The sequence below is a fragment of the Juglans microcarpa x Juglans regia genome, chromosome 6D (assembly GCF_004785595.1).
Source record: "Juglans microcarpa x Juglans regia isolate MS1-56 chromosome 6D, Jm3101_v1.0, whole genome shotgun sequence".
NCBI classification, from domain to species: domain Eukaryota; kingdom Viridiplantae; phylum Streptophyta; class Magnoliopsida; order Fagales; family Juglandaceae; genus Juglans; species Juglans microcarpa x Juglans regia.
The window spans coordinates 23104256-23176344 of record NC_054604.1 but is presented as its reverse complement, the minus strand read 5'-3'; the positions used below and the strand labels follow the sequence as shown (position 1 = coordinate 23176344).

Here is a 72089-nt window from a genome sequence, read left to right as displayed (position 1 = left end):
ATAACTTACTATTTTGTTAGACAAATGATAGAAAGATCGAGAACCTGCATAATGATTTATCTTTAAATTTGATCTATTTGCTTTGTTCACAGTACTCCGTTGCTAAAAAAAAATATCAGTCTATATGTTTAATACATCTGTGATATACTATTAAAAAAAGACAGCAACGATATTACCTGATAAACAGGATCTTCAAACATATCACAAACTTTCTCCCATTCGTTTGGTGGAATTGCTTGGAATGGATTTTGGCGTGCCTTTATTGTAATACTGAACTTCTTATAATGTGCATGGCATCGACCTTTGTACCTCTGAAATGCATTTAACATCAATTCCTCAACCGTTAATCGATCATCTCTTCGGTCAAAATTAAGCTCAAACTCATCATTTCAAAAATTATAAACAATTAGTATAAATACAAAGTAACTTGAAAGTAACATGTTATATACTTAGTTACTTGAGATGTAACTTATTACCAAACAACGGTTTTTTATGTGGTCTTTCACATCTTGTGGAACTTTAGACCAAGAGGATGTAGCAATCAGTGCATACGTGCGAGTAAGTGTACCAACATAAGAAGCAAGCCACGCTGTCGAATCTCCGGAGCCACCAGTGTGATCATTAGGAATATCAACCTTAATTTTACCAACTTTCCTTACTTTCTCTATGCAAACACCCCTCGTAGTGCCTCTACCTCGGCGCTTACTTACAACAACTATATATACAGCAATTAAAACATAATTTTTTAATTAAATTAATTTATTTTATAGATATATTACTTAAATTGAGAATAAAATATGATATGTTAATTTGATAAAATACCTTGTTCTGGGCCTGCTAATGTTGGCTAACTATTCATAACAGGTGAACCACACGGGGAGTCAGTAAGGGATGAGGATAGCACATGTGTTGCTTTGCGTTTGAGAGGCATATCTATTTGAAATTATAACAAATTATTATTCAAACAAACGTTATCATAACTTTTATATGTTAATATTACTTACAAAAATTCATATTTAAAATTCATTCACTATCCGTTTTGCTGGACCAGTCGCCCTCATCCTTACTAGAGACTTCAGTTGATTCATCTTTTTTCGATATTTTATCCTCAATGACTTCGGGTTGAACATCTTCTCTACGCAATGAGACCATATCATATTAGTTTAGATCAACAAATAGATTGATGCCTACTTCATTTTTTTGATATGCTTCTTCATTTGCTGGACTATCAACTTCTTCATGTGGTTCGTCTGCCTCTGGAATGTAATCATATACATTTCTTGGTACAAACTTCTCCACTACCCGCCATGGGTTTCCGTACTCCAGATCATCTAAATAAAAAACTTGATTCACTTGGCAAGCGAGAACAAAATGATCGTCCTCATACCATGTGCGAGATGTATTGACACTTACAAAATAATCATCGTTACGCACTCCCAGCCTAGGATTTGAGACATCCTACCAATTACATTTAAACAACCAGACCATATATCCCCCCATGTACTTTAACGCTATGATATCTTTTACAATTCCATAGAAGTCAATGTTATCATCCCCATGGCTTCCTTCGACTACGACCCCACAATTTTGAGTTTTTCTATATCATTCTCTATCAGTTGTGTGAAATTTATATCCACGCACCAAACATCCTGAGTATTGGATGGCTCGCCTGGACGGACCACATGCTAGAAGATATAGTTCTAGTGAGATTTCTTCTGAATTTTCACCATATTTCAATGCAACCTATATCAATAAATATTATTATATAGAAAAAATAGAATTTAGTGGTATGGAATTCGTATTAAAAAATTGGGCTTAACAGTAGTACCGTATATTTAAACCACGAGACAAATTCCTCTTCATGCATCTTTTCTATGTCAGTTACACCATTCGAGCAAAGTAGTTGTATATGTTCGCTGTGCATGTTTATGTGAATGTTTAATTTGTATGAAGTTATACTATATTATTATACATAAATTTAAAGATAATATTGATTTAGATGATCATCACTAACCTCAAGTAATGATCAATTTCTGCGTAGTTATTCAAAACGTACCAATGAGCTCTTTCAAACTCTCACCTACATAGATTGTAGCCCCCTTGTGCGCCTATGGGACACATGGTCTGGAAAAATACAGTAACTATTGATGAGACTCCCATCTCTCGCTCACCTTCATAATTTCGGTCTGGTCTTGTAAATCTAGTATCGGCCCCACGAAAATACATTGAACAAAAGGTATGTTACTCATTCTCAATATATGACTCTGCAATTGAACCTTATGAACGAGTTTTATTCCCCACAGATCGCTTAAGTTTTTCCAAAAATCGTTCAATAGGATTCATTCATCTATACTGAACTGGGCCAGTGACTAAAGCCTCAGAGGTAGGTGCGCAGCCAAATAAACCATTACACCAAAGAATGAAGGCGGTACAGACTCTCCAATTTGCACAATATTACTGCAATGCCATCTTCCATTTTTAACAATGCATTAACTTTCAATGTTCTATTACAAATATCTTTGAAAAATCTCCCTAATTCTGTGAAAGCTGTACGAACATCTCGAGTAAGCTTTCCACACACACCTACCAACAACAGACGCTGCAAAATACATGACAATCGTGACTTTTAAGACCAATTATCTTCCAATCATGTGTTCGAACACATCTTGTCATATTTGAAGCATAGCCATCGGTAATTTGATTTTCATAAACCAATCACAAAATTTCTTTCTCTCATTATTTAAAAGTGTATACCATCCGATGGGCATATAAGCTGATGACCCATTATCTTGCAAATACAACTCTGGTCTTATCTCCAGCTCCTTTAAGTCTTTACGAGAGTTAGCTGTATCTTTTGTCTTCCCTTCTATTGACATCAGAGTGCTAATATATTCTCACATATATTTTTCTCGATGTGCATAACATCTAAATTATGGCGCAGTGTCAAGGTATACCAGTATGGCAATTCAAAGAAAATAGTTTTTTTTGTCCAATTCAACTCCACTGCTTGTCATTTTCTCTTTCGAACCCTTGTATCTTTTCCAAATCTGTTTTCTGAAACATCCCCCAATTGCGCGATAATATCATTCCCAGACAACTCTGGCGGTGATGCCCTGCGCTCAACTCTTCCATCAAAGATCGCTCTATTTAAACGCCATCTATGATCATAGGGTAAATAACGACGATGTCCTATAAAATATAATTTCTTATCATGACTCAACTACTGAGATTGTGTATCTTTATTGCAAACAGGACAATCCATTTTACCATTTGTGCTCCACCCAGACAGATTTTCATATGATGGAAAATCATTTATTGTCCACATCACCACAACATGTATCTTGAACTCCCCCGACGAGGCCGCATCATATGTACTAACACCCTGATCCCACAACTCTTTCAACTTTGTAATTAGTGGTTGCAGATATACATCTAATTCATTCACTGGTGACCTTAGCCCTAGTATCAGTAGAGTCATCATAAAATATGGATCCTTTATACACTTCCAAGGTGGCAAGTTACAGGGCATTAATATGACAGGTCAAGTACTGTGAGAAGTGTTCACGTTGCCAAATAGATTAAAACCATTCGTTGCTAAACCAAGACGTACGTTGCGAGGTTCTTCAGCAAACCATGGATACTCGACATCAAATTTCTTCCATTGTAAGGAATCTGTAGGATGCGAGAGGATGTTTTCATTTGTACTCTTTCTGTGTGATGCCAAGACATATATTTGGCAGTCAACGGGGATGTAAACAATATTTGAAGTCGAGGAATCAATGAGAAATGTCTTAACACTTTTTGGGGTACATTACGTTTATTGGATGTTCATTTTGACTCATGACACACTTGGCATGAGTCAAATTCTGCATATTACTGCCAGTAGAGAACACAATCATTTTTACAAGCGTGGATGATATTATAATCAAATCATAACCCTCGCTTCAATTTCTTTGCTTCATAAAAATTACAGGGTACTAAATTATCCTGAGGAAGAGTCTCTTTAAATAATTCTAACAACATGTTGATGGCCTTGGCAGAAATACAACAAATAGACTTAATATGAAGCAACCTCACCGTGAAAGACAACTTGCTATGACGAGTGCACCCCTCGTACAACTCTCTTTGTGCATCCTCTCACAGTCTTACAAAACTGTCATTTCTCTCAAATGATTGTGCAGATGTTCCTTCTCCATCCCTCGTCCCAAATATTCCTACCCCCAGATCACCTAACATCTCAGTCATATCATCTCCATTATCATCACTGTCATCAGGATCATCCACATTAATGTCGTCTATGTCGATGTCGTTACCCTCCTCCATTTGATTGGTCTAACTGCTAAATCTAACTCCTTTGAGAAATTGTTCGCCATATAAGACCCAATGTGAGTATTTAGGATCAATTTCATTTACAGATAAATGATCATTCACTACCACCAAATTATAAGAACTAAGATTTTTGCACTTCTTGCACGGACATCTTATAAATCCTTGACTCTCATAACTTATGCGAGCAAACTCTATAAAAAACTTCACCCCTTGTGCATACTCCTTATAGTCTCGCCCAAGTCTATCTCCTAGCAGTATCCAACTTTTATCCATTGTGTTTCCGTTATCTGTCGGATGTCTATCAAGAAACACCTAATTCATGGATAAACACTTTCAAAAAATATCTTGACTTTTATAAGGTAGTTGATCATATCCCATTCGAGAGACTCATCTATATCGTATATATACTCAGTCATAAACTCTAATGTTAGTACAAATTTCGGCAGCATTTTCTTACAATTCTCCAAGTATGCTAGTCACGATAAGTCGTCAACCTTATTAATGGACCGAGAAACTTACAGACCACATACCCAAAGAATGTAAGGAATCGCTGAACCAAAGTTTTAGTTGACTAACATAAGAGTTTAAACTGAATATATCTGCCGTATAGATGATAGAATCTCAAACTGTCCACTTTGGACAATTCAAGAGTTGTACCCAAACATTCTGTAAGAGAATATTTGGCCACAACTCTCGAACGGGTCTAAAGTTTATGTACATATAAAAATAACCTTAAAATTCAAAACTATCCAACTCCAAATACAATTATACAATAAAATCACATTCCAAATCAAATTTTGTAACCCTTCCATCAATTAGTAACTATGTTATATCTATATTTTAAGTTTCTAATTTAATTTTAGTGCATAATATTTTGTAATTATATTTAATTATTTTTATTTTATAATTAAATCTTTTATAAGTATTAAACATTAATTTAACTATTAACAATTAGTAACTATGTTATATCTATATTTTAAGTTTCTAATTTAATTTTAGTGCATAATATTTTGTAATTATATTTAAATATTTTTATTTTATAATTAAATCTTTTATAAGTATTAAACATTAATTTAACTATTAACAATTAGTAACTAAGTTATATCTATATTTCAAGTTTCTAATTTAATTTTAGTGCATAATATTTTGTAATTATATTTAAATATTTTTATTTTATAATTAAATCTTTTATAAGTATTAAACATTAATTTAACTATTAACAATTTAACTATTATAAGTATATTTTATAATTATGTTATATTATTTTTTAAGCAATTACTATATTATATAATTATATTATATTATAATTTAATTAATTACTAGGATGCTGTTCGAACAAGATTTTTATCGTACAAGGTCCCGTTCGAACTAACATTATAGCCTTCGAATGTGACTAACCTAGATTCCCTATACGAAACATAGACAAAACATTTGTCACAAAACACAATTTTCACAAAACCAATTTTATAAGATGTATATAGGCAAAGTGCCCATTTTAAATGGGATTGCACAAACATAAATATACCAAAAATCTTAACATAATTAATTAAAAACTATAAATTATCATAAATCTAAAAATTATAAATATTACCTTAAATTTAAGCAATCTAAACAAAAGTATCAATCCACAATACCTACATAAGCATAAAACACATTAGGAGAAAACCTAAATCATGTGTAATAAACTAACATTAATGAAACTCGAAATACATAAAAACATAGAACAAAAAAATAATACCTTTTATAAACCTCTCCTCTCTCTCTCAAGAATCCATTCTCTCACTAAGTCTGTTCTCTCTCTCTCTCCACAACACTTTCTCACACACAAAATCGCCTGCCTCAAAATAAATTTTTATCAACTGTGAAAATGAACTGGAGGTTGAGGTATTTGAATCTGTGAAGTCTCGTTCGAACTGGACATTTACGCATTCGAACAAGAAAATTTCAAATAGGCGCCAAATTTGGCGCCATGTATTTCACGTTCGAATGTGTAATTTTTTTGTTCGAACTAACAAATCAGAATATTCCTTGGCATATTCTTCAAATGTAGACAAGCTCAAAGGGTATTTTCGTAACACTATTCGACCAGTGCGTTCGAATGACAATTTTTTACGTTCGAATAAGCAAACATTTAGAGTATTTGGAGCGAAGTTTCCTTCCAAACACATTTCACGAGATAAAACCGTTCGAACGGGATGTTATTGGGTTCGAACCAATCACAAAATATTTTAATAATATATAGTTTATAATAACTATATATTATAGCAACTATTTTATATTATAATTGATAATATAAAATGTACTACAAGTCTAATAGTTAATATAATACTTATATTATATACCAACTATTAACATATAGTACTTATTAATATATATATATATATATATATATATATATATATATATACTTTTGGTCTTCTGATTTTGTACTATATATTATATAACTTACTACACTATATATAGTAGCTATATAACTAATAACTACTATATCTATATTTATATTAATTATACTAATTTGTATAGTTATCATAACTTATAATAGATATAGCTATATAGTAACTATATATATAATACTTACACTATATATGGTGGCTATATAACTAATAACTACTATATCTATATTTATATTAATTATATTAACTTGTATAGTTATCATAACTTATAATAGATATAGCTATATAGTAACTATATATATAATACTTACACTGTAGTTATATAACTAGTAGTATTTAGTATATACTTAGTATAATAGAATAAATATATTTAGAAATAATATACTAAATATATTAATTAAAAGTATTATAATACTATTATTAGTTTTATTTTTATACTTTTGTACTTTGTAATATTAGTATTATTATATACTACTATTAGTAATATAATTATAAATATATTAATATAATAACCGTTCGAACGGATATTTATCCAGTTTGAACGAGATGCCACGATCATTATAGGCATAGTTCGAATACAATTCCACAAAACTCTCTCATTCGAATCAGCAACTGCTGAGAGCCTCCGAGTTTGCCCCTTATCTCCGCCGCAAAAACCGCCATTCAACCACCGTAGCAACACCACATTTGAACTTCTAAGAGGTATGGGTCAACTCTCCACCTCTATTGTTTAATTTTTTGCACGAATGGGTTGTGTTTGGGGGTATGGATTTCGAATCTGAAATCCACTCATTTTGGTATATCCCGTAGAAATAACATCAAAATAATCGGTAGAAATGATTGGGCTTCACTCCTTAATCATTTATACTGATTAAAACAAATGATAACATCTAGATAGGAAGTTTTTTAGTTCGGGGCTGAGTCGACTCAGCTATGGCTGTTTGGCTTCTTCTTGTTCGAACTAACTATGGTCTGTTCGAACGCTTAGTTGCCAAACAGAATTATTTCTGTTTGAACAACATAAATTCGTTCGAATGAACAAATTTTACCGGTTCTAATGAACAGAACAGTCCATTCGAATAGATTTGACTTGTTCGAACAAAATATGTCCCGTTCGAACGAATTATTTCAATTCATTTCATATCACTATAATTGTTCAATAATATAATTTAAATATTATGGTTAATTATATTCTTACATTCCTTATGGTTAAACAGTATATCAATGGCATCTAGCGGAAGAAAACGTGCGAGAGATCAGCCCAGCCAAAGTAGTGAGCAGCTCATGCTCAGGAGACGAGGCCGATACTTGTCGAGCATCCAGTAATTTTGTCTGACTTCTCCGATCTTTCATGAGAGGGACGGAGCATACAGTCCATCTTCACCGAGCTAAGATGGATACCGATCTGTGAGCAGCGGGGACTGCATATCCAGAAATGGTCGGTGAGTTCTATCGTGCCATGGGAGAACTTAGTGCTGATGCTCTGTTCTACACCCTATCGGTCCGGGGAGTGAGTATTACTTTCTCTCCCCGCATTATTGCTGAGTTCCTTGACATCCCCGCGTGGCCGACACATATCCTGTAGCTGCTACACGGGACCAGCGGCTGCACCATTTGATTCCGACACACCGGCTGCATCCTCCACGCTAGCCCCGAATGTCGATTCGGATACTAGTTCGGATGGTAGTGAAGATGAGGGTCTACCTGATGATGGTCTCACAGACGATCAGGTGCGTCAGCTAGTGCTAGACCCATCGGCTCCTCCATATAATGGGAGCAAGGTGATCCAATAGGTCGATTGTATAGTATTTTTTAGAACGCTTAATTTGATTGTTGGCTATAATATCGATCCGAAAAAACACAAGATTGATTTCGGGATCGATCGAACCAGATTTTTGCTACGGATAGCACGGGGGATCCCATTGATCTGGCATTGTATTTATTTCTTCGCATTCGATCGAAGTCACGATTTTCCAGTGGAGGTAGTCTACCCTTTGCACTACTGATATCTAACCTCCTACTCCGATCGGGGTTACAGTGTCTGCCACTGAGCGGAGGTCGCCACAGATGGGCCCCTTAACAAGATCACATTCAGCAAGAGCAAGGGCACTTGCGGAAGGCTGCACCAGAACAACCTAGTCATCCTCCCACAGATGCAGCTTCTAGTAGTGATGCTCTGGGGCTACTTTGGATCAGGTACGAGCTCTATTTGTAGAGTTCGTTGAGCCCATCATGGAGAAGTTTAGGGATCTGGAATGATCTATTAAAATGTTGCAAGAGGATGTTGATCGACTAAGGACCCAATGATCGTTTTAGTTATTATTTTTCTTTTTTATGTTGTATTGAACATTATATATTTGAGATGTAATTAATGTATGGTTTTTATTTTTTGTGTTTACTACTTGGTTTATTTTTTTCATTTTACTTGCCTTTCATAATAATATAAAAAATGATACTATATTTGAAGTTATATTTATATAAATTTAACATAAAAGAAATCATTATAAAGTTTTGAAGTTAATTACATAAAAATAATTTATGAATTTATAAATATTTTAACTCACTGCAAATCATAATATATAATATATACACATTTTTATATTTTGAAAATGATAACAAATTAATGGGAAAAATATACGCACAAAGCCATACTAATAAAAAAACTAATTGAAAAAATTTCCGTTCGAACAAATAAATTTAAGTTCGAACGGTTATTAACTTTTCGCGGAAAAATAAATTAATTTCCCGGTCAATATTATTATTCGAACAGATTATATACTATTCGAATGGATATTAATTCTATGTTCGAATCTATTTTATTCTGTTCGAATGGTTTTCTTTTTATGAGACGATTTTGTTTGTCACAAAATATCTTGTTCAAATGGATAGTTTTTCGTTCGAACGAATTTCGTAGCTCAGGCATTTTTGAAAATTTCGTCTCCAAAAATGACTTTTAGGGACGAAATTAAATTCATCCCTAACAAATTTCGTCCCTAAAAGTCAAATTTCTTGTAGTGACTTATATATATATATATATATATATATATATTCACATCTTTGAACGAACATTAATGCATAAGTTTTGGTTGGGGCAATGTATAGTGTAAACACATAAAATTAGAAAAATGATAAATTTACAACTCTCTCACAATTATTTTATAACTCTTTCACAATTTTTACTATTTACTTCTATAGTGGCATCCTACAATATCATTGTTTAAAAAGCTAAGTGTGTGAAGAAAAACTCTTAATACACTCATTTTGTTTTCATTTTCTGATTTTCATTTTTTCATATAGGTTATTTCTATCATTTAGAGTGTGGATATTAGACCTATATATTACAATCACATTAATAGGGAATATTAAAATATTGAAAGATATAAAGATATTGCAAATGTGCTAGATAGAAAAAAAAAAAGTATATATACTTTTTTAATATTCTCATAATATAATCTCATTTTTTATATATTGTTTTTAATTTTTGTTTGACTTATCAATTTTTATTTTGTGTGTGTAAGACATAATTATATGACATTGTATATACATAATTATATATATGACATTGTATATGGAGAAATATTGCAAATATCAAAAGTGATAATTTGTAAAAGTCATTAGGTTAAATAAGAAAATTGGTTTTGATGATATATTTTAGAGAACAAGATGTATTTTAAATATAATTTTTGTTATTTTAGATTTTTTTTTAATTCAATCCTTTTAAAAAAAAATTACAACATGCATGCCAAGTGGTAATGCTACATGGGCGGTGTCGACCACCGCCGACGCACGCGCGCTGGGTGGTGAAGAAGGAATGGACGCGGGGAGAGAGGAAGAGAGAGAGCCTGGTCCGCCGCACGGGGAGGGAGAAATAAGGAAGAAGAAAAAAAAAGAAAAGAAAGAAAAGAAAAGAAAAGGAGATGAAGAAAAAATGGAGGGAAAAGAAATGAGGTCCAATCCTCATAACTTGGTCACAAAAAATGATCCAACGGCGATGATTTTAAAACCACAAGTTAAATAAAATAATTTAAACTTAATGGTAAATTCAAATTGAAATAATTAAATCCCATAGTAATTAATTAAATATGAAAAATAATTTAAATGCACAACAATAAATAAATATTAAGAAAGCACATAAAAATTAATTTTCACCAATTAAAAATCCTAAAAATAATCCAATTAAAATCCAATAATTTAAAACAAGAGAATAATTTTTGAATAAAATAAAAATATTACTTCAATAAAAATACACTAAAATACGGGTGTTACATCCTCCCCCCTTTAAAAAAAATTTCGTCCACGAAATTAGTAAGGTCAAATATTAACCAAGAGCGACAAGATTCAACCAAGAGAATACTTAGACATACCGTCAAAATCAATCAACAAGTACGGATATTGCTTCCCTCATGTCGGCTTCTCTCTCCAAAGAGAAATCTCGAGCCAACGGATCACCCCATGACTCTTTCACCATAGTATTACCTTGGATCTTAACTCTTGCTCTTTCCAATCCACGATCTGGGTCGGGGCAACTTCATAAGTAAGGTTGGGCCGCAGTTGAATGTGTTCGGGATCCACAAAACGTGGCTCTTGCTGTCCAAAACTCTTCTTCAATGAGGACACATGAAACACATCATGAACATCCCCAAAATAATCTGGCAAGTCAACTCATAAGCAACAAGCCCAACCTTCTCTACGATCTGAAAAGGGCCAACATATCTTGGACTAAGCTTTCCTTCTTACCAAAGCGCTTAACGCCTTTCATAGGAGAGACTTTAAGATTAAACCCAATCACCTTCTTCAAAAGAATAAGTCTCTTCTTCTTGTATCTGCGTAACTTTTCTGGCGACTTTGCGCTTCAGCCATCTTCGTCCTGATTAAACTGAACTTGATCCTTCATTTCTTGATTATCTCAGGCCCAAGCAATTTGTTCTCGCCAAGTTCATCTCAACATAAAGCGATCTGCACTTCCGTCCATATAAAGCTTCATACGGGCCATCTGAATGGAGGAATGAAAAACTGTTATTATAAGAGAACTCAAAAGCGGTAAGTGATTCTCCCAACTTCCTTGAATTCCATGACACAAGACCGCAACATATCCTCCAGAGTCTGAATAGTACGCTCTGACTTGGCCGTCCGTTTAGGGTGATACGCCGAACAAAACTTCAATTAGTGCCTAATGCTGCCTGCAAACTCTTCTAGAAATGGGACGTGAATCGCGAGTCCCGATCTGACACGATACTCTTGGGTATTCCATGCAAACGCACTATCTCCTTGACATATAACCGAGTCAACTTACCCAAGAGTCAGTATTATTAACAGGCAAGAAATGGACACTCTTGGTCAACCGATCCACAATCACCCAAATGGATTCTTCCCACTAGGAGTCCTCGGCAACCCTACCACAAAATCCATAGAAATATCATCCCACTTCCACTCCGGAATAGGGAGAGGTTGGAGTCTACCAGCAGGTCTCTGGATGCTCAGCCTTCCACCTGTGGCATGTGTCACATTTCTCAATAAACAAAGCGATGTCCAATTTCATTCCTTCCCACCAGAAATTCTTCTTCAAATCTCTATACATCTTCGTGCTTCCTAGATGAACCGAATAAGGAGCCGCATGAGCTTCTGCTAAAATCCGCTCTCTTTAAATTCAGAATCTCGGGAATCACTCTACGATCCCGAAACCGAAGAATGCCATCCTTATCCAAGCTGTAATGCAAAGGTCATCTAGACTTTCTGACTCTTTTCCTGATAGCGAACAAATTAGGGTCCTTTCTTTGAAGAGTCTTTAATTCTTCAAAATCTATTACTCGACATCCAAGACTGAAGATAATAATTCTTCTTGCTGTGAACTCTCGATAAGAAGTCTCCTCATTCCGCAAAGGAGAGAGTCCACATCTGATGATTCCGCTTCATCCACTTGTTGTGACTTCCTACTCAAGGCATCAGCGACTAAATTTGCCTTTCCTGGATGATACTTGATTTCACACTGATAGTCGCTAATTAGCTCTAACCACCGTCTCTGCCTCATGTTTAGATTCTTCTGAGTAAACAGATGCTTCAAGCTCTTGTGATCAGTATAAACTTCATAGCTTCGCCATACAGATAATGCCGCCAAATCTTAAGCGCAAAAAACTATTGCCGCCAACTCCAAATCATGCGTGGATAATTCCTTTCATGAATCTTCAGCTGACGAGATGCATAAGCAACAACCCGTCTCTCTGCATAAGAACGCATCCCAACCCGAATTTGGATGCATCACTAAAAATCACAAATGGCTTGTTGGCTCCGGAAGTGCCAAAATAGGTGCCGTTGTCAATCTTCTCTTCAACTCTTGAAAACTTCTCTCACATTTGTCAGACCATACAAACTCAGTATTCTTCCTAGTCAAGGCAGTGAGAGGTCCTGATAGTCGAGAAAAACCTTCCACAAATCTTCGATAGTAACCGGCAAGTCCCAAGAAACTTCGTATCTCACGAACTGTCGAAGGGCGAGGCCACGACAAAACAGCTTCTACTTTACTAGGATCTACAGCCACCCCTTCTTGAGAAATCACATGTCCAAGAAACTTAACTTCTTCTAACCAGAATTCACACTTGCTCAACTTAGCGTACAATTGATGTTCTCTTAATTTCCCAAGTGCCAGACGAAGGTGACAAGCATGCTCTTCCAAATCTCGAGAATAAATCAAAATGTCGTCGAGAAACACCACCACAAAAGAATCCAAGAAAGGCCGAAACACCCTATTCATTAAATCCATAAAAGCAGCAGGGGCATTAGCTAACCCAAAAGACATCACCTTAAATTCATAATGCCCATACCTCGTCCTGAAAGCAGTCTTGGGCACGTCCTTATCTCTTATTCTCAACTGATAGTACCCTGACCTCAAATCAATCTTCGAAAAGATAGCCGCTCCCTGAAGTTGGTCAAACAAATCATCAATTCTTGTAGAGGATACTTGTTCTTAATAGTCACTTTGTTAAGCTCCCGATAATCTATACACATTCGAGAGTACCATCTTTCTTCTTGACAAACAACACGGGCGCTCCCCACGGTGAAGTACTAGGCTGAATAAATCCCTTGTCGACCAGTTCTTGCAATTGAGTCTTCAACTCTTTTAATTCAGCCGGTGCCATGCGATAAGGTGCTTTATGCACAGGAGCCGCACCAGGTTCCAAATCAATAACAAATTCCATATCGCGAACGGGAGGCAATCCGGGCAAATCATCTACAAACACATCAGGAAACTCGCCCACAACTGGAATATCTACTAACGACTTCTTCTCAGATGGCGTAGACTCAACTTGGACCAAAAAAGCATCTGCTCCACGAGCTATATCTCTCCTAGCTTGAATTGCTGATATAATTGTTGGTTTTGCCTTCAACTTACTTCCCGCGAATTCCAATAATCATCATCCGAGAGTTGAAAACCAATTACCCGACTTCTACAATCAATATTTGCTGAATATCGATATAGCCAGTCCATTCCCAAAATTATATCAAATCCCAGCAACTTGAATACAATCAAATCTGCATCCAGTGTCCTCCCTCCAAAATCCAAAGGACAGCCCAAAGCAACTTTAGAGCACCACACCATCTCACCATTTGGAAGTGCCACTACTAGAGTTGCGATAAAGGCTCCGTGACCAGATTACACATCCGTGCAAAAGTGGCAGACACAAAAGATCGAGACGCCCCGAATCAAACAAAGTACATGCATAGAAATCATATAGGCGAACTCTACCTGAAGCAAACACATCCACCAGACAATCCAAATAATCCAACCATATCAAACATTAAATCAAATTAAAATAATTAAATGCATACCAGTAATAACCCCAGCATCGTGGGTCTCTGGAGCTCCGTAATCCACATCACCAGGGGTCACTGCATAAACCCGAGCTTGTACCAACTGTCTCTGGTTGCCCCTTCCACCTCGTCGACCTCCTCGCGCTCCTTGCCCTCCTTGAACTTGACCAGGACACTCCCGAGCAAAGTGACCCGGCTGGCCACATCTAAAACACTGAATTCCTCTCTGGCCGCACACCCTCATGGGCTCTATTGCACCTGTTACAAACTGGAGCTCGACCTCCAGCACGAACACCGGTGGTCGTCTGCGGACGGGCACTAGTCCTTTGCACGAACTTATGAGGCGACCCAGAACTACTCCCTTCGCCAAGTAACTCCGCCTTTTCTGACCCGGAGGGGAACCTGCTCCAAAACTGTTTTCCCGTTCTGCAATGCTGGCTAAATCCACTAACTCTTGAAAGTCCTTAATCCGAAGGCAGGCCACTTGTTTACGTACCTCATGGCGCAAACCCTCCAGGAAGCGCTCGACCCGCAACTCCTCCGTAGTAATGAGGTGAGGAGCGAACCGTCCAAGCTCCATAAATTTCTTGCATATTGCTCACAGTCATGCCACCTTGGACCAAATTATTGAACTCCCGAGCCTTTTGCCTTCTCACTGAAGCAGGAAAGAACCGGTCATCAACTCTTTCTTGAAACGCTGCCAAGACACAGCAGCCAAGGAACCCAACTCCATTTCTAATAATGTCCGCTTGGTCTCCCACCAATTTGCCGCTTCACCTTGCAGCATATAACTTCCATATAATACCATCTGAGCCTCCGTGCATCCACAAACTTCAAATGTTCTTTCCAAATCTTGAATCCACCTCCTAGCTCGCATTGGGTCCTCCTCCCCAGTGAAGGCAGGGGTCCTATGCGTTAGGAAGCGCTCATAGGGACACCCCACTTGGGCTCCTCTACTTGAATCTCCCTGCGGCGGTCGGAAATTCTGTTGAAGAAATTCTGTCATTCTATTTAATGCTCTTGCCATAGCATAATTTCCATCACCTCTAGGTAACTCATCTTCAGGCACCTCAGCTTGCCTTCTTGGTCTCACCATAATCCTGTCATAGAACATTCTCCAACCCCGCTTAAATCCAGATAATTTATACTCAACCAAAAATAAACAATAATTAAAGCGATAAATAAAATAATTTAAATAACATCAATTAACATAAAATGACATAGCAACAAACTCATAATATAAAATAAATAACTTAACTTACATCACTTAAAAAAATTTTTTTTTAAAATAATAATAAAAATAATTTTCTGGTACTATCCTAAGGACATGTGGTTTTACCCAGAGCCGAACTGCTCTGATACCACCTGTGGCGCCCCCAATCCCCCTTATATAAATACACAGGGATCGAGACGCAGGATGGTGACAACACGGTCACACATCCCAACGAAGTGCCAGTGTGTGTACATGCAACAGTGTACAAATAAAATAACGCAGCGGATAGTCAACTAAGTACCAGAATTTATTACAATCAAACATCAGTAAAGATTTAAATAGCAGTTATACAGTCATCCATAAAATAATTTACAATAGTTTAAATAAACAAACGAGTGATCCCAGATCACTCCTCAGGCGGAGCCGTCTCCTCAGGCTCGCCCTCCTCCTCCTCATCAGCATCAAAATCTGCGACCACAAAATGGTCTCGCAGGTAAGTATAACCCAAAAAAACGTAATATAAAATGCATTAAATGCAACTAACATGCATGCACATGAAAAATATGCATTTTTCCACAAAACATCATTTTTCCGAAAATGATAATTTCCAACACACACCAAAATCCCATTTTGGCCAAAATCCGTAAAACATTTTCCCAGAAAATGATTTACCCAAAAATCAACTCGCACTATTTTCCCAGAAAATAGTGCATTAATTCCAAATGCACCATGCATTATTTCCATATGCACCATGGTCCTCCCCTATGGACCATCCGCACGTCCTGGCTTCGCAGCGGTGCTCAGTTCCGCGCCCAGCGCGTACATGGCCAAGCACCCACACTACGCAACGAGCGATGCCCAGTTCCGCGCCCAGCGCGTACGTGGCCAGACATCCTCTAGTCCCCGCCAGCAGAAGGACCACGGAGTCGGCACGAGACCATCTCGTCCGATCCCATTGTCGCCCGGCGACAATCCAGGGGACGTTACTCAGTATATTCCGCTCCCGAGTAACCAGAGGAGCTCCACCGAGTTAATGCCCCATCTCGGCTTGGGGTCGTGATACACACGCACCAAAAATATTCTCACATAAAATCAGCTTTTCAAAGCACATGAACATGAATGCAATACACGAAAACCCAGTTTTCTTTTACAAACATGATCATGCATGAAATAATGAAATGCACATGTACCAACACAATATCCAAACCAACAATTACCAATCCAATCAAATCCAACCAAACAACTCCAATCACAAATCCATCCGACCCCCGAACTCCTCGGACTCAGTCCGGCATGCCAAAAAATACAGTGAAATGGGTTAGTGCAAAAATACATTTAAATTACGAAAGTTCTTTGGAGAAATACTTACAGTGCAATATAATAATTTTCCGAGGATCACGAAGTTGAAAAAGCGACGTTTGAGCAACACCACAGTGTAAAATACACTGTGGCCGTGGGTCACAATACCAACTTTCAACGAGGACAAACGAAGACCCAAGATTGATAGGGTAGGGCCTAGGGAGGTCGGTGAAGCTAGTGGTGGTGGTGGTTTGCCGTGGGTGGCGGCGCAAGGGCGGTTTTAGGCCAAAATGCAAATCGGAAATGGATGGTGGTTCACCGGTGACGGATCGGAGCTGGGGTTGGGTCCAATGGGTTGCCAAGAGGCGGGATGAAGTGGTAGGAAGATGGTGGCCAATGGTGGCGCGACGGCGGCGCTGGAACGGAATGTGCCGGCGTCTTTGTGGGCTTCGTGGGGTAACGGCGGCACGAACGGAGGTGATGGTGGGGTAGGACGCCGGCGGCTGGGGAATCTAGGGCTGGGCGGTGTCGACCACCGCCGGCGGACGGCGGCGCTGGGTGGTGAGAAAGGAAACGGGCAGGGAGAGGGAGAGGGAGAGGGCGTCGCGCAGGGGAGGGAGAAATAAGGAAGAAAAAGAAAGAAAAGAAAAAGAAAAGGAGAGGAAAGAAAAAGAGGGAAAAGAAATGAGGTCCAATCCTCATAACTTGGGTCACAAAAATGATCCAACGGCGATTTTTAAAACCACAAGTTAAATAAAATAATTTAAACGTAATGGTAAAGTCAAATTGAAATAATTAAATCCCACGGTAATTAATTTAAATATTAAAAAATTTAAATGCATAAACAATAAAATAAATATTAAGAAAGCACATAAAAAATTAATTTTCACCAATTAAAAAATCCTAAAAATAATCCAATTAAATCCAATAATTTTAAAACAAGAGAATAATTTTGAATAAAATAAAAATATTACTTCAAAAAAATACACTAAAATACGGGGTGTTACACGTGTGTATCACGACCCCAAGCCGAGATGAGGCATTATCTCGGTGGAGCTATTCTGGTCATTTGAGAGTGAAATATACTGAGTGACGTCCCCTAGATTGTCACTGGGGACAAAGGGATCGGACGAGATGGTAATGATCTCGTGCCGACTCTGTGGCCCTTCTGCCAGTGAGGGTTAGAGGATGCTTGGCCACGGACACACTGGGCGTGGAACTGGGCATCGCTCGTTATGAAGTCACTCGCACGGTCGTTACCCGTGGGTGTGACGAAGGGAGTCAAGGTGTGCGGACGATCCCGATGGGAGATCATGGTGCATACGGTTAAAATGGATATTGGGCCATTTTCTGGAAAAATGATGGATTATTGATTTGGGTTATTTTTTGGGAAAATGGCGGGAAAATGTTTATGGAAATATTTCGGGCCAAAAATGGGATTTTGGCGTGCGTTGGAAAATATTCATTTTCAGAAAAAATGTTGTTTTGAGTCTAATGCATATTTCATCATATTCATGCATAATTGTTGGTTGCATTAATGCATTTTTATTCTCAAGAGTTGTTTGGATTATTACTTACCTGCGGTACCGTTTTATGGTATCGTAGATTTTGATGCAGATGATACTGAGGTTAAGCCTGAGGATTCGGCTACGCCAGATGAGTGATATGGGATTACTCGTTATGTATTGGATTTTGTATTATATTTTTCAGGATAACTGTATAACTCTTTTTTTTAAACGTTTTACTTATGTAAATTTGTATTAAAACAATTCTAGTACTTAGTCTACTTACTTAAACTATCCGCTGCGTTGTTCATTGTACACTGTTGCATGTACACACACTTGGCACTATCGTTGGGATGCGTGACCGTATTGTCATTTTTTGGGGTGTCTCGATTCTCAGGTTTCGTATATGGGGGTCGGGGGCGCCGCAGGTGATATCAGAGCAGTTCGGCTCTGTGTAAAATGATATATCCCCTAGGTGAAAGAACCAGAATTTTTTTGAAAAGTTTGTAAATTGAAATTATTTAATTTAAGGTATGTTGTTTTTATTGGTTTTATTTATTTTATTGTATACTACTTTGTTTGTTTATTTATTTTATTGTATGTTATTTTATTTTATGGTAGGTTATTTTATTTGTTTTAATTATTTTATTGTGTACTACTTCATTTGTTTTTTCATTTTGTCGTATGTTATTTTATTTATGGAATTTTATTTTACTTTATTTTGTTTTATTTTGTTTGTTTTTTTCGGAGTTGAAAAGTGGGTTAAGGATTGTGTTATGGCAGGAAGATGGTACGACCGTGAATGTTATTGTTAGGCTTGAACATTTAGTGTAGTAGGCCTGAACTCTTGACAATTGGTTTGTTTTAATATTGAGGCTCGAACGACATAATCTGGGTGAACTCTATGGAGTAGGAACTCAAGTCGCAACTGAGGAGGGGAATAGCTTTAAATCGCTTAGGTTAATTAAGGTCATAGGTTCCGTAGAATTTATGTAATGAGTCTATGGAGTAGGAGGTTGTAAATTCAACGAACTTCAAGGTTAGATTTATGAGAATTCATCTAAGGTTTGAGACCCTATAGTTTTTAGGAAATAAGTTTATGAGATTTGAGGTGGTAAGTTCAACAAGCATTTGAGGGATTACTAAAATTAGAAGTTTTAGATTTTGTCAACTTGGATAAGCAATTTGGTATCATTTGGGGCTTTAGAAACTACAAGTTTTTTTAAGGAGATTGTTTTATTATTGTATATAAGTTCATTGATTTTACATATTTCGGAAAGTGAGTTGTAATATAGTTTAAGATTTTAGAATTGCAGACTTGATGAACTATTTATAATGAGATTGGAGTTTTTAGTTCCACATGCTTGGTGTGCTAGTGTGAATTATTTTGGAGACTGATTAGACTGTAACCATTAAAATGGGGTTGATCAGAGTTGAGCTATTGATAAAGGAACTTTCAAGGAGAATATTTCTTTGGAGATGGAAGGTAATGATCGAGTTCGTGTATTTTCTTAGGATTGAAAGATATCGATCTAGTTCGAAAAATGATTTTTTTTTTTTAACTCGAGGTTGTAGTGGCAAGTTTAGGATTTGATTCATATCAATTTTAAGGATAATAGATGGTGTAGATTTAGGAAATAATTCTTGTTGATTTTGAGAATCTAGGTCCAGATCATGGCAATGGTAATGATGGATCACTTGCATGTTTGGAGGCTTTTTGGTTTTGGCTAAGGGTGCGTGAGATCAACGCGTAATAGTTGTGAGTGTGTATAGATTTCAAAGAGTACAAGTCCTAGTCTCATTTTGGTTTGGAGGAAGTGGCTTTGGTAGTTGTTGAAGAGGAGTCGACACGATACTATTAAATTCAAGAGATTTTGACTTGGAGTTTTTTTGGTGAGTCGATCGGAGTGTGCAGTCGAAGCGGCTTACTCAATGGAATGTTGGTTGGCAATAATTGTTGTGATTATCTACTGGAATTAATTGTGACTTGAGGTTACCTAGGAAAGATTGATGGGTCGTCATGTATGGTGTATGATAAGATCTTGGAAGTTGAAGCTTAGGCATCAACGGTGGATAATATGATCAAGTATGTGAGTTAATAAAGCATTAGGATCCATGGGTGCTTTGCAATGGCTTTTGGTGAAGTCAATGGTAGTTCGTAGTGAGTTTAGTCACTGCTAGATTAGATGATATTCAGAATTAAGGAGACGAGCTTTTGGGTTTAGGTTGTTGGGTAGAAGTTTATAGGCGCTCTTATTGGTTGGCTGGGTTGGATTCGAGCATTTTAGGGTATGTTCCTTATCTTAAATGAGATGGGTGTATTTTGGGGTGATGTTACTTGTTTTCAATTTGGGATGCTTAGGTTGATTGATATTGATTTTCTGTCTATGATAATAGATGTATTTTGTAGAATATTAATTTTGATCAAGGCAGCGGGAGTTAATTGAGGAATATGAGTGATAACTCATGGTTTTGGGAAAGAGAGTATTTTCTACCAAAATGAGGTAAAAGTTTTCTGGTTAGTAGGAATGGAGCCACCTTGTACTCTATGGTGTCTTTTTTTTATGAGGACAAATTTTATGCATGTGGCGAATTATCAGAGTGCGCACCAGGAGCGTGATCTTTTGGTTGTAATTAGGAGTTCAAATTTTGTGCTAATTTTGAGGAATTAGTGGTAACTTGAATTTTTGAGACGATACTTGTAGTTGGAGATTAATCACTCAGTTGTACCAATTATGTTATTGGTGGTTAACTTTGGAAGTGGCCATTAGGTTACCTAAGTGTAGTATACAACGATGGTTTGGAAGTTATACCGTAGGAGTCGATTGAGGTTAGTTCAGATTATCTAATCTGAATGAAGCTATTAATTATTGTGTTTTCCGAGGACTCCTAGTGGAAAGAACTTGGTTTGGGTGATTGTTGATTGGTTGGCCAAGTGTGCTCATTTCTTGCCTATCAATAATATCAACTCTTTGGGAAAGCTGACTCGGTTGTATGTCAAAGAGATAGTGCATTTGCACGGAGTACCCAAGAGTATCGTGTCGGATTGGGACCCACGGTTTAAGTCCCATTTTTGGAAGAGTTTGCATGTTGCTTTAGGCACTAAGTTGAAGTTTAGTACTGCATATCATCCTCAAACTGATGGTCAATTAGAGCGCACTATTCAAACTCTTGAGGATATGTTGCTGGCTTGTGTCATGGAATTTCAGAGGAGAGCTGGGAAAATCATCTGCTGCTAATAGAGTTTGCTTATAATAACAGTTTTCATGCCTCAATTCAGATGGCCCCGTATGAAGCTTTGTATGGAATAAAGTGTAGATCACCTTTTTGTTGGAATGAAGTTGGCAAGAGTAAATTAATTGGGCCTGAGATAATTCAAGAAATGAAAGATCAAGTTAGGGTTATAAGGACTAAAATGGCGAAAGCACAAAGTCGTAAGAAGAGTTATGTAGATACGAGGAGAAGAGACTTATCTTTTGAGGTAGATGATTGGTTTTACCTTAAAGTCTCTCCTATGAAAGGCGTAAAGCGCTTTGGTAAGAAGGGAAAACTTAGTCTGAGGTATGTTGGCCCTTTTTAGATTGTGGAGAAGGTTGGGCTTGTTGCTTATAGAGTTGCATTGCCGGACTATTTTAGGGAAGCTCATAATGTGTTCCATGTGTCATCGTTGAAAAAGAGTTTTGGACAACAAGAACTGCATTTTGTCGACCCAGAACACATTCAACAACTTCAGCCTGACCTTACTTATGAAGTTGCCCTAACGCAGATTGTGGATTGGAAAGAGCAAAGGTTAAGGTCTAAGACGATATCTTTGGTGAAAGTGTCATGGGGAGATTCGTTGGCTCAAGATTTCTCTTGGGAGAGAGAAGTCGACATGAGGGAGCAATATCTATATTTGTTTGATTGACCCTGGCGATATGTTTCTTAAGTCTGCTATTAGTCGAATCTTATTCCTGCCCTAGTTTTAATGTTTGACCTTGCCAATTTCGAGGACGAAATTTTATTTAAGGGGGAGGATGTAACACCTCGTATTTTAGTGTATTTTTAATTGAATGGTTATTTTAATTAATTTAAATGTTGGTTCTCTTATTTTAAATTTATTGGATTTTTCTTTAGTTTATTTTTTTATGATTTTTAATTTGTGAAAAATTATTTTGATATGCTTTCTTAATATTAATTATTGTTATGCATTTAAATTGCCCGCTCTTTATTTTAAATTAGTTTATTGTTGGGTTTAATTATTTTATTTTCATTTAATCACTACGTTTAAATTATTTTATTTAACTTGCTATTTTGAAATCTTTTTTGTTGGATTATTTGTGTGACCCAAGATGTGAGGATTGGATCTCATTTCTTTCCCTCACTTTTTCTTTTTATTTTTCCTCTTTTTCTTTTCTTCTTTTTTTTGTCCTCTCTCTCTCCTCCCGCGCACGAATTCCCTCTCTCTCTCTCTCTCCCCGTCCGTGCGTCGTCCTCCACCCAGTGTCGTTGTGCGCTGTCGTGGCCGTCACCACCCCTCCTAACCTCTTCCCCACTGGCCGGCGACCACTCCCCTCCGTTTCCAGCTCCTCTTGCGTCGTCGTGAGCCCCCACGCACAGTTTCAAGCCGCGACACCCTTTGTGCTCGCGCGCCGCCGTCGTGCTGCCATTGGCCACCACCTCTTTACCACATCACTGGCTACACCCCAGCTACCTAACCCACCCATCCTCAACTTCGATCTACCACCAGTGAAGCCCATCTATCTCCATTTCAATTTTGGGCTTTTTGGACTTCAACCGTCGCCTACGCCACCACCCACTACCACCATTAGTTTTACCGACATCCCTAAGCTATTTCCTAGTAATCTCAAGTTTTCGTTTGTTTCCGTTCAAAATCTAGCATTTTGAGACCCACGACCATAGTGTATTTTGCACTGTTACGTTGGTGTGCCGCAACTTCTAGTACCTCCGTGATCTTTCAAAAATTATATTATAGCACTGTAAGTATTTTCCCAAAGAACTTTCGTGATTTAAATGTATTTTTGCACTAACTATTTTTACTGTGATTTGGTTGATTGTGCCGGACTGAGTCCGAGGAGTAAGGGAGTCGGTTGGATTAGAGGATGAAGTTGTTGTGTAACTGGTCTATGTTGTGATCTATTGGATGTTGGATATTGTGTCGTATCATGTACATTGCATATTTGCACGCATGTTCGTGTTTGTAAATGAAAACTGGATTTTCGCATGATTGCATACATGTTCATGTATATATTTGAAAACTAGGTTTTCATGTGAGAAATGGTTTTTGAGTGCATGTGTATCACGACCCCAAGCCAAGATGGGGCATTATCTCAGTGGAGCTCTTCTAGTCACTCGGGAGCGGAATATACTGAGTGACGTCCCCTGGGTTGTCGTTGGGTAATAACGGGATCGGACAGGATGGTAATGCTCTCGTGCTGGCTCCATGGCCCCTCTGCTGGCGGAGGTTAGAGGATGCTTGGCCACGAACGCGTTGGGTGCCGAACTGGCCATCGCTCGTTACGAAGTCACTCGCTCGGTCGTTACCCATGGTGTAACGAAGAGAGTCAGGGTGTGCGGATGATCTCTAGGGGAGATCATGGTGCATACGGTTAAAATGGATATTGGGCCATTTTCTAGAAAAATAGTGGATTATTGATTTGGGCTATTTTCTGGGAAAATAGCTGGAAAATGTTTATGGAAATATTTCGGGCTAAAAATGGGATTTTGGCGTGCATTGTAAAATATTCATTTTCAGGGAAAATGTTGTTTTGGGTCTAATGCATATTTCATCATATTCATGCATAATTGTTGGTTGCATTAATGCATTTTTATTCTCGATGATTGTTTGGATTATTACTTACCTACAGTATCGTTTTATGGTATCGCAGATTTTGATGCAGATGATGCTGAGGTTGAGCCTGAGGATTCGGCTCCGCCAGATGAGTGATATGGGATCACTCGTTTATGTATTTGGACTTTGTATTATATTTTTTAGGATAATTGTAGAACTCTTTTTTTTTAAACGTTTTACTTATGTAAATTTGTATTAAACAATTCTGATATTTAGTCTATTTACTTAAACTATCTAATTCGTTGTTCATTGCACACTATTACATGTACATACTTGATATTATCATTGAAATGCGTGACTGTCTTGTCATCATTCAGATATCTCGATTCTCGAATTTCTATACATGGAGACGGGAGTACCACGTAATATATTACGTACATTTGCAAATAGTAAATGGACGGTGCATGGTTAATTAAAAACTTAAAACAATATTGATGAAGAGAATATATATTATTATTTATCTTTTGTTTAAGAAAGCAAATCCCCATATAGATTTGTTGTTGAAATTTATCACCATAATTTCCATATTAATTTCTACAAAAAGGTTTTATTACTCTTTTTCAATTCTTGAAAGAAAAAATTAAAAAAAAACCATAAAAATAGCAAAAACGTGATTTAAAAGAATTAACCATGCGTGCATATGCATGCATCTCGATCTCCCGCCCGCCTCCACCATCCTGCACTCTTCGTACGTCTTTTTTCCGACCTAATTTTCTTTTTCTTTTATCCTAATTAATTGTTACGTACGGCCATGATGACCATCAGCAGTAAGTACTTATTTCGATCTTCTTTCCTTTTTTGTCCTAGCTTGTTTGTTTTGTTTACCCCCTAGCTAGCTGAGCAAACTTTGACTTAATTAATTCAAGGACGCTACTTTTTCTTGCATTGTTTAAAGTTGATCAAACCAAAACTCACACACCTATTCAGTAAAAAAACTTTTTTATTTATTTATTTTTTCAACAGATATATGATATAAAACTGCTTAATTAGTAAAATTTTTCATTCCAATAATAATAACAATAATAAATTAAGAAGAAAAACTAATTACAGAGAAAAAGAAAATAGATATCAGCAAAGAGACAAGTTAATGAATGGCGCCACAGCTAATTAAATGACAACAACAAATCCGTGGGCGTTCCCACTTGCAGAACGAAGAACAAAAGAACAAGAACAGTCAAAATCCCTTGCTTTCTTTCACCTCATGTCTTTCTCTCATTGTAGCCTCATGACCTTTTGTCGTTCAATACACGAAAGCATGCAGTTGTAGTACCCCGCACGCACCAGCTAGTTAGCAGAAGGGGAAAAAAAAAATCTTAGAATAAGCATGCATGGAAAATGAGCAAGTGTTTTCCAAATTCCCCATGGAAATTAATTAAAGCAATTAGGATCATACAATTATCACCTGTTTCTTTACCCACAATCCTGATCAGCATTCCAATGCAAAATATTATTAATTATTAGGTCATTAACATGCAGATAGTGGACCATGCAGCACCCATAATGACTGAAAAATATAATAAGCTAATGTAGATATTCAAGCAATATTGCATGCATGTGATCATTAAAGTTAATAAAAGAAAAGGACAACACATACAAGAAAACTTTTGATTAGAATAATGATCAGATCGTCATTTCATGGCACAATGATCATTTCATTAGAATCAAATCACACTTTAATAAACCTAAATATATTTTTTTATTACTACTAGCTACATGATGACGACCCAATACCCCATATATATATATATATATATATATATATATATATACAGCTAGCTAGTTTGTGCTCTCTTGCCTAACATATATTAATTATTCATCCCATGCATGTGGGCAATTATTCATGTCCTGGCTTGTACAACAAAACCACCTCAGACCATACATTTCAGAATATGCATGTCTTCCATTAGGGTTTCTTTTTTTTCCCATCAAACTAAGTATCTTTTTTATGCATTATATATTCATCTTTTCTCCTAATTTATTTCTTTTACCTAAAAAGGGGATCATCGAATTGATTCTGGGACACCTGGACGCTCCATACGCATGCTTATATAATTGCTTAATTACCTATTCACAAAAAGAGAAAAAGATCAACCAAAAAAAGTTTATTAGCTATATATAATAATAATATATAAAGTTGCAAGTACCCAAAGTCTAAACAATCCGAAAATTAAAAATATGCATCGAGAACACGCGTACGTACGTTCAAGCACTTGAGCATATATATATATAAATTTATATATATATATATATATATATTATGTCACGATCGATTAGCCTTTTGGTTTAAACAATAATTAATTAGGTGTGGGCATGTGTATTATTTTGCTCCGTTCGTGTCTCTCAAAACTATAGTGGTTCTGGGAATCGGTCTTCGAAATCCGAGGGCACATTCCACATTATATAATGATCAGAAAAGGAAAATAAAATAATGGGAAAAAGCAGTGTATTTGAAAGGGAAAAGGAGAAGGAATCAATGACGAGGACCAAAGAGGAAATTACTGGTCTCATGTCCAAGGACAGGTCCTGTACCGTCCTTTGGAAACAAACGTTGGAGAGTCATCCACGTTGCATGCAGTTTTATGCTTGCTGCTGCATATATAGTGATTAATTAAACGCTGGTGCAGGAACGACCAGAGTATTCTGGAGGGTTTCCATGCATCAATACGTAATACAACCAGATCGAGGCATTATTTATCGTTCTATTATTTCTTTTATTAATCTTAAATGGCATTTAATGTTTATCCAAATAATTAGAATACTTTTTTACTTATTTGATAAAGAGATAATATATAGTGATCTAATAAATTATAATTTTCTTATGACCAGAATTTCTTTGCCTAGAACTCTCTGCTCTTGGTTTATTTAAGTAATTTATCGATACTTAAATGATAAAATTTAATTTATAACATTCAAATTTTAAATTTATTTTTTAAATTATATAAATAATGTCATATTATAAGTACTTTATTAGGTGTGCTCTACATACTGATTTAATAATAGAATTTTTCTTTATCAATACAACTTTATGAGTTTAGCTAAATGAACTAAAAGAATTAATATTTAATGAATTATATTCAATAAATAAATGTGCGAGAGGTAGGGTTGTGCAATTCCTCTGTAACTCTAACTCCAGCCTACCACCTGCTCCATACTTGACTCCAATAAAGTCTGATAGTTGGAGTTCGAAGTTTGGAGTTTAGAGTCGGAGTTTATGTTGGAAAAATGGTCGGAGTCGAAGTCTATATAGGCTTTGAACTCTAACCATTTTTTTTTAAAAAAAATTGCAAAGCGACATCGTTTTGCTTCTAATAAAAATGTAGTGAATCTGCCATTACATGAAATGATGCTACTCCATTTGAAGTGCAACGATGTCGTTTATGTCTACTATGCGGTCCAAAATCTCCTCTCCCTCTTCTGCTCCCCCACGCTTTCCCTTTGCCCGAATCACTTCTCTCTTTTTTTCTGTTTATCTCTCGTCGTGAACTCTGTCTTGTTGCTCACCCAGCCCCACTGTACATGAAAACCCATCTCCACTATGACACCCTTCTCTTCTCAATGTACACTCTGCCCTAATTAAATACTGTAGTTTTATTTATTCATTTGATTAGAAATTTAGATGTTAATTAAATTACGGCATTCCTAGGATTTGAGAGTTTGTTTGGTTTTAAATTTTTCAGGGTTTGAAGATTTGGGGAAAGTTTAGGCTTTTAGTTATTCATTGTGTGCATTGTTGTTTCATTTTACTTATTTGTGTTTTTTATGGTGAATTTGTGTCGATGACTATATATGTGCTTTGAAATTTATGTATGTAGTACCATTAAATATTGGTCTCGGTGGGACACTGGGAGCTTTGAATCTCATATTTGGAAATGGAGCTTTTCCAATATAATTGGTCTAGAGATTGTGCATTTCTTTTTCCTTTTTTCCTTTAATTAATCTCATTTCTACAGCTGGATGCTTGATTTTATAATAAAGAAAGATACTGCAGTTGTAGTTTGATAGGGGAGTCTTAGAGATCAACCATATTTCTTGCACAAGTCTTTGAGCAAGTTAGCAACTAGGCACTAGCATTATATGTGGTGTTTCTACAGACAGACTATACATATAAAGTGAATCCAAGTGGCTAAAGATTTGTTTGCTTAAACAAAATCCCAAGAGATCAACTAGGCACTAGACCCACATTTGCATCTACTTCTTATGCAAGTAGTCAAGTACTTGAAGGTCATGAACCTAATGAATTACATGAAGTGTAGCATGGTGACGGTCGACTACACTGACCTAATAAGAGAAGGTCGTGGATGATCGTGACAAAATTGAGACTATTTCACCGAATTGAGGGTGATCGTGACAACCCACAAGCAAGGTGTAACCATTGTTGAGGATTTTTTTTGGTTGTCACTCTAAAAAGCAACTTCACACAAAAGGGCTCCGCTAGGGTTTTGTTATTTTCTTTGCTCCCTTACGTTGTATGGCAGCCGATGAGGCCCTGCCGCCCACGACAGGTCATCTAAGGTCCTTTGCTGAGTTGGTTTCGGAGAAGCCACAATCGCTTCCAGAGATAGAGATCCCTTTCCGGCAGCCGAAACTCATTGACGAAGAGTTATGCTTTCTGTTCTCTACGGAGGAGATGGAACGAACGGCATAGCCATTTCGTTTCTCATTGGTGTTAAAATTCCTTCGACAGCGGCCGTCACTAGATGCTATCCGTGCCTTTATTCGTTGTCGATGGGGACTATCCAGTGTTCCTGTTGTGTCGGCCATGCAAAGTCCACGACATGTATTCATCTGTTTGTCAAATGAATTGGACTTCAACAAGGCACTATCTCGGGAGTCATGCGAAGTGAATGGCGTCCCTTATCGGCCGTTCCCCTAGACGCCAGACTTTGATGAGGAAGTTGAACCTCCCTGCGTACCGGTTTGGGTGTTCCTTCCCGGGCTGCCACCCAATTTTTTTCACTCATCAGTTTTAAAATTGCTCATGGCACCAATTGGCAGATTCATACGAAGAGATAATTCTATTAAGTGTGCGACCAGGACTGATGGTGCTCGTGTGTGTCTTGAGATCTATTCTTCCAAAGAGCCTATCGATTACTTTTGGATCAGGAAACCAGGGGTGCACCGAAGTAGGAGGCAAGAGGTACTTTACGAAACCCTTCCTGCATATTGCTCTTCTTGTAAACTTCAGGGACACAATTTAAAAACCTGTAGATTTAGAAATGATTCTCAAAAAAAGCAGTTGAAAGGAGGGAAGGTTTGGGTTAAAAAAGGAGGGAGTAATGCCTCGGGTGTGCAAGTTGATGATAGTGCACAGGTTGAGAAGGAAGGTGCGAATCTCGAGGTTGATTTGCTTGAGAAGGATGTTGTGAGATCTGCTGTTGTTATGGAGGATTTGAAAGAAGCTACGGAAGGTGTTTTAGGAAAAAATGCAGTGTAGGAAATATCGTGCTTGTTCAATCGGAGATGGTGGTGGCTGATAGTAGTCCGCTCGGTGCAGAGAAAATAAATCAAGTTCATGGGCTTTTAGTGAATGAAGTGAGTGCAGGGTTTGGGCCATTAGTGCCAGTAGAGTCCGTAATTAACGTTCCTAGCCGTGGCTGCAACGTGCAAGACATGAGGGTAGGTGTTTCAAGTGATGGTTTTACGTCCATGATGTTTGCCGAAGAGGAAAATGCGGGTTTCGGTGGTGGGCCAGCATCACTTACGTTGGTGGAAGCACAGAATGTAATTAGGCCTGGATTCATGGTTGAGGAAGTGGGTCAGATGGGGCCTAGTTTGAAATCTCACGTGGAGCTAGTTGAAATTGATCATATTAATTCAGAGGCTTGTGATGTTGCTGGTGAAAACAATCTTAGTCTAAATGTTGATGAAGTTCAATCCGAAAATGAAGCTGAGAGAGACAAGTTAAAAGTAGATATGCAAAAGGAATATAGCACAGATTTGGAAGTTCCAAGAATTGTAGCTGGTTCGTTTCCTAAAAGGAGCTCTACCAGGGCGGTAATTCGCCCCTCTAAACTTAATCTATGATTAGTGCCATCCTTTTTTGGAATATTCGGGGAGTGACATCATCTCAATTGCGGTTGAGAAAAATTATTAAAAAAAATAGGCCTAATATTTTAGCATTAGCTGAACCATTCTTGTTGGAAGATAAAATTCCAAATCTTTTGAGTAGGTTTAGTTGTGATTCTTTTATTACTAATGAAGCGATGGAAGGAAAAATCTAGCTGTTGCGGAACTCGGATTTTTCTGTTCAATGGTTGGCTAGGTCAAATCAATTTGTGACTGTGAAGGTGCAGGAAAATGGGCATGTTTTTATTCTGACCATTGTGTATGCCAAGTGCAACCAGATAGAGAGACGAACCCTTTGGGCGGACCTGGAATCTACTGGAAATAGTAATCTTCCCTGGCTTCTTTATGGGGACTTCAACATTATTAAAGATGATTCGGAAAGAAGAGGTGGGCATCCCAGCCCGTTTGCTGCAATGGAAGATTTTAATCTGTGTCTTCAAGCTTGTGGATTGCTGGATATGTGCTTTAAAGGTCCGAGGATGACATGGAGTAATGGCCAAGGCGGATTGGCTCGGAACTGGGCAAGGTTAGATAGATGCTTTATTGATCCTAAGTTTCTTAACTGTTTTCCTAATTTTTTTTACCGGGTCCTGGCTCGCACCACTTCGGATCATTCTCCTTTGGCAATCCAAATGGGTGAGGATCCTTTCAGGTATGGGCCTAGCCCATTTCGGTTTCAGTTTATGTGGACTGATCATGTGAATTTTTTGAATATTGTGGAGAGGGTGTGGAATCAAGAGGGAATTGATTCTGGGATCGTTAATTTTTCTTTTAAATTAAAAAGGTTAAGGTGGCTTTAAGGGAGTGGAATAAGTGTGTTTGGTAGGACTCATGTCCTTATTAATGATTTAGAGCAACGTATTGATAAACTGGAAAATAGTCTTCAAGTTTGCTCTAATTCTAAAGATGAGAATGAATTGTTGATTTCTAAATTGGAATTATCGACTTGGATGGGTAGAGAAGATACTAGATTGTCTCACATGGCTAAGAAAAGTTGGCTTAAAGATGGGGATCAAAATTCAAAATTTTTTCATGCTATTCTTAATGCTAAGAATCATAAAAGGGTTAATGATATGTACTTGGCCGATGGTACTGTTTTAAAGACCCCCTGGATATTCATAATGCTGCTGTCGACTATTTTCAACAACTTTTGGGTCAAAGTACCATTTGTAATTTGCCTAATTTAAGTGATGTGATTTTTCCTATGATTAATAGTGATGAAAATTTGTTGATTTGTATAGCTCCTTCCCTTGAAGAAATAAAGGATGCTCTTTTTAGTATCCCTATTGATAGTAGTCCTGGACCGGATGGCTTTAGGTCTGGTTTCTTTAGAGTTTGTTAGGATATTGTTAAGAAGAATTTGCTGAAAGCAATTTCTGAGTTTTTCTTAACTCATTCTATTCCCAGATTTTATACTGCTTCTTTATTGTTTTGATTCTTAAAGTGGATAAGCCCTCTGCTTTTGATAAATTCAGGCCTATTAGTCTTTGCTCGGTGATTTACAAGATTTGTGCTAAGATTATTGTGAATCGTTTGACTAATTTGCTTCCTAAGATTATCTCTCAGGAGCAAGGGTGTTCATCCTTGGTCGTAGTATCTTTGAGAACATTAGCTTAACCCAGGAGATGGTTCATTCTATTCATAAAAATTTGAATGGTGGTAATGTTTTAGTCAAGCTTGATATGCCTAAGGCTTATGATAGAGTTAATTGGGACTTTCTTATTCATGTCATGGCTTCTTTTGGTTTCTCTTCGCAAGTCTGTGAGCTGATTCGAATGTGTATTTCTACACCTTGGTACTCTATCATGATGAATGGCACTCCCTTGGGGTTCTTTAAAGGTGAACGTGAGTTGCGGCAAGGTGATCCTCTTTTGTCCTATTTATTTATTATTATGCAAGAGGTGCTTTCCCGTCTTCCCAAAAAATCCTTTGATAATGGTAAAATTGGGAAGTTTTCTCAAGCTAGAGGTACTTCTCTTATTTCTCATCTCATATATGCTGATGATATAGTTATTTTTGCTAATGAGAGTAAAATATCTATGAGAGGTTTAATGCAGGTTTTGACTACCTATGAAAGTAGGACGGGTCAAGTCTTTAACAAGGATAAAAGTGCTATTTTCTTTTAAAAAAACATTTTAGTTTTCAGGAAAAATTCCTTACTCAACATTACTGGCTTTATTGAAGGTTGTTTTCCTTTTAAATATTTAGGTGTGCCTATTATGATTGGGAGACTTAAGGCCTCTGACTTTTGTGAGCTTCTTGGAAAAGTTAAAAAGTAAATAGCGGGATGGAAAATGAAAATGTTTTCTGCTGCTGGTAGATCTATTTTGTTGAGGCACGTGTTGTCCAGTATGGCCACTCATCTTCTGGCTATTTTACATGTTCCTAAGGTTGTGCTCACTGCGCTTAATAAGATCTTGAGTTCTTTCTTTTGGGGTGAGTCTGATGGAAAGGGTAAGAGAAAATGGGTGGCTTGGAAACACATATGTTGCCCCACTAATGAAGGGGGGTTGGGGATTCGGGATTTTGGAGACATTCAACGAGCTTTGCATTTAAAGCTTGCCTGGCGTCTCATTAAGGGTCATTCTTTATGGGCGGATTTCTTTAGAGTTAAGTATGTTAGGGATAATCATTTATCCATTCTGATGCCTAATAACGGTACTCGGGTATGGAAGTCTATTGCTCGTAGTATTCCAGATGTTGTGAGTAGTTCTAAGTGGATTGTGAGAGATGGTGATATCTCCTTCTGGTTTGATAATTGGGAGGAGGGGGCCCTCTACATGGTCATTATCCTGTGATTGAGAACCCTTTGCTTAAGATTAAAAAGTGTTGCATTAAAAGTGGGTGGGATATTCCTCTTTTCGAGCGCCTAGTGGGTCATCAAAAAGCTTCTGAACTGGTTAATTTCTTGGCTAGTCGCAAGGGAGGGCAGGACGTGTTAGTTTGGTTGCAGGATTCTCATGGTAAGTTTACTATGAAAAGTGCTTGGGATTGCATCAGGGTTAGAGCACCACCTTTACCTTGGGTTTAGTGGATTTGGCATAATAACCTTCCTAAGAAAATTTCTATTATGATGTGGAAGGCTTCCAATAACTATTTTAGTGTTGATGATAAGATTAAAACGGTTGGTATTCCCATTGTTTCTAAATGTAATTGTTGTGCTACAGGTCACATTGAAGATCTTAATCATGTTCTTTGTACTGGTGAATTTGCTCGTCAAATTTGGCGTCTGGTTGCGACTCAGTTAGGGGTGTATATGGGTATCTTTTGCACTTGGCAGGACCAAATAAATTTTTGGTTTCGTCATGCTGGTAAGACTTCTCAATTACGGACTGTTTTTGGTCTCCTTCCGTCGATAGTTTCTTGGAAGCTTTGGCAGAGGAGTTGCAAAGCTAGGTTTGAAGATAAGATTGAAACAGTTGAGTCTGTTTGGCATGCTATAAAATTATGGCTTTGCCAAATTATACAAATGATCATGAAAGTGTTGAGGTTACCTAATCAGGATGTGGTTATTTTAAATCGGTTAGAGATCCCAGTTTTACTTCCCGTTTCTAAGAAGGTTCATTTGGTGAGATGGCATAAGCCTCAACAGGGTTAGGTTAAACATACGGATGGGAGTTGTTTTGGTAATCCTGGGTCGTCAGGAGCAGGGGGTGTTATTCGGGACGAGAATGGTAATTTGTGTGCGGCTTTTTCTGTCTTCTTGGGTCAGGGCTCTAATAACTTTGCTGAAATACGGAGTTTATTAGAAGGGGTTCGGAGGTGCTATCAACTCGGCTTTCATAGGGTAGAAATTGAGATTGACTCCCAAATTCTTGTGGATTGGATCACTAGGGGTAACTATAATATTTGGTATTTAGAGGATTTCTGGGATGAGCTACTTGTTTATCTTGAAGTTATGGAGTACTGCGTGAAACATATTTTTCGGGAAGGAAATGCAGTGGCTGATTCTCTTGCCAAGAGTGGAGCTGCGGGTTTAGATATGAATTGGACAGGTGCTAGAGATAGACTACCCAACAATTTAAGAGGTCTTCTTCGCATGGATAAACTTGGTCTTCCTTATTTGCGAATTTCGTAAGGTGTTTCTTGGTAAGATGCATTTGCTTTATCTGTCTTATTTACTTTATATGCATGTGGATTCTTTGGTCTTGTTTTCTTGTAGGTTGTTAGATTGGTTATATATATATATATATATATATATATATATATATATATATTGTTAAGCATTTTCCTTTTGGGTATATTGTATTTTGGTTGGGACTTTTAGATTTTTTGATACTTGGTTTTGAAATTTTTTGATTGTACTCTCCAGGCATCTATGGTTGTAATCACGGTTTTCCTTCGCCATAAGTGAGGGCTATCAAGAAAATTGGGGTACAGTCCTCTTCTTAATAAAAAAAAAAAATCTTCACACTTTCTTTTGTCATTGAGTGTAATGCATCGGGGAGGGCCATTGGGGCTGTGTTGATGCAAAAAAATAGGCTCATTGCCTATTTTAGTCAAGCCCTTAAGGGAAGAGTGTTGACTTGGTCTACGTATGATAATGAGTTGTTTGCCTTGGTGGCTGCCATACCAAAATGGAGACTTTATGTGATTGGGTAGATTTTTACACTGAGGAAAGATCATCAAAGTCTCAAATTCCTACTTGAGTAGAGGGTTGACACTGCTATATAACAAAAACAGGTGTCTAAACTTTTGGGCTATGATATAAGGATGGAGTATAAAAAATGGACAGACAACCAAGTGGCGGATGTTCTATCAAGAAGGGATGAAGGGACCAAAGAAGAGCTAGAAGTGAGTATTTCTGCCTTGTCAGTACCTACCACTGATTGGTGGGATGAAATAAAAGGGGGTACACTCAAGACCCTTACACAACCAATCTACTCACTCAATTTGAGGAAGGTCAGCTTCTCCAAAATTTTTCAGTAAGGGATGGACTGCTATATTATAAACAAAGGCTATCTTTAACTGATCATTGTGATTTGCAACAAAAGGTGTTACAAACCCTTCACAGTGTACCTTAGGGGGGCACTTAGGGTATGCAAGACCCTCCACCGTGTGAAGAGAGAATTTTACTGGCTAGGGCTAAGATCTGATTTAAACTAGTTCATAAGGGAGTGTGAAGTGTGCCGAGGGATTAAGGTAGACCAGTCAAAACCTAGTGGGCTACTACAGCCCCTTTCATTCCTTCACAACCATGGATACACACCACCATCAATTTTGTGGAGGGGTTGCCTACCTCCCAAGGATTTAACAGTTTAAGGGTGGTGATAGACAAATTTATGAAGTATGCACACTTTGTTTCCCTAACCCATCCCTTTTCGGCTAAAACAGTGGCATTGCTTTTTGTTAGACATGTGCTCAAATTGCATGGCATGACCCAATCAATTGTATCCGATAGGGTGTAGCATATTTACCAGCTTGTTTTGGCAGGAACTATTTACGATATAAGGTATCCAATTGGCTTTCAGAACCTCCTATCACCCCCAAACTGACGGCCAGACTGAAGCAGTGAACAAGTGTTTAGAAAACTACCTGAGATGCTTTGTTGGGGACCAACCTAAGTCTTGGGCTCACTGGGTAGCCCAAGTCGAGTGGTGGTACAACACTAACCACCACTCTTCAACTAGGACCACCCCCATTGAAGCCTTATATGGGTATGGCCCTCCTAAGCTACTACGCTATGTCTGTGAGACAACTAAGGTCGAAGCAGTGGAAGAAAACCTCAAGTATAGGGACTAAATTTTGCAACTGTTACGACAAAACTTACACAGGGCACAACAATGAATGAAAAGTTATGCAAATTTGAAGCAGAAGGAGCAATCTTTTGAAGTGGGAGAGTGGGTTTACCTCAAACTCCAGCCCTATAGGCAGTTATCAGTGACCCGGCGGCAAAGTTTGAAGCTTTCATCTAGATTCTATGGTCCCTTTCAGATCATACATAAAATTGGCGAGGTGGCTTACCGGCTAGAGCTATTCCGTCTTCTTCCATCCATCCGGTATTCCATGTGTACCTTCCCAACCCTACCTCCAGTCAATTCCGACGGCGTGATCAAACCTGAACCCAAGGAGGCTTTGGCCAAGAGGGTGAGGAAGAGCAAAAACCAGCCCTTGGTTGAGCTCTTAGTCCGTTGGCAAGGGCAACACAATGAAGACGCGACCTGGGAGGCTTACCACAAGCTGAAAGGAACCTACCCACACCTTGTGGGCAAGGTGTTCTGAGGGAGGAGGCTCTTGTCACACACATTAGGGTATGGCAAGCTGAGGAAGGTTTGGGCTGTTTGTGGGCCAGGACATGGAAGGCTTGGATTAGCTATCATGGGCTCGACCCAGTTACTTTTCTTTATGATTGTAAAGCCTTACATGGCTCAATAGATGTCTTAGTTAAATTCTCTATTTTACCTTTAAGTTGGTTACTAGTCTTGCAATATTATTGGACAATGCTCTATAAGTCAGTAGTGGAATCGCATTGCTATAAGGACTGTAGATGCAAAGGGACAGTTATCGAAGAATCATTTTAATCGAAATACAACTTCTATCCAAACTCCTTCTTTCCTTCTATGTGTTTCTGGAGTTTTCTCAGTGAGTAAATCCAATTTCATGAATCACAACAACCTATGTGTTACATATACTTCATTGTTTGCTTGTATTGATTGTTTGGCTTTTAAGTCCTAATGTTTTACTAGCGTTCTACTTTAGCAAAAACTAAATATTTTTGCTTAATTTTTTCCTCTATTAATCTCTACATGAACTATAGAAAATACCTCCGCACCAATAGTGGCAAGTGATTTTACCTTGGTTTGCATACTGATTGGTTTGTTTTAGATGTGTTTCTGATTAGTTTGTTGGTTTTCATTCTAAGATGAGTGAATTTTTTTTTTTTGATCGGTAATTCTAAGATGAGTGAATTTTGTTTCATCGCGAATATGATTTTAATTCATTAATAGTAATATAATTTTTTAAACAATAATTTAATTAGAAATGATTATTAATTAACATATGATCGATATAACTTTAAAATATGACAAAAATAAATTAGGTAAAAAATGATAAAAGATTAAATTAATAATTACAATATTATTATATAGAGAGCAGATGGATAATCTAATATAGGAATAAGTTTTGAATGGAATTGGCAAAAGACCAAGTATGTGATATTAGCCAAAACTAAACTTTTGGGATTGCTAATCCAATAAGGATGGTCTTTGGACTTAAGGATTGAGATTTTAGAATAATTAATTTTTTAGAACAAAATATTTTGAAATAATTTTGAGTTTAAGTCATATTTCATAACTTTTAATTTGAAATATTACATTAAACTAGATTATGTTTTATTTTTATTTTTTTTATCCGAAAGTATGGTTTTGATCCATTTTCTTGGAGATCTTCCCACTGCAACAAGGCCTATATTAAATAACTGAACCTAAGTTTTATGCTGATCCAAAAAATTTAAAAAACCGGAAATTATGGCATGCCTCCCAATCAGAAATTATAAAAAGAAGCGGATTTTTTTTGCAAAACTTGCATGAAAGGGCTTTATGTTAAAATTTTAATTCAAGTTAACTAATCTTGATACTCCAATTTATCTTTTATTTTGCTTTAGTTTTCAAAGTTCAATATCATTTTCTATACTAAGTTTTAAGTTATTGATGGCCTCGCATTCTCATTCAAATTTGATTTCATGCTTCAAATATGGTTAAACTATGGATAAAAGTTAGATGAAAAATCTTCGACTTTCAAAGGATTTTTTGGTAGTACGAAGGGGGAATTGGCCCAAAAATTGCAAGAAGAAGACTTAGAAAGAACAAAGAAGTCGACGATGTTGATGAGTTTTTTAAGTTTGCATGTGAGAGTTTTCCTACAAATGATTTGTTGCCTATGTAGAAAATGTAGATTGCATATGCTATTCATGCACAACATAGTATATGATCATTTGATTAGCAATAGAACTTCTCAAGGTTACACCATTTGGTATGCTCAAGAGGAGAGAAAGGGAAAAAGATCTTACCATGCCACTGATGCCCAAGACAATAATGAGCAAACACATGAAAACTCTAATAGGATGACAAGCATGTTACATGACGTTTTTTCTGTGTTTGATCTTGAAATAGTCGAAGGTGAGCCGGAAATAGATGTTGAAGTTGGAGAAGCTAGAGTGCAAGATGAAAATCGATAAGGTTTTAGCGAGAGAGTTAATAAATTTTATAATATGTTGAAAGATACTAATGAGCTACTATATGAAGGGTGCACAAAACACAGAAATTTAGTTGATTATCTATATTTTATTTTTTGCTTTTTTATTATATAGATGGAAACAGGTTAATATAATTTATAATTTTATTGTTATGAGGATGTCTTTTAATTTATCTAATGGATTTAGGTGTTATATATGTTTCCTTGTTTGTTTGTTGATTCTAATAATAATAATCTATTATTAATTTATTATTGTTTGTTGGTTATATCAATCATCTCAAATAATCATCCAATTTCTTTTCACTTTTTGTAGAGTTTTTAAGTTTATTGGTTTAAATTGACATGATATGTAGTAAATTACTAATAAAATATAATAAAAGTCTAGAAGAGCCCATCATTTTATTAATTAGTCTTTTTGGCCCAGTTCGAAAATACTAGCCCATTGGACCGTTCCAACTTTGAGTTGGGATCCGATCTTTAACTTCGAGTGATCCATAGCTCCGATCGGAGTCGTAGTCTGCTCCTGATCGGAGCTGGAGTTAGAGCTCAATTTGACTTCAGATCCTAATCAAAATTAGAGGTCGAAGTTAGTCAATCCAACTCCGTCGGAGTCGGAGTCGTAGTCTACCCCTAACAAGATGTTTATAAAAAATAAATAATTCAATATTATCCATTTAATTTTTTAAATATCCCATCCATAATCTTTTTGCCGAAAATAAACCCAAACTCCAATATATATACTCAGCAGCTGGAGCACAACGAAGCAGCACAATTATGGGGGTGGAGAAAGGATATTGCATTTTCTTGGAGTGGAAGTGAAATTTCATACATTCAATCATGAAAAAAAAAAAAAAAAAACACCATGAAAAAAGGTTTGCACTTCGATGGGTAGAAAAAGACGAAACGACAGGTGGGCTGTTTTATTTGCTCAATTAATTATATACTGAATAGGCTACGAAAAGTAATTTTAATTTCATTGACATGTTGCGTGCATTGATTGATATATATTTAATTTTCCCTCAATTTCATGTATAAATCAGCCAAAAACTATTTTAATTAGCTGTGAGAGTTGATGATGATCTTAATTAAGAACTGAAAGTGAAAGGCTCCACTAACCATCAAAACATGATCGATCATGGTGTCCTTAACTTTCAAACAATTTTTTGGAAAAAAAGGAACATAAGACAAGTTTTTTTTTTTTGTCTTTTTTTTATTATTTTTTCCTTGAATATCCCACGAAAGAAAGAAAGGGGAAGTCTGAAACTGACATTTCCATTAATCCATTAGTGGAACCCATCACTCAAAAAGTCCATCTGATATTTTCATAAATGTCTCTTTTTTTTTCTTTCCCCACCAACATGATTAGAATTGTCTCTGTCAAAGGGCAACAACTCCCACCATTTCCAAATAATAATAATAATAATTATTACAAATAAATAAGATTTGATTAAATCAACTCACATAGATTGTATAATAGTCTACTAGTGATAGGGACACGAATCTTATTATTATTATTATTTGTAATTTATTTTTTAATTATTGATATTTTGCAAAATAATGTCGACACTCTCAACACTTTTTTCAAATTCTACTTCATTTAAAATGAAATTATATATATATAGTTGGGGGAAATTTACTTTTTTATATTTGTTTGCTTTAAAAAAAAAAATTATATTTTGCATTTTAATTGTGATTAAATAAGTATATGATCTTACCCTTATATAAAAGGGAAGTAAGTATTAAATTCCTTTTTTATTTGTTATCTCAGTACATGCAATACTAAAAAAGTCGAATAATTATCTCAAATTATCAAGACTTTGATCAATTTTGGTTGTAACTCTTTTAAGTTTTTCTTCGTAAAAAGGTATTATTCAGCATTAAGTACTGAAGGTATTATATTTTATATGGCAGGCATCCATGAAAAAAGAATATATAACAACATTTTAATATATTTTCGTAATTTAAGAATAAATTAAAAGAAATTGTTTTGAAACATCGATCCTATCTTCTAGATGGTAGCTAGCTGGCTGCTTTCAGTTACACTAATTCGTCAAACACATGATGAGAATTTGCAGTGGGCGGTGCTAGCTAGGACCCGACGGAAATAGTTACGAGTATTAATCACACGAATCGGCCCCCATAAAGACGGTCCAAACTTCTGGCACTTTTCATCAACCACTAGTACTTGCTATTAAAGTAAGAAGACAACATAGCACTCAAGGTATTTGCTTAAATGTATCAAAGGACTTTTTTACTACTTCAAAATTTTTTCACACTGTTTTTTTCAACTATTTCTGTCATTATATGTACAATATTTATACTACTCAATACATAACAACTTATTTTCTATCATTAGGACACGTGTATTTTAGTTTCTCATTCTATTTTGACAAGAATATTCTCAGACTTCATTCCAGAACTTTCTTGGTCCATGGCGTGTGCACTTGCTCGGCCTTGAGTGCCAGCTTTTGCCTTCTTGCCTTGGGTGCAATCTGTTGTAGTCTCGCCTTAAGTGCATGATGTTGTGGTTGCCTTATCATCTCCCCTCGATGCAAGCGGCACTTGATAAATAGTGAGGCTTAGGATGCGTTTAGTTACCAAACTCACCTCAACTCATCTCAACTCATCATTACAATTTTTTCAAATCCCAATACAAAATATAATAAACAATTCAACTTTTTCAAATTTTAAAATAATAATAATATTAAAAAATAATATTCTAACAATATTTTATCATCACAACTCAACTCAACTCAACTCACTTCAACATCCACACACACCCTTAATCGTAATAAAGAAAACCAAGTTGTGGATAGTGGTTTTGTTAAAATGTCTGCAAGTTGTTCCTTGCTAGAAACAAAGGAAACAGTGAGAGTCTTTGCAGCTACTAGATCACGAACAAAATGGTAATCCAATTCAACATATTTTGTGCAACAATGAAGTACTGGATTGACGAAAAAGTACGTTGCTCCCAAGTTATTACACCATAGTGTAGGAGCTTTGGTTAAAAATATTCCAAGTTCTTTTAAAAGAGACTGTATTTATAAAATCTCACAAGTAGTGTTGGCTATAGCTTTATATTCAGCTTTAGTTGATGAACAAGCAACAATTGGTGGCTTTTTGGATCCCCATGAAACAAGATAGGAACAAAAAAAAAAAAAAAAAAAATACAAAACTCACCAGTATACTTTCTATCATCAGGGCAATCGGCCCAATCAGCGTCAGAGTAGGCCGAGATGTCAAACAAAGAGTGAGTAGAAAAGTGCAGTCCAAAGTGAGTAGTTAAACACAGATAATGAATAATTCGTTTTACAGCTTGCCAGTGTGAATTTTTTGGACAATGTATAAATTAACAAACTTTATTAACAACAAATAAGATATCTGGATGGGTAAATGCCAAATACTGTAAATTACCTACAACGCTTCTATATAGATGAGGATGCTCAAAAGAGGAACCATCAAAAGCTGTAAGCTTAGTGGAAGTCGACATAGATGATGAGACAGCTTTAGCATTGTGCATATTAGTGCGATGCAAGATATCTGTGTTGTATTTGGATTGACTTAAATAAAGACCATGACTGTCCCGAATAGCCTCTATATGAAGAAAAAAAATGTAAATAACCAAGGTCCTTAACAAGAAAATGATTACTCATGACAGGATAAAATTTGAAATTAACAAAGGATGTGAGCCAATAATGATTATATCATAAACATAAACAACATGACCAGCTTGTTTAAAAATAAATAGAGAAGCATCAGACCTGTACTCTTGGAAGCCAAGAGAAAGAAGCTGAGAACTTAGCTTGGAGAACCAGGCCCGAGTGCCCTGTTTAAGGCCATAGATGACCTTTTTCAACTTGCAAATATACTCAGCAAGTCGAGATTGACAAAACCAAGAGGCTGAAGCATGTACACTGCTTCTTCCAAGTCATCGTGCTGGAACACATTTTGGATATCTAGTTGGTGTAAGGGTCATTTATACGAGACAACAATGGAAAGCAATAATCGGATAGTGATGGGTTTCACAACAGGGGAAAAGGTTTTGTTATAATCTACCCCAAGCTGTTGATGAAATCCCTTGGCAAAAAGACGTGCCTTGTGCCGTTCAAGGGAGTCATCAGCACACCTCTTTGTTTTCAGAACCGATTTCGTACCCAGAACATTGAGGGAGGAAGAGGGTGGAACTAGATCCCTGGTAGAGTTTTGAAGAAGAGCCTGAAACTCAAGTTGCATGGCATGACGCCATTCAGGGTACCTAGCGGCATCTATATAGGGCATGGGTTCGTCAGGAACCACGTATGAAGAGGAAATCGAAAGAGAGGCAGAGTGTTTGGGAAAAGGCCAAGGAAGAGTTCCATCATTACGCACTCTAGGGCAACAGACATTGGCTTTCAACCTTGTGACCATCGGATGGGTATTTTCAGAAGGAGGAACCATGGATGTAGTAGGCAGCACAGAGGTGATATTAAGGTTTGAGAAGTCTTGGGATAAAGGTAGGGAACTGGGGGAGGCTAGACTCGACGAAGTGATGGGTTCGAGAGGAGTAGTTGAGGGAGTTGGGCTAGATGGTTAGTGGGCTAGTGGAGATATGTAAGGGAGAGACAGGTAAGAGACAGGTACGGATGTGGAGACCAAGTGTTCGGATGGGCTCGTGCTTGCTAAGTGTGGGCTTGAGGAAGTGGACGGTGAGACCAAATGGGCTAAAGGAGGCAGGATGGGTGCCGAATGTGGGGCACGAGAACCAGAGACAACAATATCATGAGAGTGGGCCTAATTTTGAACATTAGACTTAGATGGAAAGGGAAAATGATTTTCGTGAAATTGAACATTACGAGAAATGTAAGTAAGACCTGATGGTAAATGTAGACAACAATAGTCCTTATGATCAAGGCTATATCCCATAAAAATGCACAATTTTGAGCATAGGTTCATTTTATGTTTATTAAAAGGACGTAAATTGTACCAACAAGCAGCACCAAAAGTTCGAAGAAAATTATAATCAGGAGAACGATTAAAAAGCTTTTGAAAGGGAGATTTATTTTTTAAAATTGAAGTAGGCATCCGATTGATTAAAAAAAATGCGGTTTGAAAAGCAGCGGACCAGTATTTAAAAGGCATTAAGGCATGGGAAAACAAAGAAAGTCTCGTCTCAACAATGTGGCGATGATGTAGCTCAACACTGCCATTTTGTGCATGAGAATAAGAGCAGGTGATGCGATGGCCAATGCCATATGATTGTAGCACTTTTTGAAGGGGGCAAAAATTCACCACCTCTATCCATTTGCACAGATTTCACATTTGTTGACAAATAGTATCTAACATAACGCAAAAATGCAATAAAAATAGAAGTGACATCGGATTTTGCTTAAAGCGGATAAAACTAAATATATTTAGTAAAGTTATCAATAATTGACAAGTAAAACCGACTTCCAGCAGATGACAATACTGGTATCAGTCCCCAAACATCTATGAACAATAATTCAAAAGGGTGATGAGAACGAGATGGAGAAGGGGGTGAGGTAAGACATGGGTTTTGGCTTGTGGACAAGCCAGACATGGAGATGTTGGGTTACTTGAATTTCTGGGAAGCTTAAAATGACTAATAATAAAGGAGGTAACTTTGGAGGATGGATGACCAAGGCACATATGCCAATTGAAAGCCGATGTGCATTCACCAACGAGTGCTTGAGGATTCGATGAGTTGGAGATAGAGGTCGAAACCATGGTGGGAAGAACATACAAGTCGTTCCTAATAGTGCCTTGAAGAAGAGCCTCCCAGGTTTGTAAATCCTTCACAAGAAGAAAAGAAGGGTAAAACTCAAAATAAACAGAATTATCAAGACAAAATTGACGAACAGACAAAAGATTTTTGGTTATAGAGGGAACATGCAAAAGCTTAGATAAAAGAAAATTGCCAGGAGGAGTATGTAAATTTCTAGAACCAGTATGCTGAATGGGAATAGTAGAGCCATCTCTGACACTGACTTGATATGTGCCCTGATAAGACATAAAGTCCAAATTCAAGTTCTAAAAATCATTTGTAAAATGATTCGTTGCCGTAGTATCGAGGAACCAAGCATGAGATTGGGTGGACAACATATGAGATGCAGTTGTGGTTAGATTGGTTGAGAGGTTCGGTGAAGGGGGGTTTGATAACTTTGGTCAAAATGAAAATAGCAACGCAAGGCCGTGTGGCCAGCTTTGTGACATACTTGGCAAGTAGGTCTGGTATCATTTCTGTTGGTAAAGGGGTGAGGACTGCTGCGACCCTCACGACCTCGGCGTGGGCCACGACCCTGACCTCTAAGATTGGGTGAAAAAGTAGAACTAGGAAATGATTTGGTTTGAGTAAGATTGGCAAACATGCAGTTGCCAGAGAGAAGAGTATGGGTTTGATGGGCCAAGCGAGATTCGTGATTGAGTAAATAGCTACATATTTGTTGAGGACTGAGAGGGTTTACTCTAGTAGTGAGAGAATTAACTAAAGAATCATAATCAGTGCCTAGACCAGCTAGCAAATACACTGAAAATTCTGTTTGGGACAAAGGCTAACCTGCGGCAGTCATGAACGTTCAAGGGACTTTGCCTTATTAAAATAGTTCGTAATGTACTCGATTCCCTTTTTAAGAGTAGCAAGCTATAGCTGGGTCTGCATAAGGTGCGCAGACGACTGTGCCGCAAAAAGATTCTACAACGTGGTCCATATTTCATGAGCAGAGGTGCACTCAAGGACCCGAGCAAGAACATTTTCTGACAAGGAAGAATTTAAAGCCGAAATAAGCAACTGATTAAGTTGAGACCATTTGAGGTACTTGGGATTGGGGTTGTTATCAATCAAGGGAGGGGGCATAACTGAGGAGCTGTCCACATGATGAAACAAATGATTACCCTTGAGAAAAGGCACAACCTGTGCTTCCACAAAAGATAATTATTGACTCTAAGCTTGATAGTAATAAAATGACTAGCCGAGTTAAGGGGAGAGGTGTTTATGGTGGAGGTGGAAGTTGGGTTAGAGTCATCGGAAGAGATGGAGGAAGCCATCTGGGTTGGATCAGTGAAGGGCGACGGAGGTCACTGAGCTCTTGATACCATGTTAAAGTAAGAAGAGAACAGAGCACTCAAGGTATTTGCTGAAATGCCTCAAAGGGCTCCTTTACTATTTCAAAATTCTTCTACACTATTTCTATCATTATATGTATAATATTTATACTACTCAATACATAATAACCAATTCTCTATCATTGGGACATGTGTATTTTAGATTCTCATTCTATTTTGACAAGAATATTCTCAGACTTTATTCCAGAACTTTCTTGGTCCATGTCGTGAGCACCTGCTCTACCTTGAGTGCAAGCTGATGTCTTCTTGCCTTGGGTGCAATCTGCTATAGTCTCGCTTTGAGTGCATGCTCCTATGGTTGCCTTATCACTTGCACCTACTCGGCACCTACTATGAGGGATGTTTTCAAAATACCACGCTAGGCAAGTGTTGAGACTTAAATGTAGAAAAAACCATGCTTGGACTCAGGCAAACAAAGAATGCTTCGAACCAAAGTGAGCAAAGAAAGCTCGCACACTGATGCTAGCAAAATTGCTCGAATTTAGGACGAGCAAGGAGTGCACACACGGGTGTGTTTGTATCCCAAGTGAGCAAAGAGTGCTCGAACCTTGGGGCGATCAATAGTAAAAGAGCATAAAGGTTCAATTAGGGGCTAAAAGTGCATGCTATGGGTGGAGACTATGTTCATCAAAAGTGCCTGCACCTCAGAACTCGAGTAAAAGTCCTTGAACTACAGGCCAAGCAACAAATCTTGCCACTTAGGTGAACACAAAGGGAAAAAAGTGCTAGGTTCAAGCAAGCACTATGTTGAGCAAAAATGGTCACCATCCTCGTGGCAGGCACCACGAAAAGTGAATGTAAGATGAAAAGAATGAACCTAAGGCAGAAAAATGAACCTAAGACGAAAAAATGAACCTGAAATGAAAAAAAAGTAGGATGGAAAATTGATGGTAGGACGAAAAAATAAACTCGTCCCCTAGGTGATCAATGCACTCGTCACCCGGGATGAGCAGAAATGTTCGCCTCATCCCCAGGCAAGCGATTTCCTTATCAAAACTACAAGTCACCCTCATGGGTGAACACTATGTTGATCAAAAGCGCTCAACCTCCAAGAGGGGGATCAAAGCTTTTGTTGCACGAGACAACAAAAAGTGCTAGCTAGTAGGGTGAGCAAAGGGTCACTAATGTCGGGGGGACAGTGAAGAGTGCTCGCACCCATGGTGCCCAAAGCATGCTCGTATCCAATGCTCATGTCAAGGTGAGCAACAATAGCTTGTACCTTATGTAAGCAAACAGTGTCTACCTAGTGAGGGCGAGGAAAAGTTATCGTCCTTGGGGCCACCAAAAGTGCTCGATCTGGGCAAAGACTATGTTTACCAAAAGTGCTCATCACCCTGGGTGGGCCAGCACTATGTTGATCAATAACATTTGGCTCCCGAGCATGTAAAGTGTACCAGATTGATCGAGTAACTTGGGAGCTTGGTTCCTGAGCATGTAAAGCATACCAAATCGTCAACATATTCGATCTATGATCAAATTGTATAATGTCTTGGGATATTCGACCCTTGATCAAATTGTTTGAACTATGACGTGCATCAACATCTCTCACTTGGGGTGAGCACTTTGCTATCATTTCGTAAGAGTGCTCGCACCCCATTTTAGAACCAGGACAATGGCAGCATTACGGCTAGAAGTCTCTATCTCGGAACCCATCTCAAAACCATGAAGCCTGTGACACAAATACCCACGAAAAATCTCCATCTCAAACCTACGACATTTGCAGCGCCATCGGTCTATGGTGTGAAAGTGAATATATTTCTAGTTGCTCTATAGTTTTATCTTTGTTATGGCCATGGGTCATGCCGTGGTCTAATCTAGTTATGTCAATGCGGTTGTCCATCTCTACTATGGATCGCGCTATGGTCGATGAACAAACATAGCTATGCAATTTCTCTAGAGAAGAAAAGTTTGAATAAGAAGAAGAAAAAAAAAAATCAAAAGAATGAAGCACAAGAACATGGTAGATAGATAGTGGGGAGCACGATAGAAGATGAAAATGAAGTTGGTTATAGAGAGTTGTAATGATCGGCTGGTTTGATTTGAATTAGGGATGTTTCTGTCTCATTAGACTTGTTGTAGGGGTATTTAGGCATTTTGGATATGTAGTAGGATATTTTAGCCTAACTAGAGTCTTTTACAAGGGCACTTTAGTCAGATCATTATTAGTAACAAGGGCATTTCAGTCTAACAAAAAATCTGTAGAATAACATTGTAGTCTAAATTATCATATGAATTCTTACATCGTAGACCCAACTCGGTCTTTGATTAAATATATATATATATATATATGCAAGTAATAGATTGACAAAATGTTAATGAAGAAATTATGTGAAAATATTTTCGTATATTTAATTTTAAAATCAATAATATATATTGTAAAACTTATTTTATTGATTATTTATTTCTCAATATTCTTAAATAACGTTGAAACAGGAACTCGAATCTTCGGATTATTATTATTTTTTTTTTAAAAAAAGAAGGTATTTTTCTTTTAAGATTATATAATATGAAAATACTTGGCAAGTAATAGCAATTCGTACGACACCGACCAAGCGTATTCCATGCGTAAAACTTTTCCAATCTCCCATTAAAGACGTCCAAAAAATTCAGCTTCTTGAGGAAAAGGCATACGGCTAATCAAAGGGTTAATAATGACTAGGCGGTCTATATTACGTTTGTCTTAGTTTCGACACCTGGAGATGGTGGTAATTCTGGTCCAGGTGGAGCAGTGGTACGGAGCATTTGTAGTACACGGGGGAAAGAGCGGTGAATCACTGAATACTCGGTAGGGAGCTGGTAGTGGGCAGCTGCCCGAGTTTCGAGGGGCTGGTGGGTTACTAGAGACAGGGACAAGAACCTAGGAAACAGAGCTTTAAGAAAATAATAATAACAATAACAAAAGGAGGGGCCCACGGCAACAACGTCGTCATTAGGAGGGCATTGGTTGGGGACCCACGGTGATGGTTTGGTTGGGAGAGAGGAGGTGGTGGGGTCACGATGGAGTGCTTTGTGGAGAAAAACGACAAAAAAGAATCTGGTACAAGGGTGAAGTGTGTGCGTGCGGTGAGGTGAGAAAACAGGTGGGGAAACCACCGGTTCCGGAGGAGTGCTACTCCTACTGCTCTCTAGTCTGTTGGATCTCCAACGTGGGTGTCTGCCTTGTATTTCTGGCGCGTGTCTTATCTTTTTCCATTTATTTTAACCCGTTCATGAATAACGCCATTTTTTATCTAAATTTCATCGATCTTAATCGTACTAATTATTTTTTTTAAGTTGGAATTAAAAAATAAAATAAAAGGAGAGAGACCAAGTTTGGAGACCGTGGGCGCCAAGGGAGGGTGTGGAAGTTTGTTTTACGCGCAGCGCAGGAGCGTGGGTCAGTCTGAACTTCTGCTGCACTGACTTGACGTTATAACTTATGGCAGTTCTGCAGGTGACTGAGATCATGTGATGTTGGGTCGCGAGTAGGGCCTACTTTTACGCACGGAGTGAGTGGAAGATCTTTCTGCCCTTCACACTCCTGAAAAAAGTTAATAACCACAATTGACAATACTGCCACTTTTTGAACCCCGACAGGTTCCACTTCTGGCGTAAATATTAGAGAACATTAGTGGTATTCAGGGTAGAGTAATGATACACAAGACTTTTTTCACGATATTTTTCATGATATATGATATAAAATAAGATATTTTAATAAAATGATATTATTTTATATAATATTTTATAATAATGTCTCTTATTTTATAACATGATTATGAAATAGAAAAATATTATTTTCTCCATTTAATTTGTCTTTCATTTTAATATCTTATATATTTTAATATTTTTTAAATTTTTTAATTTTTTTAATTAATAATTAAAAAAGTGATTATTAATATATTGATATTAATATAAATTAAAAATGTGTTAAAATAATAAAAATAATATAAATTAAAAAATTAAAAAAAAAATGAAAACGTCAATTTCTCCCAAGTGCTCCTCTGCGCTCTGTGAAATATATTGTAAAAAGTATTCCGACCAATTAAATAAATAAAAAATATGATGGCGAACTTGGAGATTTGTTGGTATTTTGAGCCAATGGATTCCCTAAACCTGCCGTTGGTTCTCTCTCTCTCTCTCTCTCTCTCTAGTCATTCACCAACTCCCTTTATATTTCGTCATCTTCCACTCTTCCATCGCCATCTCTCTTTTCTTCTCCTTCTCCTTCTCCTAGCTTGCTCTCTCTCTCTCTCGCTCTCTGGTGAAAGCCGTCCCAAGATTAACACTGGACATCTATACGTATCTTTTGATTTAATGGAGTCTACCACTTCTACAAGGCGGCCATGTTTCATCGAGGAAGATGATGGGTTGGCCTCTCTGGCAGACATGGAAGCTGGGTTCTCTGGAAGTCACCACCACAAACAACCTTTCTTGTCTAGGACACTTTGTTACAGTGCTTCCAGTAATTATAACATGAGGAGTGGTTTCAGAAGCTTTTCGGTTTTGTCTCCGAGATCTAGGAGGTTTTACGATGCAAGATTTGAAGAGCCGCAGCCCCATTTCTTGGAATCCTGTTTTCTCTGCAAGAAACCACTTGGGTGTAACAAAGACATCTTCATGTACAGGTTAGCCCACCTTTCTTTACAGTCTGTTCTGTTCCATATCCCTCTTTTCTTTTCTAGAGGAAATATTTGATTTACTGAGAATATCATCTTGGGAGTCATTATTGTGTACAAAAAATAGCTTCTTTTTGCCAAATTGAACAATTAGGAACAGCAAATTTTCCAATTTTCATAGTCTCAAACAGAGTGAAAAATCGTGAAGCTGTAACCTTTTTATCAATCTTTTTATATTTTTCGATGGAGTTATTGACCTCGCAACTAGTCCGAGTCTACTGATTTAATGATAAATGGGCCATTGATGGTAATTTTGGCTTGATATTTGCAGAGGGGACACACCATTCTGCAGTGAAGAGTGCAGACAGGTGCAAATAGATACAGATGAAGCCAAGGAGAAGGAATGGAAGCTGACATCTTCTATGAAGGCCTTGAGAAAAAAGCAGCAGAGAGAGTCCACCTCCCCCAGCAAAACCCAGGACTACCCTTTACGAACGAGCACCATAGCAGCCGCTTCATAAATAAACAAGAGAGCATTTTGAGGCCAGAAGAGAAAGCAATTATGTCTAATAGGGGTATTCGATCAAGAAGAAGAAGAAAGACATATTTTGAGGGTTTTTGTTTGTGTTTAAACTGTGAATATTGTTAGCATAACTACGGGGTGTTACGTTGGGGGCTGGCGTCTGCTCTTACGAGGATGCGATGCTCTTTGGGAATTTTAATTTTCCACTTTTGTTTTGTCTGATAAAATACGTTTTCTTTTTTTGAAACCCAGTAAAGCAAAAGCTTCAGCTTTTTGAATGAAGAAATAGTATGAAGAAAATCTTCCTTCTCTCTCGGGTGGATATGGTTTTATGAGATATATACGTTGATTGAAATTCTTTTTGTTTCTCGGCTGTGGACGAGTTCAATACGATCAATTGTTTCTAGCTTATTATCATGATACTTTTATTTGATGGATCTTCTATGCTCGAGCGACGAATAAAATAATTGAATTTGTTTAAAGGGTAAACGATGTGTTATTAAGGAGTACTCAGTACGTTTTCATTTATTTATATATTTTATAGTTTTACGTGTTTCGTTGTTCTTTCGAACATTCATTTTACTTGGAGAGGAAGCCGAAAGGTGGGGGAGGTTCCTCGTCTTTCGGAAAAAGAAAATTGTACGTAGAGGTGACAATATATAACATGATCTGTTAACTTAATACGAATATGATACGATAAAAGTGGGTTAGGGTTTAATCTTAACGGTTTCGGATCAAAAAGGGTTAACCTGTTAAAATACGATAGCTTAATGGGTTGATAACGGGTCAATCTGTTATGACCCGTTATATTTCGTTCTGACCCGTTAAGAAAGTTAAAGTTACAATTATACCATTATACCTAAAAAATAAAATTTTTGGGATTTTAATTTCGATATTTTTATTATTTGGATTGTAATTTTAGACTTGTAATTAGTTTTATATTTTTTTATAGATATTGTGATTTTAACATTTATATAAAATTATGCTAAACTTAACTAGATCAAGGAGTTAATTTTGGGTCTGTTCAATCCATTTATATAAATGGGTCAAAACAAGTTGACATGACACGACCCGTTATATTAACGGGTCGTATTAGGGTTTGAGTCTTGACACGATAAGCTTAACGGGTCGGATTAGGGTTGACTTATATAGTATAATATATATGTCTTAACACGACATGAATATGACCCGTTAACACGATTTGACATCCCTAATTACATGTGTGAAAATATGAAAAGGAAAATGAATAAGAAAAAGATAAGTAAAGCGCGCTTTACTATAAATTTCTCCATAATTTGATTAAAAAGCACACTTCTTAAAATTTTCTCTAAATTTTATTGAGCTTTCAAAAACTTCATACATCTCACTCTCTATTCTTTCATTTTCTATTAAAATAATATTTTTCTATTATTTTTTCTACTCATTTATTTGTACATCTTAACTACTCATTTTTTTGTCTTTGTGAGAATGATCGACAGAAAAGTACTTTTTAACTTATTTTTTTGACATTTTTCATAATTATTTCATTATTTGTTATACCCATATTTTTTTTATTTTTCATCTGTAACGGTTTTTTTTTTAAACTACTCATCTCTCTAAGTGAAAATATTTGTAAAATTAGTGCTTTTGTAATAATACTATTTAAAAAAAATCATATTTTCACAAATGGTCAATTTTTTTTTTCGAATTTCAACGATAACAAATATGAGTATGATAGAAAGTGTAGATGACTGGAATAAGAATTTATTTTATTTGTTAGAATATATAAAAAGTGATTTAGGGATGAGCAGTACTATCTCCCAAAATATAGGGAGTCATTGTTCATATATTAAAACTTCTCCTTAAAATAGGGAACCGAATGGAGAGGTACTCTTTTCAAAAAGTTAAATTTATTCCCTGAAATTTAGAAATTTGATGGGTTCAGGAAAGCATATGAGAATGCTCTAAAGGCTCGAGGAAACACCTAGAAAAAAGAAAAGAAAAAGAAAGCGATCTTAAAACTACAAAATGAGCTTCCTTCTCAATTCCATCCCTATGATCAGGTGTGCATGCAAATAGAAAAGGGAAAAAAGAAAATGGCAAGAGTGTGGACGAATCACGAATGGAACTCGATAATTATAAGAAATACAAAAGAGTGTAGAGAAATTCAGTAAGTGCTTGAGCAAAACGATGGAGAAGGATTGAAAAGAATTGTATTCATCCTTCTTGTTCAAATGTCTGTACAAGGAACCAGCTCATATAATCATACAAGTATTTCACTACTACTAGAATCTTCTATCCGTATACACTAGCTAACAACCTCTATCAAAAAAGGAAATAACCCAGCTGTACAAAATGACAAAAAAAATTCATCCACCAAAAGATTCCTCTCTTGTTTCTTCTAGAAAATTATTCTTCCCTCTTTGCTAAGCTATTATCAGATGCTGATGTAGCTCATGCTGACTCTCCAACTTAGCAGCTTCACTAACTTTCAATAGCCCCCCACAACATGGAGAGTAGATATCTACCACTCCCATCTTGAGCATACATGAGTAAAAGCTTTGAGAATTCATAGCTTTGGTAAGCATATATGTTATCTGTGACTTGCTGGACACATGTTTAGTGATAAAACTTTCATTTTGTTTTTTGTCTCGAGTTAGGTAGCAATCAAGCTCTATATGCTTGATCCTTTCATGGAAGACTGGATTTGTAGCTATATACACAATACATTTGTTGTCATAGTATAGAAAAGCAGATTGAGGATGTGCTACCTGCAAGTCCTTAAACAAGTATCTGAGCCATGTTAATTCACAACATACATTAGCCATAGTTCTATATCCCACCTATGAAGAACACCTAGAAACAACATGCTGCTTCTTAGATTTCCAAGACACCAATGAGTCTCCAATCAAAATACAATATCCTGTCACGAATCTCCCAATCCGAATCACTATAACCATGTATCTGCAGCTTTGAATGTGGGATAAAACAACTCTTGGCCTGGAGCCTTTTTGTTACATCTTAGAACTTTGTGTGCTGCATCTAAATGTGAAACCTGAGAACTATCCATGAACTAACTTAATAACTGGATTGGATATGAAATATCAGATCTAGTTATTATTAAATATGGCAAACGACCAACTAACCTTCTTTAAAGTGTTGGTTTTGGGAGCAATTCCCCTTCTTCTTTACTTAACTTCATATTTTGGTCCATATGGATCCTAGCAGGTGCTGAGCCAATAGTCCGCAAGTCATTTAAAATATCAAGAACATATTTCTTTTGGCATATGTGAATACCATGCTCAGACCTGGCCACTTCAATCCTAAGAAAGTACTTCAACTTACCCAGATCTTTGATTCAAAACTTGTCATGAAGAGAAGCTTTGAGATAATTAATGGTATCAATGAATCACTAACCACAATAACATCATTTACATATACTAGAATAGTTGTGAATGAACTGTTAGTACTCTTGGTGAACAAACTATAATCAGCTTTAGATTGAGTGTACCCTTGCTCAACAATAAATTTGGAGAGCCTAGAATACCATTGGCGTGATGTTTGTTTCAATCCATATAAACTCATCTTAAGTTTGCACACTTTCTTGCCATTACTATTAGAATACCCAAGAGGAAGCTCCATATACACTTCTTCATCTAACTCACAATGTAAGAAAGCATTATTCACATCAAATTGGTAAAAATTCTATCATTTTATTGTTGCTACAGCCAACAAAGTTCTAACAGTGACAAGTTTAGCCACAGGTGAGAAGGTCTGATGGTAATCGAGACATTTTTACTGAGTGTACCCCTTTGCTACTAGTCTTGCTGTAAATCTCTCCACACTCCCATCAACATTAAACTTAATTTTATACACCCACTTACACCCAATTTCTTCCTTATTAGGAGGTAAATCAACTAAAACTCAAGTGTCATTAAGTTCAAGAGCCTCAATCTCAACTCTCAAGGTTGTGTACCATCTAGGAGAATCTTTGGCTTCTTGGTAATTTTTAGGCTTAGATTTGGAGGTAATGGAAACAACAAAAGCTTTGTGTGGAGTGGACAAATTTTTATAAGAAATACTATCACTAAGAGGGAAAGCATTACCTAAGGAATTCTGGTCCTTTTGCATATCCAACACTTGAGATGGATGAAGAGAGACAGCATGTTGACAGGTAAAGTCTTGCAAGTGTGATGATGCTTTTCAAATCCTCATTGATATGCGAGGTAAATAAGTGACGTGTGGTATTTGGTGTAAGGTCATGGGTAGGAAGATTTTGAAGGTTACCATCTGGTTCAACTTGAGTAGAGGTTTATAGAATTTCTCCTTCAGAGATTGTAGTTTGAGAATTTACCTCAATTTCTTGAGAAATTTTGGAGGTAGATGTGACAGGTTTTGTAAAAGAGTGGTAGGAATTTGAGTGAAACTAACATTGCTTTGGTCTGTTGGGTATGAATGTTAGTGAGGGTCCCATTTTTTGTAAGCAAAAACATTTTCATAGAAAACTACATTCCTAGAGACAAATATTTTATTAGTTTCAAAATCCAACAAAGTGTATCCTTTGATCCCAAACGGATAGCCTATAAACATACACCTTTTTGCTCTAGGATCAAACTCGTGCCTTCCATTGACAATGGTTGTAGCAAGAGCTAAACAACCAAAAACCTTATGATGAATATAATTCAGTTTCTTGTTGAACATAACTTGATAAGGGCTTTAGTTATTTATTTTGGGAGAAGGTGTCCTATTTATGAGGTGAACAACAATTAGAACACAATAGTTCCAACATTTTAAGGGAATACCATTTTGAAATCTCAAGGCCTTGGCAGTGTTTAAAATATGCTGATATTTTCTCTCAACAATAGCATTTTGTTGGGGTGTCTCAACACAGGTTATTTGGTGTATGATGATACCCTTTTCAAGGTAAAAATCTCTCATATTGAACTCCCCCCCATTGTCACTTCGAATTATCTTTACTTTGGTTTCAAATTGTGTTTCTACCATAGCACAAAAACTTTGAATAGCGGTAGTGGCATCAGATTTGAATTTTAGCATATAGGCCCAAGTGCACCTACTAAAATCATCCACAATAGTTAAGAAATATCTAGAACCATCACTGCCAATCTCATTGGAAGAACCCCAAATATCACAGTGTAGTAATTCAAAGCATTTTTATGTTTTGTGCGAACTTACAGGAAAAGGCGATTTGTGAAGTTTAGCTAGAGGACATATGGAGCAAAGTTTGTCACTAGGTGATCTGGAAACCTGAACATCACAATCTATATTAAAAGCAGAATAAGAAGTGTGTCCTAGTCTATAATGCCAAATGTCAACGTTTTGATCATTGTTGATGACTGATGCAGAAACAAGAATTCAAGGTAGAAGATTTAGTTTGGTCAAGATATTTGATAAGGCTAAAGAAGAGACCTCCTCTCGCAACATATGTCCGACCCCTGCTTGACTTCACCCATGCCAATTCTTTTCCAAATTGAAGGTCCTGGATGTAGCAAAGATGAAAAGAAAATATGGCAATAATGAAGCATTTGAGCTAATTAAGAAATTAAGTTGGAATAAAAAACAAGGAACACATAGAACATCACGAAGGATTAAAGAATCTGTGATTTTCACTGTCCCTATATGAGTAACTGGTGCTACATCACCATTTGGTAGAGCAACAAAATAGGATACTTGGGATTGAATTGAAGAAAGTAGTGAGGAAGAACAGCTCATGTGATTTGTTACCCATGTATCAATAATCTCAAGTATATCTAAAATATTTGAAGACTTAGAATTAAAAATAGATAAAAATGATGATATACCAGAAACATGATGGATATTTCCATCAGAAGAGGGAGAAGCAATAGTACTTTGAACATTATTGGCTGAGGGAGTCATGTGTGAGAAACTTGTGGTTGGTTTGAGCAAAGCCATAAGTTGTGAATATTGATCTTGACTTAAGGACACCTGAGATTTGTCATTCACCATATCCTGTGCAGGAATTGAAGACGGAATGACTTGACTTGCTGAGGATCTGTTCTTTCCATCAAACTTGTGAGCAGATGGATATCCATGAAACTTAAAGCAACTTGTCTAAAGTATGACTTGGAATCTGACAATGAGAGCAAACTGGTTTGCTTTGGTTAGCCTTAAAATATTTTTCAAGGGAGTGCCCAAGGATTTTGCAAAAGTACAGTAGTACCAATCCCTCTTTTGCATAGGATTGTTTGATTTATCCCCCTCTTTGTAATTTCCTCTAGTGAAAAGAGCCATAGAATCATGAACAAATCCCTCAGTGGATATTTCTCTTCTTGTTGTATTATTGAATAGACTTCATTGAGACAAGGAAAGACTTTGATTAAGAGGATTTGAGCTTTAGTTCCTTTGTAAGAATCATTTAACCCCATTAAAAGTTTCATGACCCAGTCCCTTTGTTGATTTTGAACTACATTCTTTAAACCTCCATAACTACAACTAGGAATGGCTTCAAAATTCAAAAGTTCATCTAAAAGTGTTTTGAGTTTGGAAAAATAGACACTTACAGCATCTTGGTTTTGAATTAGCATGGTTATGGCTTGCTTGATTTCGAATATCCGAGGTGCATTCTGCTGGGCAAAACATTGTTCCAGCTCGAGCCAATGTTGATGCATTCTCTTTGCGTATACCATACTACACTTGATGTTGACGGCCATGGTATTCTGCATCCAAGTGATCACAATGTCAGTGTAACGCAACCAATACTCAATGAGGGGCTCATTTGGATCTATCGGTTCACATAAGCTCCCATCTATGAAGCCGAGCTTATTTTTTATTTTTAATGGTCTCTTTATCAATCGAGCTCATGAGTAATAGTTACTGACATCCAAGCTTTGAGTAACGAGCATGGCGCCAATGCCACCATTGCTTCCAAGAAAGTATGGCTGCTTGGATGAGAAGGGTCATGAATGAGGTCTAGGTTTCTATTTAAGTTTGAGTTTTGGTTTTGGTTTTCATTGCCTGAGTTGGGATCTTCCATAACTGAGCTCTGATATCATATAAAAAATACAAAACAATGTAGAGAAATTCACTAAGTGCTTGAGCAAAACGATGGAGAAGGATTGAAAAGAATTGTATTCATCCTCCTTGTTCAAATGTCTGTACAAGGAACTAGCTTATATAACCTTACAAGTATTTCACTACTATCAAAATCTTCTATCCGTATACACTAGCTAACAGCCTCTATCAAAAAAGGAAAGAACCTGGTTGTACAAAAAGGACAAAAGAAATCATTCACCAGAATATTCTTCTCTTGTTTCTTTTGAGAAATTCTTCTTCCTTCTATACTGAGCTGTTATCAGATGCTGATGTAGTTCATGTTGACTGTGTTGCTGACTCTCCAACTCAGTAGCTTCATTGGCTTTCAATGGTAATTAAGACCATTGACATGGAAGTGTAATGCGAGGAAGTCATATAAACTTTGGAGGAGTAATATCAGTCAAGCCACCAACCCCTCAATGGTTTTAAGAGATGAATAAGTTTGTTTTTCTAGGAATATTGCTAGCCATCGTATCTTAGATAATCATCTTTCATATTTTTTGACGTAACATTAATAGATAATTAAACTTATTTGTCAGTTTTTAATTATCAATCAATCATTTAAAGTGATATAAAATGATCAAATAAATTAAATAATATTTCTAAATAACAAAAATTTGTAAAATATTTTAACAAAAATAACGTCAGGTACAAATTTTAAATAAATAAGTTTCACACCAACCATTTGTAAAAAATGAATCTTACTAAAATATAAATGGAGATTTTACACTTTTTATAATAGGATCTACTTTTTTATAAAAGTATTGTATACAATTTGTCTATTCAGGACGTTTACAAATTATTACTATTTTAAGATAAACACACTTACTTTTGTATGCTATTATTTTGCTTCTAGGAGGGCATTGACATTGAAGAGGGCAATCAAGTTTATCTAGCATTGGTTTATGTTTTGCTAAAACAATTTTCAGCTAAATTTCATAAAATCTAACTAGCATCTCTGGCACAACTAAATAATAGATTAATATTTTTTCCTATCTCTTCCTTTAATTGCCCTTTTCTTTCTCTTCCAAGAAAAAGATGAATAAAAACTAAAGAAATATGATAGAGCTACCGAGAAATAGATCCCGACTTCGGTTTCGACACTTTTTTTTTTTTTACTTAGTGATTATGGATGTATTTTTTAAAAAAAAATAATTTTTTTTAAATATTTAGGAATATAAAAAAATCTATGAAAAAAAAAAAAAGAATTGAACTTCTCAAGACCCATCTTAGGGCTACACCATCGGTGTGTGTAGCACTACTCAAAACTAAAATAAAGAAAAAATTAATAATTTAATGGTACATAGAAAAGTTAGCTAATGCAATGCAGAGGTTTATATAGGTTATGCAAACCACAAAAATTGACTTCATTTATAGCTTACTTGGTTACTTAGATAAGATGAGATGAAAATTAAATAAAATATTGTTAAAATATTATTTAGATTTTAAAATTTGAAAAAGTTGAATTGTTTATTATATTTTGTGTGAGAATTTAAATAATTTATAATAATTTACTGATATGAAATGAGATGCGATAAGATAATTTGTGTAACCAAACGAGACCTAAATTTAATTTGGCTTAATTACTACAAAATCAATACCAATGCTCTAAAGTAAATTATTGTTCTTGTTTCTAAAGTTTAAAAAGGTTTGAATAATCCTCGTGATGCTGATAATTAAGGCAGTAAAAATAAATCAAAATATTAGACCAATCCTGACCAGACCAGTTGGTTTAGATCGGTTTTGGACCTGTTCCTCCATTTTAGATATTAGTTATAACTGGTCCAATCTTGGTTAGATGTTTTATAGGACCGGACGGGTTCACATATTTATATATTTTTAATTAATTTTTAATAATATATATACTATTTTTAATATTATATATAATTTTTATAAATTATAATTATATATGAAATAATGTTATATTATAATTTATAACATAAAATTTTAATCTTCAACATGAACAGTTATTTGATCATATGTTTTAAATATAAAATATATATTAATTATATTTTATGACTTAATAAATTCTCAACATATTCCTTCCGATAAATATATTAGTAATATTAATATACATTAGTGTATTAATTACTATATTATCACTAACACATAGTAATACATACCAATAGTATTAGTGTATTACTAATATTTATATATATTAATATATATATATATATAAGTATAAGATATTAGAAATGTAATATACATTAAAAATTAGAAAATCGGATCAAACCGAATCGAAACCGGTAAAATTGAAAGTACAGATTTAGAAAAATATTCTGTAAAATATCGATTCTTAAAAATATAAAAGTGATGTATACCAATTTAATTTTAAAATTTATCTAAAATCAGATTCAATCAGATCTATTACACCCTGATGATAATGTTTTAAATTAGTCCATCCGTCAATGTGTTGACGGAAAAAGTTGATGTAGCACTTGACTGGCACGTTATAACCAAACATAAGGCTTAAGCCGACACTAGTTAGATGCATTTTAACAAATAGAAACGCAAAGTCAGCATGCCACATCAGCAAAGAATTTAAAAACAAAAAATAAAATAAAAAGTCGCAAAAAAAGATTTTTTTAAAAAAATTATAATTATTTTTTATAAAGTCTGTTTGGATTGCGATAGAAGTCTTAAAAAATATTTAAATAGCCTTAAAAACTTTTTGATGGAAAAAAATAAGTTATTTAGGTATTCATATTAAAGCACTTTTAATTTCAAATAATTTAAAAATATATTTGAGGAAAAACATCAAATGTGCTTTTCGGATAATATGGAGTGTAATTCGAATTTTAAAAAGATTATCAATAGACAAAAATATCTATACAACTTTTAGATAATTATAACCTTTAAACTTTCAACTTTCAAGTATATGGTGATCATAATCTTTAAAAATTTAAATAATCTTCATTTCTACCTAAGAAAACATTTTTTTTAATTTGTTTCTAAATAAACGTAATATGTTTAAAAGTGTTTTTAACATATGGTTATCAAACAGTAAATAAATTTTTAATATTAGAACTTATTACTTAAGTTATAAGTTATAAGCCCTCAAGTTATAAGTTATATTTCTTACTGCAATCTCAAATATACACCAACAGTGATAAAAAAAAGTAGTTAAAGTTATTTCAAAAGTTAAAAAAAAAAAAACTCATAATAAAAGAAATTAAAATTTTATCCATCACAAAGATTAAAAATTAAAAACGTGTTTTTTAAAAAATATTACAAATAGATAAAAATGTTAAAATAGAAATTAAAAAAAGGAGTAATACATAATTTGTTTCTTCAAAGAAAGAAGAGGCTTGACGCCCATTCTTCTCGTGGACGTCGGAGGGACAGCCCTTTGGGTGGCCCAATTTGGATCGCCCGCAAGGATGGTGGTTATTAGTTGCACCTTTGAGTGGCCCAGGTCGGGCCCCCGTAGGTCGGCCCAAGTAAATTGGTGAACAGCCATTTTTTTTAATTAGTCATTTTTTAAACATGTTCATCTAGCTTTTATATTTTTTTAAAGATATTTTTTTTTATATTTTTAATTTATTTGTTAAATTTTTTTTAAAGTTTCTTCTATTTTATGAGTTTTTATTTTGAAATAATTTTAACTATTTTTTATTAGATTTTTTTTTTTCTATTTTAACTTTTTTTCTAATTTTAATTTTTTAAAAAGCACTTGACACATGCCAATTTTGACAGGGAGCTACCACATTCAGAGAATTCTTACCCAACGTTGTAAATTGTTTTTTTTTTAATTTTTTTATATATTTTTTAAATCTCTTAAACGTTTAAAACAATTTACAAAGTTATTAAAAAATAATTTCTTAATCATTAAGTTAAAAAAAAAACTAATCGGTAATCTTTTTTTTCAACAACCCATTTCTCATTTTGATATAATATGTCAGCGAGTGTTATGTCAGCATTTCCTACAATTAACCTAACAGAATTGTAACATAATCTAACATTTTTAATGGTAGCATTTATTAACCTAAGTTCTAAAAACGCACCACAGCTGCAAAATAAGAAGAAAGAATCCACCTCAACAGACTTTTCAGAATATTATAGCTACTGCAAGTCTGTTATTTTATGCTCATTTGTACAGCTATTATAACGAACTTTATTCCCTCTGTTTTGCAATTCTTTTCATTACTCTGCTTGTAACCGAATGCCTATATAATGGCACACACGATACTGAATATATACTGAGGAAATCCATTACAGAAACTGAATGCCTTTTATTTTCTTCTTCTCGTCACATGGTATCAGAGTTGCTGATTAGCAGTCTCTCGATCCATTTTTTTTTTCTTCAAATGGCTACAGAACCAAACTTCAATTCACTACCATCTTCCATTTCTCATATAGTCTCTATAAAATTAAATTAGAATAATTACCTGCTTTGGAAGGTTCAGATCTCTGTTTACCTCAAAGAACAAGATCTTTTTTCTTTTGTTGATGGCTCTCAGAGCATCCCTTCTAAAAACGCTCCCAACAGACTCAATCTCAGCACCCAAAAACAATCCCGCTTATCTTTCTTGGAAAAAACTGATCAAGCAATTCTTAGCATTTTATTATCTTTTCTTACTGAATCTATCGTTGGTTATGTTGTCTCAGCAAGAACATCAAGGGAGCTATGGCTTACCCTTGAATCAATGTTTAGCTCCCACTCTCAAGCAAAGGAATTCTAAATCAGATTTCAACTCACCAACTTGTAAAGAGGAGAACAACCTGTCTCCAAATTCTTCAGCAAAGTAAAAATGCTAGCTGATACCCTTGCATCCACTAGAAATCCACTCTCTGACAAAGAGTTTGTCACCTACCTTCTAAATGGTCCTGGTCCCTCATTTGAGTCCTTTGTTACCTCAATAACCACAAGAGCTGAGCCGAGCCTATCACTTCTCATGAATTATATCATCTCATTCTCATCCATGAAAACCGACTGTCTCATACCTCTAGCAATAACAGCTCTCCTACTTTCTTTACACCATTAGTGAATTTGAGTACTGGACAAACTCGTGATCAACGAGGTAGAGGTTCACATAGGGGGAACAAATTTAATCGTGGCCGAACCAGAGGTTCCTTTAGAGGATGATTTTCACCCTCACAACCTTTTCAAAACAACTACTCCCAACAAAATTCTCATTGCCCTACCTGTCAAGTGTGCTCCAAATGCTACTATAAGTTTGACCATGCTAATCAGTATGAGCCACCTCGTTCCTTCACCTCCCTTTTTACCAACTACACTTCCCCTTCTGTCACAACTAATTCTTCATGGTACCCTGATTCGGCAACTACCCATCATATTACCCATGATCTTTTTCAACAAAACATCTCTTCAGAACCTTACATAGGAAATGAACAAATTCATGTTGGAAATGGGAATTGGTTGCCTATTGAAAACATCGGTGAATCTTCCTTAAACTCTAATCTCTCTTCTTTTCGTTTTCACAATCTTCTTCATGCGCCAACTATTACTAAAAATTTTGATCTCTATTTCTTAGTTCTGCACTAACAATGACTTATTTATTTATTTATTTTTAATTCAATTCTAATCATTTATCTTTGAAGAGCAAATCAACTAGGAAGCTCTTTATTTGCGGTCCAACCTGTGATGGTCTTTATTAGTTTCCACCTCCTTCGTTCTCCGACACCCTCTCCTTGATCTGGTCTCCTGCATCTTGCGATCCATCCATTTGCCATATTTCCCCAGTACTTCACATTTTACTTGCCCATAATGTCCCCTTGCTAAGGCTCGACAACTTCCTTTTTTATCAAGTTCAACTCACACCAATAAGCCTTTAGAGTTCATATGGGCTGATGTATGGGGCCCAGCTCTTTTTATTTCTAGAAATGGTTATAAATACTATCTTTCTATTGTTGATCACTTCACAAGATTCTCATGGATTTTTCCACTCAAGTTTAAATTTGATGTTTTATCAACTTTTACTTCTTTTATTAATTTTGCTGAACGTTTTTTAAATACCAAAATAATATCTCTTCAAACCAATGTCCGTGGAGAATTTCGTACTCTCACACCAATTTCCAAAAAGCTCGGAATCACTCACCGATTTTCATGCCCACACATCCATCAACAAAATGGGCTCATTGAACGCAAACTTTGCCATATAGTAGAAACTAGGCTTGCTCTTCTAGCCCAAGCATCTCTACCTCTTTCATTTTGAGATGATGAGTTTGAAACGGCAACATACTTAATTAACTTACTTCCTACACCTGTTTTACAAAATAAATCACCATACTTCATGGTTCATCACAAATCACCGGATTACTCATTTTTAAAAATTTTTGGATGCGAATGTTGGCCAAATCCTTGTCCTTACAACTGCCACAAACTAAATTTTCAATCTACGTCATGCATCTTTCTTGGCTATAGCTCCTTTCACAGAGGCTACAAATACCTTGATCTAAAAAACGATCGCACTTACGTCTTTAGGGACATCTGCTTTGATGAACACAACTTTTCGTATAAAAAGCCCATCTCAATTCCTGCTTCATTTCAAACCACAAATCCTACGACTTCTCTTCCTTTTTCTTTACCCTCCATCTTAGGCCCATCTCCTTTTTCTTCTCCTAGCCCATACTCCACTAATCAATCATCTCAATCACTCGGTTCGTCTTCAATTTCCTCCATTGGACAATCTCCTCACCTTCCACTTGGCCCATCCCCAACAAATCAGATAAGCCCATCATCTCAGTCCACTACGTCTCCTTCCTCCCTGATAGATTCCTCTTCTCCTAAAATTCCTTATATGTCTCGACCTTTTCAGTATTCCCCTCTTCTAATTCCTCCACGCTCTTCCATTATCACATGCTCTCAGACCGATTCATCTCGTCCCCGTGTTCTCACCGATGGTACCATTTCCTACCCATCTCATACTTGTCTGCTTTCCACTAAATCAATCCCCGATGAACCCTCGTTGTTTGCCCTAGCTTCCAAATTTTCAGAATAGAAGGATGCCATGACTAGGGAGTCTGATGCTTTGGTTAAAACACAAACGTGGTCACTTGTTCCCCCTACAAATGCCTCCAATCTTGTTGGTTGTAGGTGGGTCTTCAGAACCAAATTACACTTGCGTGGTTCGATTGAAAGGAGGAAGGCTAGGCTCGTTGCTAAAGGCTTTCATCAATAGCCTGGTGTGGACTACACCAAAACTTTTAGCCTTGTTGTAAAGCCCACCACCATTTGGTTTGTCCTTTCTATTGTCATTTCTCAAAATCGGTCTCTAAGGAAAATTAACATTCAAAATACTTTTCTCCATGGAAGGCTCCATGAGACAGTTTTTATGCAACAACCCTTGGTTTTGTTGATCCTAAACACCTGATTTGTGTGTAAATTTCACAAGGCCATTTACGGCCTCAAACACGTACCTGATTCTCTGAGTTGAGTACATGGCTCCTCAATTACGGCTTTATATGCTCAAAAGGGGATCCCTCATTGTTTATTCTTCATAAAGATAATTTTTGCATTTTTACTTTGGTGTATGTAGATGACATGGTCAATACATCTCCTGCATCTACTGTCATCGATAATTTCCTTGCTAATCTTAGTCAAGCTTTTCTTGTGAAAGATTTAGGCTCTCTGTCTTATTTTCTTGGTTTGGAATTAGACTATTTGCCTGGAGGAATGTTGTTGTCTCAAAGGAAGTACATATCGGATATACTCAAGAAGACAAACATGATTGAAGCCAATCCCATTTCATCTCCTATGTCTTCCTCCATTAAACTTTCAAAAGTTGATTCTCCCTCATTTGACAATCCTACCCATTTTCGAAGTGTTGTTAGAAGTCTCCAATACTTATCATTAATTAGACCTGATATTTCCTTTGCTGTAAACAAGGTTTGTCAATTCATACATGACCATAAACTCACTCATTGGAGTGCTGTAAAAAGGATCCTGTGATATCTAAAATTTTCAATAAATCATGGTCTTTTTTTTTTACAAAAAATTTTGACTTCACTCTTCATGCTGATTGGGCGGGTTGTCCTAATGATCGACGCTCTACCAAAGGATTTTGCATCTTTTTGGGTCATCACTTAATATCTTGGAGCTCTCGTAAACAGAACACAGTGGCAAGATCAAGCACGGAGGCTTAGTATCGATCCTTAGCCGATACCACAGCAGAACTTATCTGGTTGCAGACCTTGATCAAAGAGCTTGGTTTCTCTCTTTCTCATTCACCTATCTTATGGTGTGATAACTTGAGAGCGACGTATCTTACTTGTAACCCTGTCTACCACTCAAGAACTAAACATATGGACATTGATTTTCATTTTGTTTGAGATAGGATAGCTGCCACGACACTCTAAGTTTCATTTTGTAGCAGCAAAGAGCAACTTGCAGATGTTTTTACAAAACCATTAGTTGTTGACAAGTTTTCTTCATTAAGGACGAGTCTCATTGTGTGTAACACTCCATTGGACTCAAGGGGCATATTAACCTAAGTTCTAAAAATGGACCACAGTAGCAAAACAAGAAGAAGGAATCCACCTCAGTAGACTCTTTAGAATATTCTATCTACTGCAATTCTCTTATTTGATGCTCATTTGTACAACTATTATAACAAATTTTATTCCCTCTGTTCTGCAATAATTTTTCATTACTCTACTTGTAATCGAATGCCTATATAAAGGCACACACGATACTGAATATACACTAAGGAAATCCATTACAGAAATTGAATGCCTTTTATTTTCTTCTTCTCCTCATAACATTTAACCCAAATTTATCAGTATTGGGTGTCTATGGTAGGTGTTGCATACTGCATACAACGGATTTGAAGTGTAAGATAGGAGCGCAGGTAAAAATTACAATGTGAAAATAAAAAATAAAAGTAGATGTGTGGTGTAAGGATGGTGAGTAGAAGTTTTCATATATATATATATGAAGCCATTGTTTAAAGGACAATACTAAGGCTTCCGAGAAAGGTGACTTTTGTATTGTAACATTAGTGCAAATTGTAATTTTTTTTTCAAACACTTTTAGATCCCTTTAAACATTTAATAAAAAATCAAAAACTCATTAAAAAATACTTTATTAATTATTAAGTAAAAAAATAGTATCGGTCACTTTGGGAAGCACCATCCTCAATGGCCCAAGCATTTTTCTTGTTCAAAACCCTAACTTATACCCTAAAATAGGGAGTTGGATGTGGCCTTGTTTTTACACAAAAGTTAAAATCGATCTCCAACATTTAAGGAAGGAGCACGGATGAGGAGCTCAATGCGGATGGTCTAACCAGCACTAACCCATCCTCGTATATACACTACATTGCTCAAAGAACACAATTCTAGTACCTGAACCATTAAATATAATATGATTCTTAAGCCAACGGTACATAAGAAAAAATTGTGATTAAGCTGGGTTTAGATAAAAGATAGTTTCAACTCATGTTAACTCATCTAATCATTATAATTTCTTCAAATTCTCACACAAAATATAATATATAATTCAATTTTTTAAATATCAAAATAATAATAATATTAAAAAATAATATTCTAACAATATTTTATTCAACTTTTAACTTTTATATCAAGTTATCTCATCTCAACTCACTATTCAAACCTCACCTAAGTAAAATCCACATCCACCTGAAAATATTCAATACCTCATTTCTCCAATCCTAATTGTAATTCTTCAATACCTCAATGCCAAAAGCCTGATGGCTTGATGACATATAACTCAGTTCTCCAAATGGGAAATCTGGATTCGAAAACCCCCACCCTCTTTGTATAAAAACAAATTTGTAAATGTCTAGTGTTTAAACAGTTTCAGGTGAGTTTCCTATTGTTCTCATACTTAGGATTGAGCAAAAAATGTCATGGGCCTGGCCCGTCCGATAGCCCCAATCCAACTCACCCGATAAATGCGAGTTGAAATTAGATACAGGTTAGACATCATCCAACTTGCTATCTATCAGACGAAATCGTAGCCCGTGCCCCTTCGAATCTTTCAATTTTTCTCCAGCAAAAGAAAAACCCTAGCCCTCTCTCTCTCTCTCTCTCTCTCTCCATCCTTGACTGCCGCTCCAAGATTGCATTTCTTCTCCTCGACCCTTTTCTCTCTTATCTCTGTGCATTAACTTCAATTAATCTATTTTCTCTAGATTTGAAGACTCAACGTTGACTTGATTTGCTGAGGTATGTTGGAAGTTACTTGATTCCTAACCCTTTTCCTATTTCAGATTTTAAGTTACTCAAGATTGTAAGTCTCTCTGTCACATTTATTTGCCCATGTCATTGCATATTGGGTGCACTTCGTTGGTAGGGATCTTTTCAACTTTTTCGACTACTGGCTAGAATTGGCTACTGTGAGTAGTTGGGAAACATACGGTGGTTGGTTGCTGTTTAAGATTGTAATGGTAACGTTGGTAGCATACGGTGGTTGATTGTAAATGTAAAAGTGGTTGGCTAGAATTAGATGACTAGGACGATAGAAATTTATTTAAGTTGGGAGATTGTTGAGATTGGATGAATGTAAATATTTTATCTTTATCTAAGAACATTTAATTTGAATTAAATTGTTATTAGATAATATCTTAGATAAGTCATGAGAGGGCGTATCCGAAGTTCAATGAGTATGAAATTATTCAGTTGAATGGAAACTATATCTGATGAGAAGACTTAGGGACAGGTGTCAACAAACGCGTCAGTAGACTCGTTCCCAGCAGAGTCCTCTCATTAGCAGATTCCTACTGCACCTAAAATTCCTAACAAACTCAGTTTGTCAGCAAAATCCTACTGCAGATACTGAGCAGATTATTTAATTGAGGAATTCGGTTGAGGGTTGTATATTTTGATCAAATAATTTTAAGAGAGCTTGGAGATCTAAGAGAGATCCAAGAGCTTGAGTGTGAGAAAATTCTAGTGAAAATTTTTTTTAGTATTTTTCGCTTTCTCTCTTTGAGTGTGTGCTTACTCCGCGTCGAAGTTGAAGTGATCGAGTTTAGCCACTGGAGTTCTTGAAGGGAAGTCAATGTTGGAAGATCGCTAGACACTCTGACTGCTACTGCGGTAGAAGACAAATAGATCATTTATTTGGTTAAGTAAGAGTGTCAATTGACAAATATTTTGTAATTGAGCTTTACTTGTAATTGATTTTCAAATAATAAGATTGACTTTTTTGGGTTTGGCTGCCCCGTAGGATTTTACCTTAGAGAAGTTCTTCAAAGGGTTTCCCTTCGTAACCAAAATTGGTGTTTCGTACTTTATTTATTCTATATTATTGCTTAATTAATAAATTAATTGCATGCTTGACGACTAACCAATTTGTTGAGTGAATTGGTAGATATATCCATTAAGATATAGAGATACTAGGGTAATTTCAATTGGTATCAGAGCGTGGTTCACTCATTCGAGTGTGATCCGTGTCTCCCTGTATATCATGTCGTCATTATATGTCCCACCACACTTTGATGGGAAAAACTATGCATGTTGAGAAGTTCGTATGAGGGATTTCCTCTAATAATTGGATGAGCGAGTTTGACATACTGTAGTCCAAGAATGGACTAAGCCTGAAACTACTATAGATGCTTGGAGAGGATATGGGATCACCAACTCTAATTGGAATAACAAGGGACTTAATGCTATATTTATAGTAGTTTCTCCTGAAGCATTTAAGAGAATTTCCATGTATGAGGTAGCCAAAAAAACTTGGGATATCTTGGAAGTCACACATGAGAGAACCAAAATCGTATAAAGTTTCAAATTGTAATTACTTACCTCAAAGTTTAAGGAAATTAGAATGCTGGAAGATAAAAACTTTAATGATTTTTATGTGAAGTTTAACGATATTGTGAATTCCAAGTTCAATCTAGGCGAAAAGGAGGAAGATTCAAGAGTTGTGAGGAAGATCTTAAGATCTCTACCTGAAAGATTTTCCCTAAAGGTGACTGCTACAGAGGAAAGCAAGGACTTAGATGCAATCAAAGTTGAAGAACTAGTAGGTTCTCTACAAACCTATGAGTCCTCACTTTCTCAAATAAGAAAAGGTAAGTCCATTGCTTTCAAAACTGTGAAAGAAGATCGAGATTATTTTTCTGTTGAAGAAAATCTGAACAATAAGGATATAGATTTCATTGCAAGAAAATTCAGAAAAACTTGTTTAACAAGAGAACAAATGAAAGAAAAAGAGAGGTAATGAATTTCCTGCTAAAAAGAGTGATTCTGAAAAATAGAACAAAAATAAATCTGAGCAAAATGATAAAGTTGAGTGTTATGAATGTTCGGGTTATGGCCATGTAAGAACTGAGTGTCCAAACTTTAAAAGAAACAAAAGAAAATGTCTTAACATTACTAGTGATTGTTCTGATTTTGAAAATTCCAGTTCATCATTTGAGGACGAAACTTCATTTATAGCTTTTTTTGCTGTTGTTAATGAATTTTCTGATGTTGATCTAACCAAATCTGAAAGTGACAATAATGATAGTGATTCGGAGGTTGCTCTAGTTGTGGCTGATCATGAGCTAAGTTTACAAGAAGCCTACAATGATCTATGTGAAGAGGTGGTGAAATTGAAGAAATTAAATAGGTTGTATAAAAAGCTCATAGCTGTGGAAAATGAGAAGAGTAACCTGTTCGAGGCACTAAAGATATATGAAATTGAAGTATCAAGGTTACATGCTCAACGATGAGTACTTGAGAAGGATTTGAAAAAGATTCAAGAATGCAGAGAAAAAATGCAACTCAGAAACTTGACAAGATGTTGAGTTGTCAAAAATCTAGTTGTGATCGCACAGGTTTGGAGTACATGACTTCCTAATATATGGAACTTAAAGGCTCATCATCTACTGTTACTTCATCAAAATGTATCATTTTTGTTAAAAGAAGTCAATATGATGAAGCCCCAAAGAAGGCTATGCCTAAAACTCATGTTCTAAGAGGCTCAAATGATAGATCAATGACAAAGAAGCCTAACCAAGTTAAGTCCGAAGGTAAATTTACTCCTACTTGTCATTTTGTGGTATGCTTGGTCATATAAGACCACACTACTTTAATTTAAGAAAAGTGCAAGAAAAAGAAGGAAAAATAAAAATTATAAGGAAGGAAAAGAATTTAGAAAATAAGGATGAATAGTTGAGTCATCAAATAACCTCCATAACTCTTAAGTTTGGTGAACTAGTAGAATTTTGTCTTCTCAACAAAGGAAAAAATGTATAAAGTGATATAGATAAGTCAACACTTAAAATAAAATGGGTGGTCAAAGAAGATAGTGAGTGGACCTTGCCAAGAAATCAAGCTATTGGTATGTGTGATATCAAGTGAGAGGCACCTTATGTTATTGCATTAGTCTAGGACATGCATTTTGGTTTGTTTTGTTTGTTTTTGTTTTTCAGTTTAAAATACATTATTTTTTCTAGTTTGTTTTATGTTAATTTTTTAAGCAAAGTGCATACTTAGTGTGTCAAGGTTTGAGCACTTGAGCTTTCACATAATAAATTCTTGACCTAATGCATTTCTCTATTTTGTGCAGTCAATTTTTAACTTACTAACTCTATGAACAAAGTTCATTTTCAAGCACTGTGAGGAACTTATTGTTATGCTTATTATAATTATGTTCTGCATTTATTATTGAGATGCTCACCGTAAAGGGAGTCCATACCTTAAATTGATTAATACTAGTTGAACCTAGTACTAAAAGTAATAGATCTCCCCTTGCCGAACATAAATGGTTAATCTATATAGAAAAACTCGGTGTTTAATCATTGTGAAAAATGGAGAGATTGTAAATGTAAAAGTGATTGGCTAAAATTAGGTGACTAGGACGATAGAGATTTATTTAAGTTGGGAGATTGTTAAGATTAGATGAATGTAAATATTTATCTTTATCTAAGAACATGTAATCTGAATTAAACGGTTATTAGATTATATTTTAGATAAGTCATGAGACGGTGTATCCGAAATTCAAGGAGTCTGGAATTATCAGTTGAATAGAAACTATATCTGATGAGAAGACTCAGTGCTAGGCGTCAACAGACGCATCAGCAGACTCGTTCCCAACAGAGTCCTCCTGTCAGCAGATTCCTACTACACCTAAAATTCCTAACAGACTCAGTCTGTCAGCAGAATTTTACTGTAGATCAAATATTGGGCAGATTATTTAATCGAGAAATTCGGCTGAGGGTTGTATCTTTTGATCA

General features: G+C 36.2%; 1 protein-coding gene across 1 annotated transcript; it reads left to right on the top strand.

Annotated features, from left to right (window-relative positions):
- Positions 1-49912: 49912 nt before the first annotated feature.
- Positions 49913-51250, top strand: LOC121236119 (FCS-Like Zinc finger 2-like). Its single transcript, XM_041132625.1, has 2 exons — positions 49913-50378; positions 50701-51250. The coding sequence occupies exons 1-2, from the start codon at positions 50068-50070 to the stop codon at positions 50888-50890; spliced, it is 501 nt and encodes a 166-aa protein (XP_040988559.1). The 5' UTR covers positions 49913-50067; the 3' UTR covers positions 50891-51250.
- The last annotated feature ends 20839 nt before the right edge of the window (positions 51251-72089 follow it).

Excerpts from the sequence above, each read along its gene's own strand:
- LOC121236119 (XM_041132625.1), top strand. The coding sequence starts at position 50,068 with ATGGAGTCTACCACTTCTACAAGGCGGCCATGTTTCATCGAGGAAGAT. Across the intron at positions 50,379-50,700 it reads AAAGACATCTTCATGTACAG|AGGGGACACACCATTCTGCA; the intron begins GTTAGCCCACCT and ends TGATATTTGCAG.